The 72,089-nt window shown below is 40.7% G+C and overlaps 1 protein-coding gene across 5 annotated transcripts; it reads right to left on the reverse strand.

Annotated features, from left to right (window-relative positions):
* Positions 1-5,767: 5,767 nt before the first annotated feature.
* MAP9 (microtubule associated protein 9) lies at positions 5,768-39,232 on the reverse strand. Of its 5 annotated transcripts, none has more exons than XM_050946369.1 (15): positions 39,103-39,232; positions 38,682-38,847; positions 36,650-36,734; positions 34,443-34,751; positions 32,038-32,270; positions 30,375-30,486; positions 24,659-24,918; positions 23,673-23,731; positions 21,691-21,856; positions 20,153-20,242; positions 19,102-19,269; positions 18,485-18,630; positions 10,526-10,658; positions 10,137-10,211; positions 5,768-5,988 (listed from the first exon to the last, which is right to left on the reverse strand). In XM_050946369.1, exons 1-15 carry the CDS (start codon positions 39,207-39,209, stop codon positions 5,866-5,868), a joined length of 2,232 nt encoding a protein of 743 aa, XP_050802326.1. In that variant the 5' UTR covers positions 39,210-39,232; the 3' UTR covers positions 5,768-5,865. The 5 variants fall into 5 exon arrangements, with proteins under 5 accessions (XP_050802326.1, XP_050802324.1, XP_050802323.1 ...); XM_050946367.1 differs by having other exon boundaries at positions 19,105-19,269; positions 34,443-34,826; XM_050946366.1 differs by having other exon boundaries at positions 34,443-34,826.
* Positions 39,233-72,089: the final 32,857 nt, after the last annotated feature.

Raw genomic sequence — 72,089 nt, forward strand, 5'->3', positions numbered from 1 at the left:
CTCCTAGCATAAAGGACGGAATGAAAGGGGAGTTCTGCCTCCAAATCCGAGGCCTGGATTTCTCACTCTGTTCTATTTGTAATATTAGCAATCGTGAAAGAATGGTTTGTGTTCATTGAAACTGCTCAGCTGATTTAAATACATATAAAGTTTCTAGTAAGATTTCATAAATTAATTTCAAATGAAACCACTGATTCCACTATATCAAAACAAAATTTAATGTCAAAATATTTTTCCCCACTATGTACAACAATATATTTACAATATTTGCCTAATTAAGGTAAACTGAGAAGATTTTATACAGGTTAAAGTACATTTACTTATACTTTTATCAGATTTTTCTTGCCAAGTAAGTGTCAACCTATAACTTGACCTAGCACTTAGAAGATAAATTATACAAGTCTCACAACTGTTCAGAATATTTGAAACACTGAACGTGACAGACTATAGATACTTTTGCATGTCTAAAATACTTCTCTTTCATCAATGGTAGAAGTGTGCTCTCTATAGTGAATATAGTAAATTCCCCAGATTCCACTTTGGATTCCTAATCTCCATTCTGTACTCCTAGCTTCCTTCTTGAATAAGCAGGAGTCACTTCACCACTGAGAAGCTGTAGGTCACATACCATTGGATGCTTAGGTCACATGACCAGTGCTGCAAGCAGAATGAGGTATGGACACAAAGTGTTTCTGGACTGAGCATGCTCAGTAGAATGTATGTTACTAAATGTTGCATCTTAAGAAGTCGGTTTTTTACCCATAAAAGCTTATGCCCAAATAAATGTGTTAGTCTTCAAGGTGCCACCAGACTCCTCATTGTTTTTGTGGTTACTAAATGAAGTATGGCCACAAAGTAATGGAGAACTGGAGCATGGGAAGTAAGGTCAGGTGAGGTAATCATGGCTCTGAGGTAAAACAACACAAATGAGTATGTGCAGAATGAGACAATTCTTGGCAATGAGCACCTGCAGTATAAGGGTAGGGAGAGGTCACACAGCTCCAGCCTGGGATGGTTTGGAGCAGCTTTGTCCAGTAGCTAAGAATAAGGCAATGTTTAGTAGTGTGTATGCTCAATAAACAGGAATGAGACAATGTTAGATTGTGAGCACTCTCAATACAGGTCTGTCAGTATAAAAAGCAGACAACCAGTAGACAAAGATTGAAAGTCAGGAGCTAGTGAGAAGAACTACTGGAAAGAAGTGAAAAAGCTGAAAGATCAAGCAGAGCTGACTGACCAGAGCAGCAACAACAGCAGACAAACAGCTGGAATCAATGGATAGTGTAAGCCTGCTAGTTTTTAATTACAGTATAGTGCAGGACAGTTTTCGTATGTGCATGTTTGAGATGTGCGTCTGTGTTAATTGTAATTTTCCTATGTAAAACCTAGAGTACAATTTAAGAACTTTGTTAGCAATCTGTTACAGACTGACAATCGGTAGCAGAGCGCACCGCTTAGAATCATTTACAGTGTTTCCTATTGCAGTTTGAGTGTCCTTTAACTTGCAACAAGGGATGTGTGTCTAATTCACGGTTTTAGATTACACTGTAGTAGAGAATATTAGTTATATTAAATAAAAAGATACTTTGATTTGGAAAGAATACTGCCTGTGTCAAGCACTTTATCAGAAGGTTTTACCCATGTCCTCCAAGCAGTTTCCTTAATTATCCTGGAGACCCATACCTCGAAAAGGACAGATTTTTGGGGTAACATAGCCATGATGCTATGGGTTTTTTTACCTCACATTGTTATCCTTTGGTTTTTGAAGTGCTGAGAACATATGCAAGTTGCAAGTATGTTTTGTTATTCTTAAGCAATCAGCCATTATACCTCCCTACTTAAATCGCCCCTAAAAACTCTCCACCATCACATCACCTACAAGACTTATTAAAAGAACAAAACAGAAATAAAGACGTGCACCTGCCTAAACTGAATACCGCGTGATACCACCATAAATTTTGCATGTTTCTGCTCCTTGTGTTATTATCCTCAGTTGTACAGTCATGTTAATAATAAAAACAAAAAAGACATATGGGCAGGGAGCTGTCTTTCTTACTCTGTTAAGTGCCCAGCATGCTTCTGAACACCACAAAACTAGTTGGAAAAGCCAGCATCCCAAATGTCAGGTGCTGGTCTAGTTTGTGCATTATTTACTTCAAATTCTTCTGATCTTGATGTGGTCATGTATCAACCCTGCTCCCTGTATATTTTTCATTTTCCTAAATGTTGCTCACTGTGAAGTTTATTCTCAAGATCAGCAAATCTTCTTCTTGAGGGAATCAATAGGTCATTATACATACATACAATTTACCTGAGTATATTCTCCCAGACAGCACTGAATCTTATATAAATTGCGTATTATAGGACTTCTGGGTTTTACTTCCTTAATTACTCTGTTAAAAAAAATGGGCATTACAGTTAACTCCTCCCCATACTTCCATACGTAATCACAACTAACTGTAGCTAGATATTTGTTTGCGAAATTCCCGAGGAGGAAACCACACATGGATTTTGAACCTATGGACTGCAAAACAATCTTCTAATACATTTAGAAAATTCGAACTCACACAAAATATGTAGAGGAAGGAAAAAATAGACAGAGCGTACAATCTAATATGAAAGATACCTATCCTTCCTTTTGTAGTATGCTGTATTTTAAAACTGTCCTCCAATATAAAAATTACCAAACACAACTATATTTAGTGACAATTAAGGATGTAACAGGACACACTCCAGCCAACCAAAACATGAGCAAGGAAATAAAAACATAACAAGATAGTCCTTTCCACCTTTATATTGCCTCCAAAGCTATTGATAATGCATTTCAATGTTCCACGAGGCTTTCACTTCCAACTCTAGCAGATATCCAAAAGCAAGATGTACAGCCCTTCTAATATAAACTCTTAATAGTGACCACCTATGCTTTTACATAAACAGATCAGCACATCTGATCATTACATATTCCACACATTTATAAAGTTATTCTGCCTTAACACTGCTAGGGTCACTATTAAGATTCTGTACTAAGGTGGAAGTCTAATAAAGCTGGGGTATGCATTACTTTTTGGTATCTGGAGATGGAAGAAAAAGTTTTATGGAGTGCTAAAGTGCATTATCAACAGTGTGTGTGTCTTTCTCAAATACAGCCTATGTATGTATTTTGGAGTCTGCGTATGAGGAGTAACAATGTAGCCAAAGGGCATGGACCAGAGTATTTTAGAATTCTTGCAGAGGGGAACAAAGAAAAGAGACAATTCAGCAGGGAGGGGAAAAAATCACCAAGAGGGAAGAATTTTAAACTCTTAAATCTTTCTGTATCAATTCATTTCCATCAAACCACCATGGAAAATTAAAACAGTGCTCAAAGCTTAAATTTTATGTTCTGGTTTTTGCTATTTCAGTAAGATTTTTACAAAATAAAGGTTTAATAGCCACCTGTTTTAAATTGAACTCTGTAGTGCAACCTTCACTATTATTGCTGCACCATAATCTCTCCAAGACTAACATGAAAGAACACTTCTATTTAAAGCTCTTTACAATCTTCAATCATCTCTTTACATTTTACATAGAAGACAGCAATTTTAACAGATATCAGCTCCTTAATTTTGAAGAGTTTACAAATTAGTCAAGACTAATCAAGCAAAAGGAATTAGAACTCTTTTCTTGTTGAAATCCTGCTCATACAGACTAGATCAGCAGTCCCCAACGTGGTGTCCCCGGGTGCCATGGTGCCTGCGGGGGCATCTAAATGCGCCCACATCCTGGCCGATGGTCGAGCATCTGCCAAAATACCACCGAAATTCATCGGCATTTCGGCGGCAACGCCTCTCGCTGCTGACAAGTGGTGTCATCGAGAGACATTGCTGCCGAAATACTGCCGAAATTCACTGGCATTTCGGCAGATGCTCGACCCCCGCCACGGTCCTTCGTCTAGCACCCGCCAGATGAAAAGGTTGGGGTCCGCTGGACTAGATTATGGTTTTAGGCACAGTCTTGAGCAAGTGGTGAGAGCATAAAATGCACCATCAAGTAGACCAAAGAGGCACCCTCAGGGACATCCCTCCAAAGTATAGTTGCCTCTCATCCCAGACAGACAGTAATTTCTTGCGGCTCTATACCAGCGTCAGATGATAATGCCCCAACAACAACTCAGCTGTGTTAGCCGGAGTGCTCCCTTACCTCCCCACCTACTTGTTCCAGTATGAGGAGTAGTGGATGCAGTGTCCACTTACTCCTATGTGCTCCACATAGTCCAAATCACAACATGACCATATCATCTAGGCCACTCCTCTTCACTATTTTTGAAGAGGGCACCACTTTGGGAAAAAAGTCTTCAATGTGAGAGCCACATCAACCCGACACCGACGGTTGAACACATACCCGACACAGCCGGTTGAACACTCTGAGTTCTTTGTTAGTTGATATGGTAATATTACTATTATTGGTAATATTGCTTGGGGTGCAGGAGGGGGCGTTGGGGGCTGGCTCTGGGAGGGGGCTCAGGGCTGGGGCTTGAGGTGCAGGAGGGGATGAGGGCTGCAAGCTCTGGGAGGGAGTTGGGTGCAGGACAGGACTCCAGTGTTCAAGTGCAGGAGGGGGTATGAGGTGCTGTCTCCAGGAGGGAGTATGGGGGGCTGGCTCGGGGGGTTGGGGTGCAGGAGGGAGTATTAGGGGCTGGCTCTGGGAGGGGGCTCAGGGCTGGGGCACGGGCTTGGGGTGCAGGAGGGGGCATTACCATTACCAAATTGTCACTCAGTCTGTGACAGCTATGAGAGGTTGCAAATTCTGTTCTCATATTCTCTGGAATAAATCCAGTTATCCTGATAGTTAATGAAATTACTGTGCACATACTTGAGTGTATCTGAGAATGGAATTTGGCCTTAAAAAGTTTAGTTAGTACAAAAAGCTCATACCTTAGCATCAATCTCTGCAGATCAGTAGAAGCTCTACTGTGGCTCAAGGTAGCATATAGCCCTAATATTACAGGCTAGGCCCATGGGTCATAAAAATATACTTTGGCCCTCTTCACAGAATAGACCTGGCACCATTAATTCAACATGGACAAAGTTTTCTTCAGTTAAAGTACAGTCAGGACAATTCTGAATGATCCTTTTCTGGGGCTAGTATTATTAGTCCTTTAAACTCAAACTGAAAAAAACATAAGGTATTTGTGCTGTTGCAAAAGTCTAAGTTATCCTTGCATTCCGTACAATTGCACATTGTAAGTCTTATCACACAGTAAAAGCCTCAGGATTGTTTTTTTTTTAAGTTTCTTTTGCTTAGTGTATTTATTCCCCCTGCCAATCTTCAGGTATTGTTTAGCGGTTTGTATATAATGTGGCTCTGAAGCTACGTTTGAATGACGGTTTAAAATATTTTCTACTTCTTCACTCTGCACTTTGTATGGGAAAATACCTATCATTTGCTTGACCACTCATTTTGGGCCAGATTCTGGCATCCTTACTCAGGCTGAATCCACAGGCAGGCCCACTGACTTCAATGGCACCATTTGTGGCGTAAAGTGCTACTCGTATGAAGAAGGGTGTGTTAGAGTCTGGCCCTGTGTGTCCTGAACATTAATTTTCACCAAAAGGGGCCTACTGACACAAAGTTTAACCAAGAAATTAAATGCAAAAAAATTACACAAATTAATCTTTTGGTGAAATGTAATGGAAAAGAACAATTGAGCTATTTAGCACATAAACCCAGCTGTTCCAACTGAGGAGTCTAAAAATAATCACCCTAAAAAAAGAAAGGATGCAAGAGCCAGTATCAATTCACTTTAAAGTCAGTTGTGAAATATTGATGATTAGACAATGTCAGAACTTCGGACATGAACTTTCCTCACAAAGGACAATGGACATCTCAGTAGTTCCTTGAGGACACAGCTTTGCCAGGTGGGCTCCATGGAGGAGGGTTTTCATCCTCAGGGATAACCTGGAGCTTCTTTTGTTTTTTCTCAATCTGGTCTCTCCTCTCTTTCTTTTCCTGAAATTAGAGGCAGTTGTGTCAGAAGTACTGTGTCAAAGGAAAATTAAATAATTACTATTTTACAAAAGGTATTAGTTGAAAGTCCATGATGTTTCATGGGTACAATTCATAAATTGTAAAAAAAGATCAAAATGGATGAGAACTTAAACAATGGCTCACAGCAGACTACAAATCCCAGCGATGATTGAACCTGGAGATATTTTAAACAAAAAGTGCTCTCTTCACCCTAACTCAGACTGTGCACACTTCATAGTGACACAAAGTCTCAGCGACAATCCTGGAATCTTATTATACAGAAGATATAGAGGTAATGTTAATGTGCAATAGGGAGTTGTGCTTGGAAGCTCATCCTAGCATCCCTTATAGAAATACAGCTACATAGCATGAGCAGTAAACATCCATGCTGCAAACTTACATTTGTCCCAGGTTCAGGTGGATGCTTGGAGCTGAGCTATGCTGTGCACTACCCAAACACAGAGCATGACATACAAGGCATAGCAAGCTAATTTCTGTATTTATCTTCAATTGACTATTCGCATCTTAATACCTCAAATATAGGACTCTTGAATTCCAATATTAAATACCGTTTTCAATAAAAAAGGATGGGATTTGATGTCTATACCTTTCAGTGCCCAAGTAATTTAGAAAGCACTATGCTGTAATAAAACAGGTTTTTAACAGTTTAGTTATAACAAATCTCTGTCGTTTTAATGTCATGCTAACAGTGTCATAAGGTTCTAATGACTTTTTCATAGTTTCAAACATAGCATTGGGAAATTAGAACAATGATGTTGAGCAGCATGTTTGCAAAAATCATTTCACGATATGTAAATTTTTAGTTTGTTCCTTTGTAAAATATTTATAATTCATTCTGCAGAGAACTTTGGTTTTCAACAGAAGTTTCAAAATGGGCAGTCAATGAATTCCCAAACTCTGACTCCTTCTAAAATGCTTTTTGAATTAGGGATGGGCAGTCTGGTTTGGCCAGATTCACATCTAATTATTCCACTGAATCAATGGAGAGATGCAAGGAATATCTTGGGCTCAAATGATAATATAAGCTTTGAGGTTCCAGACTAGTTGACTTAACTTTTGCCTCTACAAGCTGTCACTGCTCTCTTCTCCCCACTCCAACGCAAACCTTCATTTGACTGACAAAGCCTGAGCTTTTTGACCTTCAGTCAAGCTGCAAGTTACTTCTTTAGGATTTTCTAAGGGAACACTGTAGTGGTTTGAGGAGGAAAGAGTTTGTACTGCCAAGGCAAAATTTTATATTCTTGTTGAAATACTGAGCTGCATATGAGTTTAGGGTGGGTACATACTCTAAAACGGAATAAATATATGATTGGTGCACACTGTTTGGAATATATTCACACATACTGCAGATGTATTTCAGAATTAACTTAATTGCAGTCACTTTGGAATCTGTATTGAGTACAGAAATAAATTTTAGGACTGGTATTTGATATCTAGTGATTTAAAAAAATAGAATTTATTGTATCACTGGGGGCCAGTACTTAACAAATAATATCTTACTAAGGAATTGCACCTTGCTGTATGTAACACTGTATTACTGAGTACATGCTGCATAGTATGTTTGTTTTAAGGAAAAACCCAATTGCATAGTATATACTCCAGGATGAGCATTAAAGCTGTCTGGGCAGCTTAATTAAGAATTTCTTGATTTCTTGAGGTTTCAGTTCCTAACCTTAATTTGCATTAATGAAGTTTTTTTTATAGTTTGAGTGTTCTTGTTTGGCTGGTTTTTAAAGAGAGAATTTGATAAGCAATTCCTGCCAAGACAGCCCTTCTGCTATCATCTCTCCCACCCCTCGAACATGGCCATTTGCACAAGTAGTCCTCACCACTATTCACATCCACATGAGAAATAACTTACCAAAAACCTTCTTCCTCCCCAAATAATAAATAAGAGGGTTGTGTGCACACAGGTGTTGTGGGAAGCATAATCAGAATTATGGAAGCGATACAGTAAGAAACAAAATAGCAGCAGCCAGCCATATATTAAATAATATTTGTTTCAGGAACCCTGTTTCAGGGTAGGTTTAAACTGCAGCTGCGAACGGGACTCCGAGCCTGACAGACAGACTTGTGCTAGCAGGGCTCGAGCTAGCATGCTAAAAATAGCAGTACGGATACTGCATGTCCAGAGGAGGCCTGGCCTAGCCACCCAAGCTCCAGCCCTGGGGGCTGACTGGACTTGAGAACCTGAGCTGCTGGCTGAGGCTCAATGTTCACATTGCTGTTTTTGCACACTTACTTCAACAGAACTGAGTCAGTGCAACTTTTCTTCATTTACAACATCTGACAAGACCATATCCCATGGCAGTGTGGTTGCAACATAATGATTTTGTTTTACACAGTTAATGAAGCATTAGGGAGAAAAATAAAAGGAATAGTAGTAAAGCCCATGTTTCAACATTGCTGAGCTACTATTACACCACTACTGGGCTAGATTTCCAATAGATAAAATTTTTCAAAACAAGCCTTAAAATGTGTAAAATCATCCGAGTTATTTCCAATACAAAAAATAACAAATCTGTAAAATCCATCTAATTCAATTTGCCACAACTCCTAGAGTATATAAACGTGTAAGGTGCATCATGAAATGAATAATGTTAAAAACTGGGTGTTTAGCAGTGCTAACCCTCAGAATAAGGGCCAAGCTTCTTAGAGGATATGTAAACTGGCTATACTATCTCCAAGAGCTGTAGTTTTGAAAGAGTGTTTACTTGAAATCTCACTACTTACCAGCTAGAACCAGGTGTGGTGTCAGTATATATGCTTGCAAATATTGTAATATGCCTACAGGCATCTCTTAATCTATTTCAGGTATTGATAACACTCCATGGTATAACAAAATGGAAATCAAACCACTATTGCTATTAAATTGAGTAGCTAAGAGGTAAATAATATCATAAAAACAGAATTTTAATTACTGGACTAATTGTAGAGGAACTTAAAGCTATCTTTTTCATGTTAGAGTTTTAGAGGTGTTAATAAGAAAAACTCAGCATTTGCATTTCTAGAGTTTTAAATTCCAGGATGGAAAAAGTCCTGTTCACACTCTTCCCTTGAGATAAGCATGCACACAATCAGTGAACTCTATGCTACAGTATGACACTTCAGTAACAACAGAATTCCCTGTTCTATTCTATTTTTATGTTTTAGAAGTATTTAGAGAGGACTTTAAAATTCCTGTTTTGTGCTATCCATAAAGGCTGCCATTTGCTCCATGAGCTGAAAGATTTAATTAATTCTCAAAACTATTTTCCCCTACTGATTGCTAGTGGGAAGAATTAACAGAGTTTCATTACGTTCCTTGTCTTCTAATAGAACATTTTTTTCTTATTTACCTTCTTACAACTACTGCCACCAATAATCTAGGTACATACAAAAATCCTCCTAGTTACCTAGGTAATAAATTGACAACTTGATTCACACAAGTGTTCTTTCCCTAAATTTATAAAAAGTGAAAGTTTTACATTCTCATTTTTTTTATATAAGCCTAAATATTGCTCTAGCCAGCAGAGCAAGGATGGACAGAAACACTGGCTGATGTGACCTCCAAAATACAGAGACTTGAGCCACAGACAAGTGCAAGATTTCAGAAAATGGACAGAGATGTGCCGTGGGGTACAATCTGCTCCCGTTCAGAAGAGCAGCAACAAGCATGTCAGTTAGGCCCTGATCCTGTGGACACTTGCACATACTCAGCTTTAAGCATGTAAGTAGGTGCTTCACTTTAGTGGGACTATCTGTTTGCAGGATTGATGCTTCAGTGTGCTGCTGACAGCATCACCACAGGTGGTGGTGGGGATGGGGCAGAAGAAGCTAGACATTCTCCTAATCAGCAAATCGTACCCTTTGAGAGCACAGTGTATGTTCCTATGCATTAGCATCTGTCTCCTAGGGTTCCCCTGAGCGGTAGTAAAGCAATTTTGACTTGCTGTTTTTTGCGGGACTGGAAAGGCTCCTAATGACTTCTTCCCACACTAAGACATCAGAGGTCACCCCTTCCTATCAAATGAAGGCAATCTCAATCCTCAATGTAACTGTTCTTATTTGTTGTGATTTATACAGCTCCGCATATTTAAAACTGTTTCCTTGAATCTAAATGCACTCACTTTTGCAGCTGGTGCTGCTTCTAGCCTTTGCTGGTTCTGTGCTGTGCTGAGTTGGCCCTTCAGAGGTGGCTCTTCCTGACAGTGAATGGGAGAAGAGAAGACTGTACTTTCACTGACTGTAAAATGCAAAGAACACTATGGCACATAGACAAGGGAGACTATATCCCGTGTATGCCAGATGCCATATACACTGCACTTTTAAGTGACTTGCTAAAATAACCCTCAGAGGAACTGCATAAAAAGGTATATTACTGCCATCACCTGGTCACTTTCATTACATGATGAAAAGCATTGAAGATTATAATTCAGAAGTTATTCACATGCATTATTTGTTAAAAAAAAAAAAACCACACGGATAAATGTAGTAAAGTGTGAAAAAATATGTTTACCAGCCATCTTTCATATTCTTCCATAGCCCTTTTATCTTTTTCTTCCCTTTCAACCTGTTCTATTTCTTGCTGTCTTTTCTCTTGGATTTTTTCTGTCTTCTTTTGCTTTACAAATTCTTCCTTTTTCTCATTCCTAAATATGGAGAGAAATATAAGATACTATTCACTGAATTAAAAAAATGCTGCAAATGTGACTCGTTAATCAAACATCGGGAATAGCGCCAGGAATTGACATTTATGTCTATTGACAAATTTGGTAACATGGTTTGAGGATAAACTACAAACAAAGCTTTAAAAAAATCTTCAAAGGCAACGCACATGCACAAACCCTCTGAACCATCAAGATATACACATGTATAAGTTGCATTCCCCTTTAGTGTCATTGTAATCCTTTTCTTCCTTCTCCCTTTCCTCACATTTGTGTCATCTCTAAAATTAGACTATAACCTCTTCAGGGTAGGAATCAGTCTCTGTAAAGCACAAAGCACACTTCTTGGTGATATTAGAAAAAAAAAAATCTATCCAGCAGACATGTATCTCATGTACTGGTGAACATACCTGCTTTGTCCAGTTGTTAGATTTCCAACACAATAGACTATATAAAACCCCAAATTGTTGTTCCTGCTTTTTTAATCCTGGGTTACTAATTAAGCATGGGATTGGTAGTACAAGGTTCCATGCTATCCAATGTACCTCACTTTTGATTTCCAACATTCATACTTTTAAAATCATTGGCCTTTCCTGAGAAGAGACTTTCAATTTAGCAGATTGAATAAAAGCTGTATGGCAAGTTTTATAAAGTGGATAAATGAGAACGAAAAGCTACCACATTTGGGAACAATAGGCCTGACCCTGTGAGGTGCTAAGCACCCTTCCCTCCCACTGATTTCCATGAGAATTGAGGATCCTCAGCCCCTTGCAGGTTCAGGCCCTCAGGCCAAATATTCCCAGAAAAATGATTAGACACAGGTGAAAGCAGCAAAGAGTCCTGTGGCACCTTATAGACTAACAGACGTTTTGGAGCATGAGCTTTCGTGGGTGAATACCCACTTTGTCAGATGCATGTAGTGGAAATTTCCAGGGGCAGGTATATATATGCAAGCAAGCTAGAGATAACGAGGGTAGTTCAATCAGGGAGGATGAAGCCATGTTCTAGAAGTTGAGGTGTGAAAACCAAGAGAGGAGAAACTGGTTTTGTAGTTGGCAAGCCATTCACAGTCTTTGTTTAATCCTGAGCTGATGGTGTCAAATTTGCAGGTGAACTGAAGCTCAGCAGTTTCTCTTTGAAGTCTGGTCCTGAAGTTTTTTTGCTGCAGGATGGCCACCTTAAGATCTGCTATAGTGTGGCCAGGGAGGTTGAAGTGTTCTCCTACAGGTTTTTGTATACTGCCATGCCGAATATCTGATTTGTGTCCATTTGTCCTTTTCCGTAGAGACTGTACAGTTTGGCCGATGTACATAGCAGAGGGGCATTGCTGGCATATGATGGCGTATAGTACATTGGTGGACGTGCAGGTGAATGAACCGGTGATGGTGTGGCTGATCTGGTTAGGTCCTGTGATGGTGTCGCTGGTGTAGATATGTGGGCAGATTTGACATTGAGGTTTGTTGCATGGATTGGTTCCTGAGCTAGAGTTACTATGGTGCGGCGTGCAGTTACTGGTGAGAATATGTTTCAGGTTGGCAAGTTGTCTGTGGGCGAGGACTGGCCTGCCACCCAAGGCCTGTGAAAGTGTGGGATCATTGTCTAGGATGATTCATAGATTCATAGATTTCAGGGTAAGAAGGGACCAATGTGATCATCTAATCCGACCCCCTGCACAAAGCAGGCCACAGAACACTACCCATCCACTTCTATAACAAACCCCTAACCTATGCCTGAGTTATTGAAGTCTTCAAATTGTAGTCTGAAGACCTCAAGCTGCAGAGAATCCACCAGCAAGTGACCCATGCCCACACTGCAGGGGAAGGCGAAAAACCTCCAGGGCCTCTGCCAATCTGCCCTGGAGGAAAATTCCCTCCCGACCCCAAATATGGCGATCAGCTAAACCCTGAGCATGTGGGTAAGACTCACCAGCCAGCCAGTCAGCACTCAGGAAAGAATTCTCTGCAGTAACTCAGATCCCATCCCATCCAACATCCCATCACCAACCACTGGGCATACTTATCTGGCGATAATCAAAGATCAATTGCCAAAATTAGGCTCTCCCATCACACCATCCCTTCCATAAACTTATCAAGCTTAATCTTAAAGCCAGGTATGTCTTTTGCCCCCACTACTCCCCTTGGAAGGCTGTTCCAGAACTTCACTCCTCTAATGGTTAGAAACCTTCATCTAATTTCAAGTCTAAACTTCCTAGTGTCCAGTTTATACCCATTCGTTCTTGTGTCTACATTGGTACTAAGCTTAAATAATTCCTCTCCCTCCCTAATATTAATCCCTGTCATATATTTATAAAGAGCAAGCATATCCCCCCTCAGCCTTCTTTTGGCTAGACTAAACAAGCCAAGCCCTTTGAGTCTCCTTTCATATGACAGGTTTTCCATTCCTCGGATCATCCTAGTAGCCTGTCTCTGAGCCTGTTCCAGTTTGAATTCATCCTTCTTAAACATGGGAAACCAGAACTGCACACAGTATTCCAGGTGGGGTCTCACCAGCGCCTTATATAACGGTACTAACACCTCCTTATCTTTGCTGGAAATACCTCACCTAATGCATCCTAAAACTGCATTAGCTTTTTTAACGGCCATATCACATTAGTGGCTCATAGTCATCCTGTGATCTACCAATACCCCAAGGTCCTTCTCCTCCTCTGTTGCTTCCAACTGATGCGTCCCCAATCTATATCTAAAGTTCTTATTATTTATCCCTAAGTGCATGACCTTGCACTTTTCACTATTAAATCTCATCCTATTACTATTACTCCAGTTTACAAGGTCATCCAGATCTTCCTGTATGATATCCCGGTCCTTCTCCGTGTTAGCAATGCCCCCCAGCTTCGTGTCATCCGCGAACTTTATTAGCACATTCCCGCTTTTTGTTCCAAGGTCGATAATAAAAAGGTTAAATAAGATTGATCCCAGAACCGATCCTTGAGGAACTCCACTAGTAACCTCCTTCCAGCCTGACAGTTCACCCTTCAGTATGACCCGTTGTAGTCTCCCCTTTAACCAGTTCCTTATCCACCTTTCAATTCTCATATTGATCCCCATCTTTTCCAATTTGACTAATAATTCCGCATGTGGAACCGTGTCAAATGCCTTACTGAAATCTAGGTAAATTAGGTCTACCGCATTTCCTTTGTCTAAATAGTCTGTCACCTTCTCAAAGAAGGAGATCAGGTTGGTTTGGCACGATCTACCTTTAGTAAAACCATGTTGTACTTTGTCCCAATTACCATTGACCTCAATGTCCTTAACTACCTTCTCCTTCAAAATTTTTTCCAAGACCTTACATACTACAGATGTCAAACTAACAGGCCTATAGTTACTCGGATCACTCTTTCTCCCTTTCTTAAAGATAGGAACTACGTTAGCAATTCTCCAGTCGTACAGTACAACCCTGAGTTTACTGATTCATTAAAAATTACCGCTAATGGGCTTGCAATTTCATGCATCAGTTCCTTTAATATTCTCGGATGAAGATTGTCCGGGCCCTCCGATTTTGTCCCATTAAGCTGTTCAAGTATGGCTTCTACCTCAGATGTGGTAATATCCACTTCCATATCCTCATTCCCGTTTGTCATCCTTCCATTACCCCTAAGCTCCCCATTAGCCTTATTAAAGACTGAGGCAAAGTACTTATTTAGACATTGGGCCATGCCTAGGTTATCCTTAACCTCCTTTCCATCCTCAGTATGTAGCGGTCCCACTTCTTCTTTCTTTGTTTTCTTCTTATTTATATGGCTATAGAACTTTTTATTATTGGTTTTAATTCCCTTTGCAAGGTTCAACTCTACTTGGCTTTTAGCCTTCCTCACTTTATCCCTACATGTTCTGACCTCACTAAGATAGCTTTCCTTGCTAATCCCACCCTTCTTCCACTCCTTGTAGGCTTTCTGCTTGTTCTTAATCACCTCTCTGAGATGCTTGTCCATCCAGCTTGGTCTACAACTCCTGCCTATGTTTTTTTTTCCCTTTCTTGGGATGCAGGCTTCCGATAGTTTCTGCAGCTGCGACTTAAAGTAATTCCAGGCCTCTTCCGCATTTAGATCCACAAGTTCTTCAGTCCAATCCACTTCCCTAACTAATTTCCTTAATTCTTTAAAGTTAGCCCTTTTGAAATAAAAAACCCTAGTCCCAGATCTATTTTTGTTTATCCTTCCATCTAGTTTGAACTGAATTAGCTCATGATCATTTGAACCAAGGTTGTCCCCTACAACCATTTCTTCTATGAGGTCCTCACTGCTCACCAAAATCAAATCTAAAATGGCATCCCCTCTTGTCGGTTCTTCAACTACTTGGTGAAGGAATCCATCAGCTATCACATCCAGAAAAATCTGATCCCTACTATTCTTGCTAGCACTTGTACTCCAGTCTATATCTGGAAAGTTAAAGTCTCCCATGATCACACATTTCCCATTAGTGTTTACTTCCTTAAAAACATTAAAGAGGTCTCTATCCATATCCAAATCAGATCCCGGCGGTCTGTAGCACACCCCAAGCACTATCTCAGGGAAGGCTCTAGTAGCTTTCTTTCCCAGTGTGATTTTTGCCCAGACAGACTCTGTCTTGTCCATTCCATCACTTCTTATTTCTTTACAGTTAACCTCTTCATTGATGTACAATGCTACTCCACCACCTTTGCCTTTATTTCTATCTTTCCTAAACAGCACATAGCCTTCAATACCTGTACTCCAGTCATGATTACTATTCCACCATGTTTCTGTTATCCCTATAATATTTGGTTTCACTTCCTGCACCAGTAGCTCTAGTTCCTCCATTTTGTTCCCTAGGCTCCTCACATTAGTGTACAGACATCTTAATTTTTGCCGTTTGGCTTCACTCACATTCTGTTCCCTGTTAGGCACGGACATTCTACCACCACCATCACCTGTTAGTCTCTTATCTACACTACCCTTACTCCTTATGCCAATTCTTCTGTCTATGGCTGTATCCCCTCTTACTTTGTTTACCTCCCTCTCAAGGTTAAATTCCGGTGTGGAGATCTTCCGAATAATCTCCCAACCATCTCCCCCAAATTTCTAGTTTAAAACTCTCTTAATCAGGTCAGCGAGCCTCCATCCTAGAAGTCTATTTCCCTCCTTGCTCAGGTGAAGTCCATCCCGAGAGAACAGTCTTCTGTCCGTAAATGCTTCCCAATGGCCGTACATCCCAAAGCCCTCCTTATAGCACCATTGCCTGAGCCATCTGTTGATCGCCATAATCTTGTCACACCTTTGTCGCCCTTCTCTAGGAACCAGCAGAATCCCACTGAAGATCACCTGAGCCTCGATTTCCTTAAGCATCTTCCCCAGTCTGGCATAGTCTCCCTTGATACATTCCAGAGAGTATCTAGCCGTATCATTCGTTCCCACATGAAGGACAATCAACGGATTCTTCCCCGCTCCCGCTAGTATCCTTTTCAGCCTCAGGTCCACATCCTGTATCTTAGCACCCGGCATACAGCACACCCTTCTGTTCTCCCGATCAGCTCTAGTCACAGTAAGGAGTCTCCAATCACGTAGACCAGCCTTTTCCTGGTGACAGTGCACTTCTCCGGTCTATCTCCCGCACCCACCGGCTGCAAGTCCTCTCGATTCCTATTCCCCCTTGCAATCCTCCTGGGGCTCATATTTGGTGTTGCCTCCATTGACTCCTCCCCTCCTCTTGCAGGACTATCAGCTCTTCTCTTTTTCCTTGCCCTCTCTCCTTCAGCGACCACCTGCTGTGCCCCTTTTTCATTTTCCAACTCTGCAAACCTGTTCCTGAGCTCTATTTCTCCTTCACTAGCCCGTCTTTTCCTCTGCCTGGTTCTCTTAGTCACATGCTTTCACCATCCACTTTCCTCCAGCAGTCTCTCCTCTGAATTCTTTGGTCCTGCTTCCATCCGCACATCTGAGCTTATCCCTTCAGCCCCCTTGTGTCTGTGCTCCATCGTCTGCTCAAACCCCCTTCTGAACGCAACCAGAGTTTGCACCTGCATCTCCAGTCCTCGGATCTTCTCTTCCATCAGCTCTATCAGGCGGCACTTCATGCAGACAAAGCTTTTTTCAGGCGCCCCCTCCAGGATCATGTACATGCCGCAGCTTCCACATCCAGTCATCCTCATTGTGTCTTTCACTGCTGCCTCTGTATCAGTCATGGCCTTCCCACCTGCTGCCTGGTAGTCAACACAACACAAGCCCCCAGAAGGCACCAGACCACCACCCTATCCCTTGACTTGCTTGTCGGTTCCTCTGTCTTAGTCTCCCCTGCAACCTCCCCCTGGAAACGCCCACTGAAACTCCCCTGTTTACAGCTCTGTTGGCTGGCTCCTGTGCTGCTGCAGCTGTCTGTGCTGCTGCCTGACTGGCTGGCTCCTTATATAGGACCTCTAATCAGGTAAGCCCTGCCCCCTAATCAGGGCTCCGCTGCTCTCCCAGCACACTGCCCCAGCAGCCTCCACACACACACACACACACACACACACACTACACAATACAATCCACAAACTACAAACTACAAACTACACACACAAACAGTTGTAGATCCCTGATGATGCGTTGGAGGGGTTTTAGCTGGGGACTGTATGTGATGGCCAGTGGGGTCCTGTTGGTTTCTTTCTTGGGTTTGTCTTGCAGTAGGAGGCTTCTGGGTAAACGTCTGGCTCTGTTGATCTGTTTCCTTATTTCCTCGTGCGGGTATAGAGCTCCAACCCCTCAGACAGAGACCAACACCTACAAAATCTCCACAAAGCATTCTCAAAACGACAATACCCACACGAGGAAATAAGGAAACAGATCAACAGAACCAGACATTTACCCAGAAGCCTCCTATTGCAAGACAAACCCAAGAAAGAAACCAACAGGACTCCACTGGCCAGCACATACAGTCCCCAGCTAAAACCCCTCCAATGCATCATCAGGGATCTACAACCCATCCTGGACAATGATCCCACACTTTCACAGGCCTTGGGTGGCAGGCCAGTCCTCGCTCACAGACAACCTGCCAACCTGAAACATATTCTCACTAGTAACTGCACACTGCACCACAGTAACTCTAGCTCAGGAACCAATCCATGCAACAAACCTCGATGCCAAATCTGCCCACATATCTACACCAGCGACACCATCACAGGACCTAACCAGATCAGCCACACCATCACCGGTTCATTCACTTGCACGTCCACCAATGTAATATACGCCATCATATGCCAACAATGCCCCTCTGCTATGTACATTGGCCAAACTGGAAAGTCTCTACGGAAAAGGATAAATGGACGCAAATCAGATATTCGGCATGGCAATATACAAAAACCTGTAGGAGAACACTTCAGCCTCCCTAGCCACACTATAGCAGACCTTAAGGTGGCCATCCTGCAGCAAAAAATCTTCAGGACCAGACTTCAAAGAGAAACTGCTGAGCTTCAGTTCACCTGCAAATTTGACACCATCAGCTCAGGATTAAACAAAGACTGTGAATGGCTTGCCAACTACAAAACCAGTTTCTCCTCCCTTGGTTTTCACACCTCAACTGCTAGAACATGGCCTCATCCTCCCTGATTGAACTAACCTCATTATCTCTAGCTTGCTTGCATATATATATCTGCCCCTGGAAATTTCCACTACATGCATCTGACGAAGTGGGTATTCACCCACAAAAGCTCATGCTCCAAAACATCTGTTAGTCTATAGGACTAGACTACCACAGGATTCTTTGCTGCTTTTACAGATCCAGACTAACACGGCTACCCCTCTGATACTAGACATAGGTGCTGGCCCATACACAGTTATGTAACTAAATCCTCTGTAGCAGTACCATTTATCAACGGCAGACATGCTGTCTCGTTTCTTTTCTGCAATAGCTTCCTCTTCTTTCTTCTTCTTGATTCTTTCAGCTCGTTTTTCCTTTCTACTTTGCTCCCTTAGATATTCTGCTTTCTTTTCTTTCCATTTTTCAAATGCCTAAGGAAGACCTCAAGTTCATTAGCAAAGTTGCATAACATCTTTGTTCCAAAATTTCCCTTACGTTATAGATATTTTTTCTTTCCTGCCCATCCCCCTTTGGACTGCTCATTCACAGGGTTTTAGCTCCACAAAAGATACTGCTACAAGGAGCAAGAAGAATTTACTAATCCCAGCTCATTAGAAAAGCCTTTCTGCTGCCAACACGTTACTCCGTTAATTAACTATTTTATGTATATGGAACAAAGTGTTTCACATTAAAAAAACCTAAATGTCAATAGGAAAAATGTGTGTATGTGCACAGGATGAGAGATTAGCCCCTGCTACAAAGAAGACAGTCTAGCCATGAATTCTCCCAAAGATTGGGATATCCAGCTCTAGGGGTATGGTTTGGGTCCATCTCTTGTTGTTAACTACATTTTTACTAAGGACTCTCTTGAGCTAAGTGTCTGTCAGGTATAGATTTCTCACTGCCTTTTGAGCTTCTTCTTTTTTCTCTTCATTCTGTTCTGCTGCTCTCCGTTTCTTCAACTCCTCAAGCTTCCTTTTGTCAGCTAGTTTCTTTTTTGCTTCTTTTTCTTTCATTGCCTTCCAGGCTTCAAAAGATGCAATTGCTTCTTCTTTCTTAGTAGCTTCTTTCTACATAAGAAAAGTTTATACTTCAGAAAATGTTGCATTTCCTAAACTCTGAAATGCAGTGTTAGCCAAAGAAATAAATGAAAGAAAACTGACTTGCAGAAGACATTCTAAATCAGTGGTTGAGTTGTGATATCAACTACTGCTCAAGCATGACTAATTTTTTGTGACCTATAACATGAGGCTGTTTTCTACAAGACTGATAGATATAAAAACTACTATGATTCACTTCTGAAGACTGCGTATAAAAAACATTAGTTCTTTAATAAATTCTCTTAATTTTTTCCTAAGGAAAATGAATATAATACAATTGCATACATGTTGCTTTAAATGTAGATGCTTATGTACAGCTGAATATAGAAGAACCAAGACAGGGCATGAAAATCTTCAGACACATGACTTCTTAAATTTCATTGCTGAAATACAGACTATCCCATAATCATCATAATAAAAATACAAAGATGGACCCAGACTGTTGGCTGCAGTCAAGAAGCACAAAGTGAAAAGTGAAGGGAGCTGCAAAGATAGCTTTAATTTATATGGCATCCAAGAATTCTAAGGGTTCAGGGAAGCACCAGCTACGTCCCTCTTTTCCCTAGCCACACTCCCTGTGGTAGCCACAAGGATCAGGACATAAGAGCTATTACATCAGTTCCACTCCACATAAACAGGGGCAATCTTCTTGTAGCTCGTTATGATGGATTTAGAGATGCCTGTTGATGGTTGAGTGGTTGCAAAGTGGCCCCAATGAAGGGGATTTCCACTATTTTATTTCTGTATTTCTTTCCTTTTTTAAATACACCACAACAAATACTGTAATGACATTACTTTACAGAGTGGCAGCTGGCTAGCTCCCATTTAATCAAATATTTAAATTTAAACAAACCTTTTCATTTGCGTTCTTTAAATTTTCTGCTTTGTTCCTTTTAATTCTCTGCAGTTCCAGAAGAAAGACCCTCTTCTTTTCCAACCAATCCTATAAGATTAAGGAAAAAGCTGTAGCTGAAGAGTTTTAAGCAGTAACTAGATCTTGTACCAAAGTAACTGAGTATTATTGATAAAGCAACATCTGGTGTAATGACCATAGGAAATGCTGACAGTATTTCTGTTTTCATATATAATAATCATCATCATTTTACATAGGCAAACTATTACTATAGCCAGCAGCCCATTTGGGGGAAGTGAGGTGTCATTTAAACCACATTCTGAGGATCTGCAGCACAAAAAATATTCCGATCAAAGGTTTCAACTTTTAAGAATAAAACTTTAGAAATTAATAACTTTATTTTAACAAAAAGATTTTAGTATGGAAATAAAAGAAAGAGAATGTGAGCATGGAAGGGCAGGAAAGAAGGAGGAGTTAACTGGTTGATTTACCTCTAATGTTAAAATCCTGGGGGGGTGGAGGGATGGGAGAGCAGAGCAATACAAACGACATAACACTACGTCTCAAAATCTTCAATAGGGCATCAGAAAAATAGTTGTTGGGGATCAAAGGAAGCATCCCCATGTGTACCTGTACAAGAATTAGCTGCAGCTACTAAACCTTTTAATACAAAATATCTACAACCACTATTTTAAGTTTCCCCTGGGTGATTTTTTTTTTTAAAGTACAGAATACATTTTAGCCATTTAGGATCTATAGGATCCCAAAATTTAGTAAAAAACTCTAACCTATTATATGTTTAATTCAGAAATATCTGCTATGAAAAGTCCACAACTCATTGACGTCAAGGACTATAGACATCCACAAAGTTTTAGAAGTGGGAGAGTGTTTTCAGGATCAGGGTCAAATTTTGTACATTTGTTCATGCGTTTAGTATGTTGTACTGAGAAGCTAAAATATCTTAATGAAGACTATTTGACTTTAGAAAGTGGGTATGAGTCAATGAACACAAAATACTTGAGACAGCATGATATTTAGAACCATTAAACTGTTAAGTTAAGTGAATATGATTTTCCTTATGTGGAAATAACTTATGATCTATAGAAAGCTATGACCATAGTTGAGATTTATGCTCGTTTTTACTATAGAGGGCAGCAGAATTGAGATAGATTATGCTGCTCCGGGGAAAAATTTAAGATCTGACATCAAGTTCTTTTTAACTTTCCCATTAAACGTGCCTTTGGAACAGAAAATACAGAGAAAAGATGTACAGAATACATATTAAAAATAAAAAACAACAAATATAATAATGGAGATCATCTATTGTGTTTAAAAACATTTTGCCACAACAGTAAAAGAGAGAGAAGTTTGTTTCCTTCTCATCTGAATCCACCCTTTGTAGTGAAGCATAATGTTTTAAGAATAAAAAAAAAGGCTTGATTTAAGAAAGGTGCATACAGATATTGAGTACAATTAACAGGCTTTTATTCTTATTGGTAGAATCTTTTCATGTAGGCTTTTGATATGCCAAAATTTACCTGATAAACAGCTGCTCGCAGACTATCCGCTTTGTCAAGCTCAGCACTATATTTTTGTAAGTGTTTATTGTCCAAGACCCTTAATGTTCCCAAGTATTGAGAAGATGTAGTTGTAGATGGAGGGATGGTTTTCCCAGCTTTCTTCAAGTATGTAGAGGACAGAGACCTGTGAAGCATGAATTCATAAATATATCAAAATAAGCTTTCAGTTTCTTATAGTGGATGCCAAGCAGAGCACCTTCTCATTGAAGTTACATCAAGATATTGCTTATAATCCTGTTTTCACAAGCTTATATCTTTCGCGGGGGGGTGAGGGGGGAGAGGAAGAGGAGGAGACAGCTTGAATTGTCTATTTCTGCTTTCACATGGATTTTATCATTACTAAAACAACCTGCAGGACTTACAAAAAATCTGCTAGCCAACTCAGTAGAGAATGTGAACTCCACAAACACAATAATTTCAGTTCAAAAGTATCAGAAGTCCTATATGCTTTAATCTAACAAGAACATGTTGAGACAGGTACAAACTGTTACTCCTGAGGGCATTCTGCGCCAAAAATTAAAAATGCTGCAAATTTTATTTATCAAATAAATGTGGAGGCTCCGGCATGGCATTGGGGAGCACAGGTCACTGGCTGCACAGAGGTGGGAGATCACTGTGCAGCTCCCCCCTGGGACACAGACTCAGCGATGAGGCTGCACCTAACCCTGATACAGAGCAAGGACTGGACTTGCCCCAGAAACACCCCAGGGCCCTGCCCCTCTGTGCTAAATGTACCAGGTGTGGGCAGGCAGGCTCAGCAATGCAAGATCCAAGCGTGGAGGGGCTTAGTGTGGGGGGATCCAGGTGTGGGTTGAGAGGGTTCAGTGTGGGGCAATCTAGGTGCGGGTGGCTCAGTAAGGGGACAGGGGGGAATCTGGATGCACAGGGGCTTGTTCGGGGTTTCCAGGTGCAACGGTAATGGGAGTCTGCAGGAGTGTCCAGGTGAAGTGGTTGGGGCTCAGCTGGGATACGTATCTGGGTGTGGGGGGGATAGAGCTTGGCGGGGGCTGTTGGGCATGGAGGGTCAGTGGGGGGGGGGTTACATGCTGGGGGAGTGGGGCTCAGTGGGGTGGGGATCCAGAAGCAGCTGGTTGGGGCCTGGTGGGGTTGGGATTCCAGGTGGCTCGTTGGGGTGGTCCAGGAGCAGGGGTGGGGGAGACTCGGTTGGAGGGATTGGGTATGAGGGGGTCTGGATGCACAGGGTTGAGTGGATGGGAGACCAGCTCCCTGTACAAGGATCCCTCCCCCTGCAGCTGAGGCGTGATGGACGCAAGAAGCAGAGGGGGTGAAGAGTTCGCAGAGATTCCTGCAGCTGGGGGAGAAATCTGGGGTCTCTGGACGCTATGTAGGGGAAGAGGAAGTCCTGTCCTCCCCAGCCTAGCTGGGACTAGAAACTGAGCCCAGCGCAGGGTAGGAGCCACCAGCCAGTCTTCTCCAGTCCTGCCCCGTGCCCCACAGTGATTTACCTCTCTGCCGGCTGCCCTGGGCACCCGAAACATACTGCTGGGGAGGGTCGCGTGACCGCTCTTGTGGGTTCCCTTTGCTTCCCCATCAGAAAGTCATTTTTCTGCAGGGAAGCAAAGAAATCTGTGGGGGACATAATTCTGCACATATGTGGTGGTGCAGAAATCTCCCAGGAGTAAAACCGTGGGCTAGAGTCACTTGTGGGTCTCGTGGCACAAATAGATGAAGATTTTGACAAAGGCCCTTGGTGGGTCTGATCTGTCAGTGGAGATGTGGAGAGTTGTCACCCTGCAAAAAATCTGCACCTCCCCTCCTCCAGCACCCTTCCACAGAAGGCCAGATGTTGGTGACGGGGTGATGATGGGTGTGATGAATGAGTGGCCAGTGTGTGTCGATCATGCGTATTTTACATTTCGAAAGAGATCATATCAGATGGGATCAGATTGTAAACACTAACATAAGTATCGTTTACTTACCTGCTTGATGAAGAAGGTCTCACTTTTTGTGAAAGTGTCTCCTTATATTCAAATTCTTTCTAACAAACCGAAAAGGAAAAATAAAAATATTATACCTACTGTCAAACAACAAAACCAGTTCTGCGGCATATACTCTGGAAATGCTGTAACAGAAGCTTCATAAAATACAGGAGTGCAAAATATGAATGAAAGGAAGGTGAACAAGTATTTTCTGACATTCTTTGTGCTTATTATAATCAACAAAATGTAGCCAACATGAAGTCCAGCATGATCTTATAAAAAAGATCAAAATAAAGTATACCATAATCTCCATGACAGTACTTTACACAGAAACATCACTATTTAGTCGGGATTACATTTTAAAAGTGTCCTAATATAGAAAGAGAAAGTAGGTAGTATATAGTTATTATTTATTACCTGTATTACCAGAGTGCTGAACAGTCCTAGTTATGGACCAGGACCCCAGCATGCTGGGCTCAAATAGAACAAAAAGACAGTCCCAGCCCTAAAAAGCTTTCAATCTAAGTATAAATATATTTTCTTTTTGCCTTGTACTATAGCTAACACCATATGCATTATACAAATCACTGGTATGAACAGCACTTAAAACATCGTAAATTAGATGTATATTAACCTCAACTGATCTAAGCCAGTTTATACCTCCTAAAGATCTGACCCAGTTTATTTTAAATTCTAGACATGGATTTAAATAAGGCCAGCAAGCCCAAAGTTTGGTACCTTTTATTTGTTTTTAAATATTCATTGAATGTATGTTGCCCTCATCTTCTCAAAATTGATGCTATTTTGTAACAGAATCAATACCAGAAACCAGGCAGTAATGGGTGGCTTCTAATACTGATTCTATTATAAAATAATATCTGTACATATACAAGAGGGAACCAACAAGTTTCATATGATAACTTTTCACTGAATCTTCCAGGACTTTATTATAAATTATGATACAAAATTATATTTTTAAAAGATACCTTGTCCGAGTCCTCTGAAGTGCTCACTTCTGCCATGTCTTCAGATTTATTATTCAGTGACACTTCCTTTATGCCATTAGCAATGAATTTCTCTTCCAATGTTCGCAAATTTTCTTCAAGCTGGTAATCACTTGACTTCTGTAGTTTCTTAGTTTTCTCATACACTGTAGTCATCATTAGTTCTATCACAGATGGGGATTTTCTGCCATTATTCTCCAATTTCAAATCCCTGCAGTCATTGTCTTCTGTTTGATCCTGGCCTAAAGCAAGTCAAAAAACCAATATGGGAGATGAGAGATGAGAAATCAAGAGATGTAATTTTTAAGAAAAAATTTCTATATGGTACTTAGAATATTCATATATGAAAAAGTTTATTAAGCTTGACACAAGACAAATTATCTTCTGTACACTTTAATGACTTACAAAAGTATACATAAAAATCATATTACAAGTTAATATTACTGAAGCAACAAATCTATTTTTTTTATTTTAAGGCAAGTAGCAGCAGTTTTGAGATAAAACAGTTCAGCAAAACTATAAACTGTTAGTCACTTGATCAGATCCAGACAAGTTTCTAAGATTCAAAGTAAGAGCAAGAAACATTTGGATCACATCAAGAGCCTCATCTGGTGTTCACCTGAAGTATTACGGAGGTTTTTGCAAAACAAAGGCAGAAAACACTTTGTATGCTATTTCTGACTCATATGCAAATTTTCCCCTTTGGAACAGGAAAATTTTGCTAAGCAGTTGATGGCGTTTTTTTTATGCCAGACTTAAAAAATACAAATCAAAGACTAAATGTATGCCTAACTGGAATAATCATTAATTATCATTCACTTTAAAAAGGCTTTAAATGAGTGTTCCTAACGTAATTTACACTGTGATAAATATAGGACTTCTATAACTGTAAAACAGACAAATATCAAGAGAAGCCATAGTAACTCTCAAGTTACATTCCTGTGCACGTTTTTGGTGGAATTCTGAAAGGAGGAAGTGACAGGGAATTAGCTATGAGATCACTGCAGCTATGGAAGGTGGGCTGGGCCTACAATTTGGAGAGTGTGATCTAAAGACAAAGAATTGGAGATCTCTGTATCCTATAAGGCTTCTATAGGGTAACATTTGGACAAGTTCTAATTTGAAGGTGCGAAAGCTAAGTCACTGGAAAGTCCAGCTTACTCAAGAGAACTCTAATTGTGCACAATTTCTGCATTATTATATAAACAATAATGTATCTCCTGTGGTTAAGTAAAGTTGCATATTTTATTTGCATATAATTTCCAAATTATAGGTATTAAATGAGTTTACAAACATTAAACTGCAACACTTGCCATTGTCCTATGGAGTTAGTGGACAGGGCACTGGGCTGCAAGCTGGGACACCTGGTTCTATTGCTAGCTCTGCCACTGACTTTGGACTTCTGTGCCTCAGTTTGGAAGATGGAGATTACAGTACTATCTTCCCATAGTGCTTTGAGATCTCTAGTTGAAAAATGCTATAAGACAACCATTATTATTGTGATATCTTCCTTGCTAGATCAGACTATAGCACTCCTTCTTAGAACCATTCCACTTGTTCCCTCATCTACAGACTACAGTATCAAGTTTACATTTCTCATTTTCTCTTTCAATGCCCTGAACAAGTCTGCCCCAGACTACATCTCAGTATTGTTTGTCTGTAGTAACTGTCCTCCTTCCTTTGTTCCACAGATGCCCTCATCTTCACTACTTCATCTCTTCCTTCCATGCATGGAAAACCTCTCCAATCAAGTACAATAGGGCTCACCATCCTCTCCATGTTCAAAGCTGTCCAAAAGACTTGTTTCACCATAATGCCCACAAGCATTAACCCACATCAAATGTATTCTTCAACCCAGGAGTACAAATTAAAATATAGATATTACATGACACTTACCAGTCATCCCTGTTTATATGTTATATTCTTTTTTCCACCCTTTGTCCATCTTGTCTACATTGTAAACTTTTCAGGGCAAGGACGACTACCTTTTACACACATTCTATAACACACAGCATAGCGGGGCCCCATTTAAACTCTATTAATTTCTTCTATGAGTCCGCCCGTGCATCTTATCTATCTGTGTCAGTCTTACAGATTGTAAACTTTTTGGGGCCTGGATTCTCGGTATGTTTGTGTCTTGTACAATGCGGAAACAAAGTAATATTTATCATCCTCATTTAAGCAACAGTAAACAAAAATACAGAGAGGATAAGTAACTTGAGCAAGTTCACAAAATCAGGCACAGAATGCAGGCATTGTAATTTCCACAAGACCAGCATCCCATTACACTGGTCTACAATTTTTGAGAAGTCATCTGCTTCAGAGATAAAATGTGATATTTATTATGTATTTTGATGTGCTGAATTCAAATATGACAATTAAAACAACTGATTGGCTACTGTTTCTAAGATATTTAAGTTTTTACATTTTATGTCTATGTATATTGTGTAGATAGTAGAGTTTTAATCATAAATTGTAAACCTAGGTCTTTTCATGTGTTTATGGTTGCTTTACATGATAATATTTCACCTGTCCTATTTATGTAACACTTTAAAAATCAGCAAAAGGGTTATATAAATAAAACTGATTATGAAACAAAAGGCAAAAAACTATTATGTACATAGTTTAGTCCTATTCAGTGTCTATTCGGCGCTTCTTGGCTTGTCTCTTGTATTCATTACATGGAGCATCTCTTGTCACTGTCCAGCAATAGTCTGCAAGCATTGATGGGCTCCATTTGCCCTGATAGCCTGCCAGGAGATTCCACCGCTGTAGTCTGGAGCCCAAAAGCTCTGCCTTACTCTTGGGTAGCTCCAAATCCCTGACAAGGTCATTCAGTTCACCTTGTGTTATGAGGTGTGGTTCAGAGGAGGAGGATGGGAGAAAATGGGGGTCCTGTGACATTCATGGTTCAGGACCAGAAGTTTCATCCTCTTCCTCTTCCTCGTCTGACTCAAGTGAGAATGATTCTGGTGCATCAGGAACCGGCAGTCCTTCTCCGTGGGGTACTGGGCGTATAGCTGATGGAATGTTTGGATAATGCACAGTCCACTTTTTCTTCTTTGACACACCTTTCCCAACTTGAGGCACCATGCAGAAGTAACAATTGCTGGTATGATCTGTTGGCTCTCTCCAAATCATTGGCACTGCGAAAGGCATAGATTTCCTTTTCCTGTTCAACCACTGGCGAAGAGTTGTTGCACAAGTGTTGCAGCATATGTGTGGGGCCCACCTCTTGTCCTGATCTCCAATTTTGCAGCCAAAAGAAAGGTGATAGGCTCTCTTAACCATAGTGGTTAGACTGCGCTTTTGTGATGCAAAAGTCACTTCACCACAAACATAGCAGAAGTTATCTGCACTGTTCACACAAGTATGAGGCATCTCTGCTCACTTTGGCTAAACAGAAATGTGTCCCTTTGCAAAAATCAAACACTGACAAATAAGAGAGCAGGACACTGTATGATTTCTAGAGCTGATATAGGGCAATTTGTTCAGCAGAGTGATGTAAGCTTTGTTATGATTGCATCATCCATGACTTCTAGGAATAACATGATGCAATTCATATCATGTATGAAGCAATACCAGCTTCAGATTGTATCATTCATTGTTTTGCCTAAAAAGCAAGTACTGTCCAAACCCAGTCACAGATTTATTCATAGATCCAGTCAAAGATGTATTTTAGTCATTTCTGGTTTAAATTGAGATCCCTTCCCTTTATAACTCACTTATCCTCCGCCATTCCCAAGTCAAGGGTCGTATATACTGACCCAATAGCATATCTTGAAAACTAGAGCCAATCAACAATTTTAAGCATCAGTTTCGTTCTCAGTGACCCAGAATTAGTAAAGTTGGACTACATTTATTTCAGAAGCATTTTGGCTGTAGAGCAGTGTTATCCATGAAATGGTGACCAACAGTTTATCTAGTTAGTTGGTAAAATAGATCTGTGCCTGGAAGGGGTGAAGGAGGATGAGGCAGATTTGAAGGCAGATGGAGATTATTAATTAAAGAAAGTGAGTAGATTGGAAAGGCGAGGGAAATTCAGGAGCAGTAGTTTAAACCAGTCTCAAAGATGTTTAGACAGTGTTAAGTACACAGAATATGAGCAAAGGTAGGAGCTCATTTCTCAAACTTTAGTCTGTCTCCCTAAAAAGAATTTTACCTAATTCTTACGTATCATGCTTTCTGACACTATTCAGAACTGCTTGTAACAAACAACCTGCAAACAACATCAGTTATGATTTCAATTTTGTTAATGTAATTATAGTAAACTTCCAGAAGCCACCTTAGGTTATGTCAACATTACACACCACTTTCAGCAGTTTGAAATGTACATGTAGCTACACACCCCAGGAAAAAGTAGGCTGTGCTCACACTGAAGTGTGTAGCCACACATCAGTGAAAGGCTCTGGCAAGAGGGAGGCAGCTGGTAAATCCTGATTGCATCCAGCTGCCAGAACCTTCCCCCCACTGGGTTGAGTCTTTCCATGGAGGGGAAAGGCTTCAAAGCAGGAAGGCAGCAGGACACTACGCTACTAAAAGCAGCAAAGAATCCTGTGGCACCTTATAGACTAACAGACGTTTTGGAGCATGAGCTTTCGTGGATGAATACCCACTTCCTCAGATGCATGTAGTGGAAATTTCCAGGGGGAGGTATGTATATGCTAGCAAGCAAGCTAGAGATAACGAGGTCAGTTCAATCAGGGAGGATGAGGCCCTGTTCTAGCAGTTGAGGTGTGAAAACCAAGAGAGGAGAAACTGGTTCTGTAGTTGGCAAGCCATTCACAGTGTTTGTTCAATCCTGAGCTGAGGGTGTCAAATTTGCAGATGAACTGAAGCTCAGCAGTTTCTCTTTGAAGTCTGGTCCTCCTTCAAAGAGAAACTGCTGAGCTTCAGTTCATCTGCAAATTTGGCACCCTCAGCTCAGGATTGAACAAAGACTGTGAATGGCTTGCCAACTACAGAACCAGTTTCTCCTCTCTTGGTTTTCACACCTCAACTGCTAGAACAGGGCCTCATCCTCCCTGATTGAACTGACCTCGTTATCTCTAGCTTGCTTGCTAGCATATACATACCTCCCCCTGGAAATTTCCACTACATGCATCTGAGGAAGTGGGTATTCGCCCACGAAAGCTCATGCTCCAAAACATCTGTTAGTCTATAAGGTGCCACAGGATTCCTTGCTGCTTTTACAGATATAGACTAACACGGCTACCCCTCTGATACTACGCTACTAAAAACAGTAATGTAGATAGGAAGGCTCAGCTTGGGAAAGTAGAAAATGTGTAGGGTATGTATTCACATACCTACCCACATCCTTTCAGTATGTCTTTACTCACCTAAGTCATGCCCCACTGGCTACACTACTATTTATATTAGGGGGGGCTACATGGGTATGTATACTATAGGCCACCAAAAGCAGTGTGTACTGTAGATGTAACCTTATTGATTACTCCTCTGCAACAAACTGACACCAATAATACATAATAATACAGGGGAGATGCATATTGTAGCTAGTCTCAGATTTCTAAAATAAGCTTGGGGTTGGATCCACCTCTATCAATGAAAACAGACTACACTGACATCATGGACAGTAGTATCAGGCCCTTAAAAGTTACTTATGCTAAGCACTTCTATTATTTCACTGGTTGCACATATTCAAGTATAATGCTTCTATATGAAGTATATTGATTTATACCTTTTGAAGGAGAGCCTTCGCCACACATTAACAAACTGGAGTCTCCAGATATTTCATCAGCTGAATGAAAATGAATAGGGAATGGTGCTGGAGAGCTTGTTAGCCACGGACCCTTAAAGCAGAAAGTGACAGCATAAGCAACATGAACAATTCACACTGAATCAAAATCAGTTAACTTGCTTTACAACATAGTTTTCTATGCAATATTTAAAGTTCCTTAAGAAAAATATGGCTACTGTTTAATTTAAAGGAGATGTAAAGGTAAACAAACAGATTTTAAAAAGAGTGTAAACTCATCACACATTAAGGTCAAATCCTGCCCTTAATAATGAAGTGGATGGCTTGTCTATACTGCCCCACAGTTTGGGCTATAGGGGTGCCAAAAGAAGTGATGTTAATGCAAACTAGGAACCTTTTAGTTGTGCCTGCAACATTCACACAGGGGAGAAACAGAACAGGACTTTGGTGCACATTGCTAGTCACACCCCCTTCGTCCCAAATGTAGAGCACTAGACATGGCCAAAGAAGAGCAAAGATGCTGTCAGCTGTACCTTCTGCCATAAGAATCCTGCAGGCACAATTAGGCACTCTTCCAATGGCAGGACACAAAAACAAAGAGTAGTGTTCAACCTGCTGCAGTTCCTCTGAATACTGCTGATAAGTAGCATATATACTAGTCAGTTTGAGACTCAACATAGGCCACTACCATTCCTATGTGGAAAGGTTCTGCATGCTGACATGGTAACTAGGTGTACTGCCTAGAGCATTTTTCGATCTTATGGAGGAAGGATCCTGTCCCCTCTGACCTTCTTTCCACACCATCATCCACCAATTTTGAGAAAACAAAATTAATGCAGTCATCTTTAGGTCTCTGTTCACAGCATAAAGAAATCTTTACATACAACTTATTAGTCATGTTACATTGCTGAAGAAAAATGTGCGTGAAAAGGGATAGAACTTTTTTATAACAACATACCTCTAGGCTTGGAAGGATTAGATTTTTACTGGTAAATGTCAATTTCACTTTGCACACACAAATCCACTAAAAATATTTCCATCAATATTAATAAAAATTTACAGATAGGTAAAGTAAAAAAAACCACTGCTATTTGTTTTGTATATTTAGACATATGATGTTGACAATTTATGTTTTAATGGCTATAAAGCTTTAATTTTCTGAACCTTAAGGTCTACTGTCATCAAATAATTACTGTCTGACCCCCCCCCCACCACATTGTCTGGCTCCATCCATAATTTCATGCAACAGTGAAAATTTAAATAGCTAAATACCAAAAATTGCTTAAAACCCATAATTTTGCAAAATCATGAAAAACTAAAATCAATAAAAATTGGAAAAATACTTTAAAATAAATACTGATATTATCCACTGAAATTATAAAAAATAAAGATCAAATTCTGCCAATACTAATGACCTATAGCTGAGAACTACTTCCTTGTAGATCAATAAAGAGATACAGCAAGGCAACAGAATGCTCAAAGTTGCAGATGTAGGAGACTATTTCCCACAGAAGCTCCACTTTTTCAATCCAAGGAACCTCTAATGCAGATTATGCTATTCCACAGTTTAGAGTAGGCAAAACATACGTAGAAGAAAAAAACAGATAACTATGCACAAATATAATAGATACAATAATTCTCTTACCTCAGGACTAGGGCTTTCAGCAAGTGTCCTTTTCTCAGATGTTGTTATTATGTCACTCAGCCTAGTTAGGGAGGATGGTGCAGAAAATGAAGATAATCTGTAACTAGAAGAAGCCTTATCTTCTGCCCTGGCAACATCTTTGTCTTCTACATGGCTGCTCTTTCTTAAGACACTCCTTGGTTGAGGTGATGGTTTATAATGATCATCCAGTGCAGAAATGCTGACATTCTCAGCTGACAATAAATGTTGTTATTTCAACATCATCCACTAAAAATACTTTATTCAGTTTGGAATATTATTTTGTCAGTTTAGGTTTAACTAACATTTTCAGATGAATCCCTATCTTCAGTAAATAAGCAGCCGTCACAGCAGGTCAATGACCATGACATATTATTTAAAAAAAAATGAAATGTCCTGAGGCTCTTACCACAATGAAGATGAAAACAACAAAACCAGAACAAATGCAGCCAACTATATGAGAGAGACAGTTAAAAAACATGTCTTCAGAAATTTTAACTAAAGTTTTGAAGCTTTGAATGCAATGTAAGGACACAGGCCAGAAGTTCATCTTTCAATTTGTGATGTTCTCTGTACATATTTAGATATACACTTTGAGCATTATACCTGGGTGTTTATCTGGAGCCAGGAAGGCAAACCTAATAGACTGGATAAACCTAACAAAGGCAGCAAAAACAGCATCAGTCTAATGCAGCACTGCTGTGGGAACACCTTCCATTGTGATCCTTCTCTATTCTTTTTATACGACCACTAGACTTATTACATGAACCCTTATGCTTCCCTCTGCGCAGGGCAGAATAGATCAAATTTGTGGGGAAAAAATAAATGCAGAGAGAAGGGTGGTGGGAGGAGCCAGGTGACTATTGGGATATTTGCCACCTTCTATGCATCTATTGCTGTACCTTTTGTAAAAAGTTCAGGGCTCAGCAGTCACAAAGAAATATAGTGTGCTGTCAACGAACAGGGTGGAGGAACCTGGGAACAGCCACTACAGTTAGCATTTTCCCAGACAAGTTGCAGAGCCTTCAAAGCAGTGCTAAATTAAATGCCTTTTTTCAAGCAAAAACTCATTTTTCCCAATCCACAGCTGTCCCCAGGCAGCCACTGGCAGTACAGCTATCCTGCCTGACATCTTTTACAAGGACTAGATTCATTCAGAACAGAGGGAACACTGAAATGTGTTGCTTGGTGTGCTTCTCTGCATGCTAACCCATATCCAAAATGAACTTCCAAACCCAGAGCTAGCCATGGAAGTATTTGTGTCTAAGTATTAGGAAGTAACAGTACAATTAGGGTGACCAGACAGCAAGTGTGAAAAATCAGGATGGGTGGGTAATAGGAGCCTATATAAGAAAAAGACCCAAAAATCAGGACTCTCCCTATAAAATCGAGACATCTGGTCACCCTAAGTACAATGGGTGTGCAAGTACAATGGGTGTACTTAGTGCCGTTTTCTAAAATATCATTTCATAAACCCTATAGCGCAAACAAGAGTGAAATTTATCTCAGTGCACAGGGCTCATCAAGGCCATCCACACTATTTAAACACTAATTAAACTCTTAATGGGAGGAAAGACTTCCAAATAAATAAAGTGAATTTGTCCTCAATAAGCTATTAGAATATCAAAGAAAGAGGCCAAGCTTATCCTTCATTAGAGGAAGTCACTGATCAGAGATTAGATCAAATTGTCTAAACATGAGATAATTTAAAATTGGTTGCCTGTTGGAGACGAGAAGCAGGTGTTTGTGTACTTGATTTTTAGATAAAGGACGTCTGAACTTGTGTCTGTCCAAAGAAAGATTTTCAGATTAAAGTACATGAAGCTTTGCTGCCACCGTGTGTGTGGAAGTGGGGAATTACAAAGTGTTTGCTACTGTTCATCACATACCACTCATTGCAGTTTGTGTTTTCCCATCATTAATAGTAAATGGGCCATGGATTTATCTCAAGATAAAAAATCATTGATATGTGGCAAGTTACTGCATGGCAAACCAGGGTCTGAATCAACAGCGCACAAGCTTGCCACGCAGTAATGTCACCTGTGGACACTGCTACAGCATAAAATCCCAGAGTGCGGCTTACTATATACCACTCTTTGTTCTCTCTTTCTGACATAGTCTATCATGTGATTTCAGCAATCTTCTATTTGCCTAGAATGTCAGTTTATCTAGTTACTTATGGCGGGCAGTTGCAGAATGTTAAAAGGACCACTTAAAAAATTAGTTAAAAACTCTGATCCTCTTTGATATTAAAGATATTGAAACCACACCCTATACTGAAGTCTAAACAATTCTAACATTTTCATTTCCAACATTAGATTCATTTAAAATTATAATAATACGAATACACAAATAGCAGCAACAAAATTCAAGTGCCTTCTTTTTACCTGAAGATATATTTTTGATTCTTTGCTCCCTTAGCTTTGGTACTGGTTTGTTTTCAAATTCATGTTGAGTAATTTCTTCTCTTTCATTTTGCAGTACAGCCATACGTGATTCATTACAGTGGTCACCTTCATTACCACGACAAGTTAATTTTTCAATGAATAAACATTCTGTTTCATCTTCTCTGTCGCCACTCAAGTTTTGGCTTTTCAAAATTGTCATCTGTTGAAGTTTCTCTTCATGTAATAGTGAAGTCAAGTCATCAGCAATTTCACTTTTCAAAAGGGCCTTTTTCTGAGTAGTCTCATCATCTGAGAGGGTAATATCAAAGGCAACTGATTTCTTATTTGTGTTTTCAACAGCTGAATTATTTTCAGGGAGTTCTTCTAGAATACCCCAAAACAATGTATTTTCATCAACTTCTATATTAGATTTGTATTTGATGTATAAAAGAGATACAGCAATCTCACATTTTATACCATACGAAAATTCTTTGTACAGTTCTGCTCTGGCCAACATCTCTGACCTTAACTCCTATTATCTTGCCCCCAATTTCACTGATCTTATTTACTTTGCTTCTTTTTCCCAGTCCTGTCTCCTGCCTTTTTCTATTCTGAACCCTATGCACAGAATGCCGTCCCAGTCTTCATTAGTTAATTCCTGCCATCACCAGAATCAAGTTCCTTCTAAAAACCTACTTCTCCAAGCAGGAGCATAAAGATGGACACATACTATAAAATGAGCAAGCATGGGATCTTATTACTGGAACTTTTCTGATTCCTCATGCCCCTCTATGTTACACTCACTAGTTGTGTCCATTAGAAATTTACATTGTAAACTTCGCAAATAAGACATGGTCTCTGCCCTATTCTGCACAAGACCCCGAAGCAGAGATGGCCTTAGGGGTAGACCACCCAGGCACAGAGAGCTGTGTGCTGCTGGTGTGCAGTCAGAAATTGCTTCCGGCTAGCAGCGGAGCGATGTGTGGTGGGGGCTCCCAGATTTCTCCCTTCTTACGCCTGGCATAGGAACCTAGGTGGGTGAGGAAGCGGTGATGCACAGATACTGCTTGCCCTCCCTCCTCCAATGTTCCTTCACGTCCCTCTAAGGGGCGGTGAAGAGGGGAGCAAGAAGTGCTTCGTGCGTCCAGGTCAAACTTTCCCCACCTGGGCTGTGCTGTGAAGCGAGCATGAGGAGCTGCTACTCTCCTGCTCTCTTCTTACTCAGCCCAGATAGGGAAAGTTTGACCTGGATGCACACAGCCCTGACATCACTCCTTGGTCCCCACATCACAGCCCCCTAGAGTACATGGAGGAACAACATTTGGGGGAGCAAGCAACAATGCCTGCTGCTCCACGCGTCCACCTCAGTTTCTCCATGTGGGTCTAGGAGGGGGGTGCAAGGTCAAAGGGTGCACAGTGCAGGGTTTAGAAGTGCCAAGGGGAGTAGGGAGACCCGGGAGCCCACAGAGCCCAGGGCAATAGGGGGCACTAACAGGGGCAGAGGCAATGGGGGGGGTCACCATGCCCATGGGAGCCAGGGAGACCAAAATACAAGTTTGCCCAGAGTGCCATTTTCCCTAAGGCCACAAAGTATAGTTTTGTTTAAGAAAGCTGTTTTATAGAACCTTGCCTGTTATTACTGTTTGATCTGAGTTGTTTCAGGTAAAAAGAAAAAAAAAGTGTGTGTGTGTGGGGGGGGACACTAAAGTACACAGAAGTATCAAAGCAACGTGTCAAATGCAGAAAGGGACCTGCTGTGCAATCTGTCTGTAAAGGAAAGTCTGAGCCTTTGCACATCAGTTTAATCTAAAAGATCTGGCAGATATGGTGAGTAAAAACCAGGTATCACATGGATGAAGTGCCTTAAAAGTAATTTATGACATTTAAAAGGCCAAACTTCCTTTAAAGAGACAGGACCCCAAGCAGGGAGGCAACTGATTCATTAGGGCTTTGTCTGTAGAAAAAAGTAAAAAAATCCTTAAAAATTATATAGACCCTAAACCGAGGAAAAACCAAGGTCCAATCTTGCGCCTTTTGATATCAATGGGAATTCTGGTCCTAACTTTATTGAGCAGGACAGGGTAGGAGTAGTTGTAATATGGAATCTTGGTACATTAAACCGTATTAGCACCACAGAACCTTTAGTGATCTATCAGCGAAGGGTGGGAGGGGGAGAACACATACAAAACTGCTGCTATTTAACATACCATCTTCATCACTGTCAAAGTCATCTGAGTATTCAGCAGTTTGCTGTCTTGCTGCACGAGCAGAAATTGCTTCTTGTAGCTCATTCTGAAATATTTTAACAGATAACTTTTATTCAAAAGGAAAGATCCATTACTTCAAGTTCAACTCTCATTCTTCCCACTAACAAAAAATGTTTTGGGACAGTAACAGATCTGAATCTTTGGGGGTGAGGGTATAGTACAGTGTTTTCCAACATTTTGAAAGCTGATGCACCTTTCAGGAAAACACCACCAATTGGACACACCCTCACCACCACCCCGCCCCATATCCTTGCCATCTACTGATAAAAGTCTATGCATCTTAGGGTACATGTACGTTATGCGATAAATTGATCCCCGATTGCTCTCCTGTCGACTGCTGAACTCCAGCTCGGTGAGAGGCTGAAGCAAAGTCAATGGGGGAGCTGCGGCGCGCCACAAAGATGCAAAGTAAGTAATTTTAATTTGATCTAAGATTCGTCGGCTTCAGCTATACTATTCTCGTAGCTGAGGCTGCGTATCTTAGATCGATCCCCACTCAGTGTAGTCCAGGCCTTAGTTTGTATATCTTTTGAGTAACACCTCCAGCCCCTTTGAACTTTGTGCTCCCTCTTCCGCAGTGGACTTACCCACTCTTTGGAAAACACTTGCCTAGTTAACAAGTCGCTTGACTGGGAGTCAGAAGACATGGCCTGTTTCTGATATTGCCTGCTGTGTGACATGGGATAAGTCACTTCAGCCCAGATCCAAAGGGACTTAGGAGCTACAATGCTGTCACAAGGCCTTACTTTTAGGTGCCTTGGAAAGCACTGGAATCCAAAAAGCCTGAGTTAGGTACCTAGGCTCCCTATACAATGAATGGGGAGAGATAAGCATTTAAGAAGGGGAGCCACAAAAGCAAGCCTATTAGGCAGCTCCCCTCCCACGCTAGTCAATAGTAGAGAGAGTGTTTTCTTGCTCAAAAATTAGCAGCCGCTAGCAACATGGAAGCAGTTAGAACCTCCAATAAAGTGCATATAAGCTTCATTAATGTGCTTTCACAAAAAGGCCACCTAGATCTTTTCCGGTCCAACAGAATTTAGCTAGAAAATATCTACCCATCATCAGATCCTTTATTTTTGGCAGCAGATGATATAAGTAAGAAACAAATAAATATACACTAGACAAACTACACAGCAGGTGACTGAGGAAAAGAAAAACTTTGTCTTGAAGACATTTTGTGGTGCTTCTAAGATCTCCTGTTAGGTATGTGTATATATCTCCTAAACCACAGTCACCTGCTGTGTAGGTTGTAACCCGACAGGACACATCTTCTGTAAACATCACCTCCAACCTTCAAAACTTAAACCCTGATCACGCAAAGATTTATGCATGTGCTCATCTTCAAGCACATAACAAATCCCATTGATTCAGAAATTAAGCACGTGCTAAAATCTTTTCATGACCAATACAAAGCTATTGTATCAAATTGGCTGCATGCAAAAGTTACCCACCCAGGATTTGTAGTCTGAAGTTCCTTGCTTTTAATTGGTTTAAAACAGATGTTTTACTTTAATCAAGGACAATTATTGTGTATATTTAAGAGATCAAGAAAACCTCAGTATGATTCTTCTAAAGAAGTACACAGAAACTAAATGAGAATGTCAATTCCACTTTTAAGATAGGAAAGTGTACGTGTTGAAGTTTTTGCTTTTCTGGCATATTGACAGCACAGTTGTTTTTGTTGTTAACCTTAGTAACACAAAGGCCAGGTCTACAGTAGTAACTTTAGCCAGTATAGTAATGTTGTTTAGGAGTGTGATTTTTGGTGACATTTCTACACTGGCAAAAACTCTACTGTATATGTACCTGCATGAAAGTGCTTTTACTTCACTTGCCAAACTGGTATAGATTATCCTGGTAAAAGCACGTTGTTTTTTTTACTAGGATAAGCTGTACACTAGGAGGTTTGCCAGTTTGGCTAGCATAGAGTTGGCTGATTTTTTATCAGAGAAGGTGGGGTAAAATAGTTTACCTGAAAAGTGGTTCTTCTGGAGACCTTGGGGCTCTTGGTATATGCTAAAGTGGTGCCAATATCTTCATCAGACATGGTGGGGAAAAGGTCTGGAGAAATGACTCTTATGCAGGCTCTCCTCGTTTTCACGCGCTCAGCTCGCTGCTCCAGTGAACTCAACTCTCTCCTGAGGGTTTAAACAATGGACCGGAGTGATTAAAGCGAGGATCTGTCAGACCCTCCGCTCGGGCTGCCCCGGGGCGCTGCAGGAGGCGCCGGCATGAGGCGGGATCAGCCCGCCCCGGGCAGGTCTGCGCTGCAGGGCGCACACTAGCTCTGACCCATGGAAACCCAGCCCCGGGGCCCGACCGCCCGGGGACAGCGCCCCCTCCCCTGCCCCACGAGCCGGCCCTGCGGCCGCCCCTCCACAGACGGGACCCACCTCCCGTGGCTGCCTGTCCCGTGTCCGCGCGGGCCCGTCCGGGGGGGGCTCGCTCTAGGCGCTGCGCAGCGGCCGCTCCGCTCCTGCCGTCGCCGTCGCAGCTGCATTGATCGGAGAGGCGGAGACTGAACCCCAGCCGGCCCGCGCGGCCATACACGTTACCTAGCAACCCACCAACACAGGAAGTGACCGCATAGACCGAGCCCCTGCTACTAGGGGGACAAAGCCCCGCCCCCTCCCCTGCCAGTCGGGAAGGGGCTACGGTCACGTGTCTGGCTCTGTTCCGAGAGTCCAGGACCCGGATGGTTCCTAGACCCCCCCCCGCTTAGAAGCGAACCAGAGCCGGGTGGGCGAGAGCTGGTGTGGGGAGGATGCGCGGGGAGTGGGGTAGCCCCAGGGCCCCGCCTCTGCAGCAGATTTGCCGGGTTTGTTTAATAGTCAGTGTCAGGGCTGCAGAGAACGGAGGTGATCGGGACACGTCAGGCCCTGGGCTGAGCTGGTCAGATGCTGGCCGTGAAGGTAGCTGAGTGGACTGACTGGCTGCGCCTTCACACGCTCTATTTTGTATCCCTATTAAGTCTTATCCATTAACGCTTACGAAGTGCGTTTCCTCTTCTCCAAGTGAGTCCTGACACCTCACACGTTCTAGAAGGTCTGTGTGCTCCCACTGCCCGTGCAACTTCATTAAATTAAATTGCAACTGCACTTCAGCTTTTGTTAATTACAAGAACCTCCTTTATCTCAAAACCCAAATTTCCAGCAGGAGACCCAATGCTTCTATGGAAAAATGCACAAACAGTTGTGTCTCTGTTTGCACAGGAAATTATAGCCAGTGTAGGGGCAAAGTTGGTGTTTGTGCATGCAAGTACCATTTAAACACCTAGCTATTCACATATGTGAATTCCAATATTGTTCACACAACAGCCAACATGTAGTTGCAAATACATTTTTGCCCATGAAACTTGGATCTCTGTTTTTGAGCATTTGGTTCTTAAGCTGTATGGTCTGGTGCAGCTAGGCCCAGGCCTTGCTTGGACCAAACTTCACCCTAATTCATGTTTTGTACAAGCGGGGGGAAGTCAATGGGATTTGTCAGGATTGACCTTAAGGCAGAACCTAACTCCTCCCTTTCTTAGGGTTGACGGAAAGCATGGGTACATGTAATAGAGGTTTGAGTCCCAAATAATTCAAAGTATTCAGCTTCCATTTTCTCTAAAACGGTAGCAGTGCAACCTTTGCTAAAAACAATTCATGCCTAAATGAGTGGTCAATTTGCAAAGAAGCATTAATTCTTCTAGGGCTGTCTGTTGTGAGTGTAGCTAATCTACTGTATGAGCAGGTTTATGATTGCAAGAAGGCAAATCCTCAGAACGCTGCAGCAGTACTTAAGTCATCTATATTTGAAGAAAACTTTGCACTTCACTTTAAACCATTTAATTTAAAACTTCACAAACACATGGATACTGATAATTCTCTTTTTATTAAATCTATTATACTCACATTTTCTCCCTCCAAATTAAATGTTGGTGATTTCTTCTCTCTAGAATAAGCCTGTCTTTAATCATTCCAGGGCTTCAGTCATCTTAACAACCTGACATTTTTAATATTTTTAAAAGATAAGAGGACTGGAGATGCAGGTGGAAACTCTGGCTGAGTTTAGAAGAGGGTTTGAGCAGATGTTGGAACACAGACATGATGAGGCACAGGGGATAAGCTCAGACAAGCGGATAGAAGCAGGACCAAAGAACTCTGAGGAGGGGCTGCTGGGTGAGGAAAGTGGATGGTGGAAGCATGTGACTAGGAGAACCAGGCAGAGGAAGAGACGGGCCAGCGATGGAGAAATAGAACTCAGGAACAGGTTTGCTGAGTTGGAAAATGAAGATGGAGCACAGCAGGCTGCTGAAGGAGAGAGGGCAAGGAAAAAGAGACGAGCAGCTAGTCCTGCAGAAGGAGGGGAGGAGTCAATGGAGGCGACACCAAGTATGACACCTGCAGCAGGTCCACTGGAGCCGCGGGACCAGCGCGCGGGGCAGCAAAATGGCCCTGCGCCTAGGGCGCTAAAAACACTAGCGCCGGTCCTGTATGGAAGAAAATCTAATTAAATAATGAATTGGACAGAAACCACAGCTTTAGGTTTTTTTCTTGTTTATTAATACGGAGTGAAGCTTTGAAAGCAACTCTGTTGTGCTAGTGCGTGATTGCTAAGGAAAAGGTTTGGAGCTGAAATGGAACTCTAATATTAGATTTGAATGTATAATACATTGTGAGTAATTTAATCTATGTTTGTGCATGGTCTGAACAGTTTACAGAGTTGCCAAGTTTAGTTATTTGAAATCACAGAATAATTTTTGGTTATAGATTACTCATAATGTGTAGGTAATAATGCTTGATACTCAAAACTCTTAAATTTTGATTGTCTCTTTTACTTGAATTAGAATAACAATTGGAATGAGGTTTCTAGTGCAAACAATCATATATACAAGTTCAACATTTGGTTTCTGCCAATGTACTTCTATATTTGCTTAAAATGTAATGCATCTGCAAACATTCAGTAAACTAATTTGCTAGAATATTCACAGGAAATGAACAACAAGGGGCTCAACAAAGTCTAAGTAACTTCCATCTTTAATTCAAATAAATATTTGCAGGTAATTTTGAAGAATTTTCACTGCTCTACTTAATGTAGTATGATAACTTGCAGATCTTATGCCTTGTCTGTTGGGGAATTAGTCGCAGTTTCAATCTTTGATATAGCTGAATGAACATGAACCCATAGTATAAAGAAGGAAAGCTGCCTTTTGCACCAGTAGAAGCAGGGGTAAATTCTACTGGTTCAAACTGTTGCTTTGCTTGTCTACATTAGAGGTTTACATCAATGCACTTAAGTTCACATGTGAAATAAGGGCTAATTTCAAGTGCAGACAAGGGTGAAGAAAAATCAGTGATTTTTTTAAAATGTCAATTTTTTTTTATTTAAATTGGATTTTTTTTATAAAATGCTTTTTGAGGAAAAAATCTATTTAAAGATAATGTATCTTAATTAAAACTATAACTCAGCGATCTCATCATGGAATAGGGGTTATAAAATCTAATTCTATAGTGTGAGACAATATAGTTATGTAATATTTAAGAAAAGTTTTGTAAATGAGTTCCAATAGTTCATGGATTAGGGATCCAATCTTATGGGGCTCCAGGGACTTCTGCATAGATTATTTAGGTTAAACTTTCTATCTACCCAATGGAACTCAGTGCTCGGTCTAGAAGATACCATCAGAGATGCTTAGTTTTGCAGTTCTCAAACTGTGGATTTGTCTCTCCATAGATAACATGCTTTTTAACAGCAAAAATGTTTTAAAATAAATAAATATATAGAGGTGAGAAATAACCGATCTCAACCCTATTGTCCCTCTCTGTATCTTATGCCCTTAAAGTCAATGAACAGAAAATTGTTGGGGGCGGAATAGATCTGGACAAGGAGAAGAAGTCTGGAGATAAATGTGAGAAGGGAGGGACAGGCAGTAGAAACAAAAGTGAAACTAGCAAAGAATCCTGTGGCACCTTATAGACTAACAGACATTTTGGAGCATGAGCTTTCGTGGGTGAATACCCACTTCATCAGATGCATGTGGTGGAAATTTCCAGGGGCAGGTATATATATGCAGGCAAGCTAGAGATAATGAGGTAGTTCAATCAGGGAGGATGAGGCCCTGTTCTAGCAGTTGAGGTGTGAAAACCAAGGGAGGAGAAACTGGTTTTGTAGTTGGCAAGCCATTCACAGTCTTTGTTCAATCCTGAGCTGATGGTGTCAAATTTGCAGATGAACTGAAGCTCAGCAGTTTCTCTTTGAAGTCTGGTCCTGAAGTTTTTTTGCTGCAGGATGGCCACCTTAAGGTCTGCTATAGTGTGGCCAGGGAGATTGAAGTGTTCTCCTACAGGTTTTTGTATATTGGCAACACTTCAACCTCCCTGGCCACACTATAGCAGTGTGGCCTTCTCTGATTTGAGAGCTATCATACCATTCTCACTAGAAGGGAAAACCTGTAATGGCAGCAGGCCATAAAAGAGACTCAGTTTGGGAATATTTTAATGAATTTCCTCTACTTGTGGGTAAGAGGCATAAGTGCAAAATGCAAACAGTGCAACAAAGAAATGCAAGGCCTGATTGCCCAAAGAAACAACATCATGAGAAGTGTTCCTTCTCAGGAGGAAGCTGCACTGAACATGATGAAAGGAACATGTCTGAACATGCAGGATCTTCAGGTTGGTAAACTTCTTTATTTCATATTCCTTTCTTAAGGGCTGCCTGTCTTCCTTCTGGACTTTTCTTGAATTCTCATGTTTGAGCAAAAAATGTAGTTGTTACTCTATGACACTATCATTTTAGATGCAGTTGTGATAAAAAAATAAATAGCTGAAATAAGCAGACCTTCCTTTTACAATTTCACCTTTAAAGTAGTACTGTATTCACTGACACTCAATGAGCAATACTAAATGAACAGTATGGTAATAATAATTAAATAACTGCACTGACTTATTTTGTTTAGGAGAATCCAGGATTTTGAAGACTATCCACCTTCAAGATCACCATAATTTTCTATAGCTTCAGAGTTATCTGCCAATGGTACCGTTTCAGTCACATCATGTATATCACATAGCCACATTATATTACCTGTAGCAAAAAAAAACAAAACAAAACACCTCCATCATCCAGAAACCACCATAGATAAGTTTATGAGAAGAACCAGCAGATTACAAAAAGAGGTAATTGATAAAAAAAAGTGTCCGGTTTGTTTATGCAACAAACTCTCCTTTCCATGTGAATGAGAACCCACACTTCATTAATATGGTTCAGTCATTAAGAAGGATACAGTCCACCTAACAGAGCAGATGTCATGGGCAAATTGCTGGATAAAGTGTCTAAAAGAGAAATTGAGCAGTGTGCAAAAGGTCTAGAGAGTGAAATTGTTAACCTGAGTCTTGATGTATGGAGCAATGTCAACAATGATCCTTGCAGGCATGCGGACTCACCCCTGCAGTGCCTCCTGCTGGTTGTCCTCAGAGAATTAGCTCTCCCAGCATCCAGAGCACCCTCTGCAGGCTGGTGATCCACCTGTCCTCTGGCCCCATAGCCCACCCAGGGTCCCGGGGCCCCTTTCTCAGGTGCTTCCCCTTGGCAGGAACCCCTCAATCTTAGAGTCTCCCCTCCCAAGGGAACTCCCACCCACTATTCACACCTCACCTCAGTATCAGGCTACTGCCAGTCATTGTCTAGCCCCCATGCCCTAGGGCAGACTGCAGTATCAGCCTACTCATCACTGGCAAGGTTGGGTTTGAACCTGCTGCCTGTCTGGTGGTGATCTCCTCCTAATACGCATGGCAAGAAAACCCTCCAAATATTAATGATTAACCTGTTGAACAGGAGATAATTCACCTCCCAATGGTTTCATAAATATCTGCTTCAATTACCTTTGGTAAATGAAGTAATCAAACAATCATTCATTTTCTGAAATAGCTGTAAAACTAATCTGAAAAGTTTTCAAAATAAATCACTTAAAAATGTATAGTGTGTACCTTCTAAAAGTGAAACTTACATCTATCTCTGAGTTGTGAAGAATATGTATTAAGGTTATAACAACCAACAAGAATGCACTTTTATGTAGAAATCCATGATTAAATCGCGTATTCCTGACTAGTGATTTAAATCAAATTGATTTAAAATCCACCCTGGTACAGACAAAACCTAGGAAGGGGTTTGTATTGTACTAAACCTATATTTCCAATCAGTATAACTTTGGCAAAAAAAGGCTGACACTTTTTTGTTGATCTAAACTGCTTGTCTAAATCTAATTTAACTGAATCTATTTCTATGTCTGTTTCACTCTTCATCCATCTGTCCCTTGATGTCTAGAACATGAAAGATTATTTCATTACTACTACTGTTGTTGACTACTAATGGAGAGTCTCCTTTAGCTCAATAATAGAGGTAAACAGGAGGGCAACATTTTTGGGGGGGTTAAATTCCCTGGCACTTGCTGCTTTCCCCACCGCCTGTATCCCCTCTGCCTGGCTTGGGAGGGGCTTCCCTGCCAAGCTGGGGCTGGGCTGTAGCTGCTTGACACAGATAGGAGGCGGGCCTGGCTGAGTAGCGGCTGGTGCAAGTGATGACCCAGCGCTTCCCTGCTGCCCCTGCCTGCAGACTTTGGGTGTCAGTAGATCTGACCAGACACTATCAGGTCCCCTTATCAGCCAGACACCTGGCACTCTACTTGCTATATGCTGGTTTGTTTTCTTATCCAAATTTCAGGTATATCCAAATCCTGAATATTAATCCTTAATGGGCATTCCAATATGGGCAGATTAGCATTTTTTCTCCGTGAATTTGTGATTGCTTATCCAAATCTGGAATGGTCACATTTTATTTGAGTTGTTTATATGAAATCTAGCTTAGCTCTTCTTTAATAAGCAAAGCTAGCACTTGGAGATCAGAAGCTTCCTGGTTTACTTTTTAACTTAGATGGAGTCTTATAAATTCAGAATCATTTCAAAAGGCAATCCTGTAGAAACTATACTCAACCTGTGTTACTGCGTAGTCACAGATGCTAGCTTCACAGCAGGCTTACCTATGCAGTAGACTGACTATTGTGCAGTGGAAGCAAACATAAAACAAACCCTCCAGCTGTGTGGCAAGCGGTTATGGAGTTGCTGGGGAGAGAAAAAACTTATGTAAATGAGCTTCCTAGTGCCCGTGCTCCAAAAAGGCTGATTCTTTTGACAGTTTGCTCACCTCCCTAGGCCACAGAGCTGTTTGGAATGACTTCCCTATTTAGACCCCCCCAGGAGAAATGGAACAATTCCAGGACAATTTCTGTCATTTGTGAATGGTAAAGCATTTCAGAAAGGATTGCTTTCCTGTAGTAGTGAACAAGAATTTTTTTTTTAGAATAAGAAGAAGATATTTCTATATCTCCTCTCCCTCTGTCTCTTTCTGCTTCACTGTAGAGCATCTGCCTGGGCTTGAAGTACAATTTTAATGAAACTGTGTGTGCTGCAATTCACTCATGTTGCTGAGCTGCTGCAATAGAAAGCCCCTATTCAATTTACAGGTCTGAGGCCGTGGAAGACAGGCTCCTCTAAAGCAAAGATGAGCATTCCTTCCATCAGTCTGGATTCCAGTTCTTTGTTCAATTTTATTTGTGTCTGAGGGAGAAAAATCTACCGGCTTGTTTCTTTATCTGCAGCAGTTTTCTTTGTCAGGCTGAGTTGTCTGTTGACTATAAGAACTCTAAACTAGCTGTGATTCAGAAATCCTCAACTTCCCTATTAGGACAGTTTTTTCAGCCCCTTGGCATACCCCCAGTGGCACAAAAGGTCCAGGGCATAGGCCAGGCTCTTCTCCCTAAATGTACCTCTGTTGAGTTGATAATGCTCTTATTTTAACTTCTGGGAAAATGGTTTTTCACAGTGCTGCATTTAGTCATTTAATTTCTCAAATCTATTTCGCACAACAACAGACATTCATATCCAGTTATTTGAATTAAGGGTAGGTCATATTATCTGGTTGCAAACAGATACTGTACTGGAGCAAAAGTACCTGAGAAAGTGACTCTTTGAACAGAGCACAAACTTGATTAGAAAAAAGAGCTTTAATGAGAAACTGTCATAAACAGATAGCTAAGGGTTAATGTCTCTTTCACCTGGAAAAAACAAAAAAGTAACCTGAAGCACCTGACCAGAGGACCAATCAGGAAACAGGATTTTTTCAACTCTGGGTGGAGGGAAGTTTGTGTGTGAGTCCTTTGTTCTTGGTCTTCTGCCTGTATGCTCTCTCGGCTATGAGGGGATTTCTATTTCTTGCTTTCTAATCTTCTGTTTCCCAGTTGTAAGTACAAAGGATCAGCTAGTGATTTATATGGTTTTTTTTTGTATTTACATGTCTATAGTTGCTGGAGTGCTTTCAATTGTATTCTTTTTGAATAAGGCTGTTTATTCAATATTCTTTTAAGCAAATGACCCTGTATTTGTCACCTTAATACAGAGAGACCATTTTTATGTATTTTTCTTTCTTTTTATATAAAGCTTTCTTTTAAGACCTGTTGGAGTTTTTCTTTAGTGGGGAACTCTAGGGAATTGAGTCTGCAGCTCACCAGGGAATTGGTGGGAGGAAGAAGTCAGGGGGAAATCTGTGTGTGTTAGATTTACTAGCCTGACTTTGCATTCCCTCTGGGTGAAGAGGGAAGTGCTTGTGTTTCCCGGCTGGAAAGAGGGGAGGGTGGAATCCCTCTGCTTAGATTCACGGAGGTTGCTTCTGTGTATCTCTCCAGGAACACCTGGAGGGGGGAAGGGAAAAGGTTTATTTCCCTTTGTTGTGAGACTCAAGGGATTTGGGTCTTGGGGTCCCCAGGGAAGGTTTTTGTGGGGACCAGAGTGCCCCAAAACACTCTAATTTTTTGGGTGGTGGCAGCTTTACCAGGTCCAAGCTGGTAACTAAGCTTGGAGGTTTTCATGCTAACCCCCATATTTTGGACGCTAAGGTCCAAATCTGGGACTAGGTTATGATAGAAACATTTTGAAGCCTGTGCAGCATTTACTAGCTCCCTAGAACCTTTTAAAAGTAATGCGCATTGAGGCAGAGAGAGAACAGATGGGGTCATAAGGAATGAAGTTGGGGCACTGTGCGCTTTAATTTTAAGATGCAAAATCAGTGATAACTTTTTATTAGATATTAATGACATCTTGCACTAGTCTCTTTATTTCCAGTATTAAACTTTTTGAAATCAATGAGAGGCTTGCCTGAACTGGAACTGCAGGATTGGGTTTATACTGTGGTAAAATATTGGTACAATTCATCTCCATCTGAATCTTCAGTGTGGTGATGAGTAATATTTCATTTGTTATTCAAACACTGAGAGAATACTTAAAAGATTTGAGAGCCCATAGTTCCAAACCTTCTCAGAGAATATTGCTTGTATTTTTCAATTATGTGAGCTCACATATCTTCAGTTTCTACTGATACCTTTATATAGAAGAAATAAGTTATATTGATAAAGGTTAGTTAGTGCTCCCTATTCAAATACACTGGAAATAGTTTACCCTTCAAAATGGATGGTATTAATACAAAGCTCTAAATTGATAGCAGTCAAAACTGTACAGCAGTGATGATAGAGTTCTGATGCCTCATGTACTCAGTCTGTTTTAATTGATAAAGATAAATCTCTACATCTTATTTCGTTTTATAAACAACCTAAAATCCTGGATTTTCACTATCCCATCTCTCAGTGGAACATAATCTGTGCATGCATGTTTAAAATGGCAAAAATATTGAAGTAGAGAATGTACGTATTGTTTGTCTGTACTAATGCCAGCAATTGTTACTGAAGACAAAAATATGTCAGTGCTAAAATAAAATAAAATACAACCGTTACACAAAACCCAAGAACGACACTGTTCTTAAACTCCAGAAGGTGGCAGCAAATGATTTGAAAAGGACAAAGTCATTGCCTTGCTTGCCAGTTGTCTATATTGTTCATGTTTCTTTTACATTATTACCGCTGTCTAAGCTTTACCTGAAATGCATGTTAATATCAATGTTAATATCAGTTCTCGGTGTTTTCATATTCTAAAAAAGAGAGAAGACTTTATTTTTTAAAAATACTTCTGATTTCAGGCCTCTGTGTGACTAATATAAAAAAATCTATATAATGTACATAGGAGATATTTGAATATAAAGTTCAGAATTCCCAGGACTGAGGGATTGAAAATGTGTCTGTCAAAGTATAAAGTAGTAGTTAGGTCCAGAACTGCATGTGTTACTCAGGCAAAACTCCCATCAATATATGTAAATTACATTGAGATGAATGGGATTTTTGCCTAAAGACTGCAGGATCCAAACACAAATGTAAATGTATTTAAGGTCTTGCTTATTTTTAAATTATGGAAACACAATGGAAACTAAATGCAGAAGCGTAATGGAAGCATGTCAGCTTCATTACTAGATAGTGAATACTTTAAAATTAGGCATTAAACAATGGCTTGAGTCCTGAGACTTCTGACACTATACTAAAGTAATTGAGATTATTTTCTCCGAAGTTAATCAGGTGTTTTTACATGGATCATTGACAAAAAACTGTTCCAGGTGATTCCAGAAACTACACTGATGAAACTAAAATAAACAGACCTGAAGTATTTAGGAATTCTGTTGCTCAAACATTTGTGAATCACCATTGATGTCTGATAGCAGGAAAAGAGAACCTTTTAAGGCCAGAAAAAAATACAGTGATGCATCATCAATACAATAATTCAAATCTGCAAAGGAGTGTTACAACCAGAATGCAATCTGCTGTGATGATTATTTTTAGATGTGTATTGACTTAGAGACTCTGATCCTACCACTCTTGCTCGTGTAATTAAATACAGCTACTTATGAAAGTTACTTATGTGAGTAAGAATTGCAGGATCAGATCCAGTATTTTGTCAGAACAATGATACACAGATTGTAACTTTTCACTTCTTATATCATAAGTCAAACAATGTGTGTTGGACAGAGCAGTGTTTAATTTTCTTTGATATATTTCCTTATGGTGAAAGTTAACCTGAAACGAGATTTAAGATTCACAAACTGTTTAAGTAGCTGCATATTTCTAACTGTATGAAGTGATTTTTGTTGTTGCATGACTTGAATCTTAAAGATATTCTGATTTAACTTTGTAATTCCATAGCCAATTATCCAACTTTTTTTTTCAAATATAAATAAATTTAAAATCCCTAAATCCAATTCACTCTCTCAGTAACTTTTTTCACAACAATCAAATATACAGCATTATACTCTCTCTCTGTCCTCTTCCTGCATCATATAAAATAACCCTTCCTCTATAACACATCAGATTTTGGAAATCTGTTCTCGCAGATATATATAACCTTGATATATTACACTTAGTTACCTTCCTTTTCATTTGGTCTATAAAAACATTGCAGCATCCTTCCTGAAGACAAATATTTGTGTAGTATATTAAATAGAACTACACATTATCTCATGTCTGTGTTATTGTAATACTTTGTATTGAAACTCGTGTCTTAGTATGTTTTAAGCTTTATAATTTTCATGAAGTAGCTAAGCATTATGGGCTTGATCCAAAACCCATCTAACTCAATGGAAAGATTTCCATTGAGTTCAAAGTCTTTGGATCAAGCCCTATTAACAAATCTAATTTGTAGATGGATAAATTGAGGCATATAGAGGTTAAGTTACTAGCGTGAGGTGATACATATGAATCAGTGGCAAAGATGGGACTATAACTCAGATGTTCTCTCTGTCACTAGATCTTATTAATTGGGATTCCACCTATTTATTTCAGTATTTAAAGGAGTAAACACTTCCGAACATTTCAGCAGTGTGATTTCTTTCAAGAAAAATGCAGGGAAAGTATTGCTCTGTTAATGTCTTTGCAGCCTATACAAAACTTGTAATGGGTTCTTTTCACTAGAAAAAAAACGCCACTACAAAAGTGTCTAAGGGCTTGATTTGGATTCTTTAGGCATCTGTTTACCTGAGTGGGAGTTTAGGTGTGAAAATATAACAAGAAGGTCTTGAGTATGAAACAGGATCCAGTCTCCATGAACCAGTAATGAAGTCCCTTCAGCAGTACCTAGGGGTTAACTCCCTTATCTGAGGTTCTCTGTTTGGTGATCCCCTATGGATCCCTGATCTTCACCCTGTGACCCTCACACCCATCTGTTTTCTCATTAGTTGTCCCCTAGAATTGTTTAGGATCTGGGTCGGGGAGCCGTTAGCTGTGGGCAGGCTTGCACTCACCCATCCCCAGCTTCCCAATAGGTGCTAACTCCCTGAACTCTGTCCTAGTTTCCTTAATAATCCTTTTCTGAGGTGAGATCCATGTCAAAATTTAGTTGAATTACAAAATGGCATTTTGAGTGAATCATCTCTTCCTTTTTCTATCACAGAATTCCAGAAGCAATAATACCGTATCCTTTTATTCTTCAGTTATTTTGAGTAAATGTCATTCATTCTCAAAGAAAGGTTTGTCCAGACTATGAGCAGTATTTAATGACTGACCTTGATAAAAGCAAGAGTCCTGTGTCACCTTATAGACTAACAGAAGTATTGGAGCATAAACTTTTGTGGGTGAATACCCACTTCTTCAGACACGTGTGGTGGAAATTTCCAGAGGCAGGTATACATATGCAGGCAAGAATCAGTCTAGAGATAACGATGTTAGTTCAATCAGAGAGGATGTGGCCCTCTTCTAGCAGTTGAGGTATGAACACCTAGGGAGGAGAAACTGCTTTTGTAGTTGGCTAGCCATTCAGTCTTTGTTTAATCCTGAGCTGATAGTGTCAAATTTGCAAATAAACTGAAGTTCAGCAGTTTCTCTCTTTTTGCGCTGCAGGATGGCTACCTTTAAATCTGCTATAGTGTGGCCAGGGAGATTGAAGTGTTCCTACAGGTTTTTGTATATTGCCATTCCTAATATCTGATTTGTGTCCATTTATCCTTTTTCGTAGGGACTGTCCAATTTGGCCGATGTACATAGCAGAGGGACATTGCTGGCCCATGATGGCGTATATTACATTGGTGGATGTGCAAGTGAATGAACCGGTGATGATGTGGCTGATCTGGTTAGGTCCTGTGATGGTGTTGCTGGTGTAAATATTTGGGCAGAGTTGGCATCGAGGTTTGTTGTATGGATTGGTTCCTGAGCTGGTTACTATGGTGCAGTGTGTGGTTGCTGATGAGAATCTGCTTAAGGTTGGCAGGTTGTCTGCGGGCAAGCACTGGCCTGCCTCCCAAGGCCTGTGAAAGCGAGGGATCATTGTCCAGGATGGGTTGTAGATCACTGACGATGCTCTGGAGAGGTTTTAGCTGAGGACTGTAAGTGATTGCCAGTGGAGTTCTGTTGGTTTCTTTCTTGGGTTTGTCTTGCAGTAGGAGGCTTCTGGGTACATGTCTGGCTCTGTTGATTTGTTTCCTTATTTCCTTGTGCTGGTATTGTAGTTTTGAGAATGCTTGCTGAAGATCTTGTGGGTGTTGGTCTCTGTCTGAGAGGTTGGAGCAAATGTGGTTATACCTCAGTGCTTGGCTGTAGACAATGGATTGTGTGGTGTGTGTGGGATGGAAGCTGGAGGCATGAAGGTAGGCTTGTGTTTCAATAGGACACAAAAAATGTTCAGGCATATCTGAAAACAAAACTAAGGAAAGATGTCAAATTAAAAAACAACAACGTTAAATTGAACTTTATCTTCAGTCATTCCTGTAGTGAGTCTCTTGGTGGAAAAACATAATTCCTGACTTTTCTATGTGACAGACACTATTTTTGGGGTTTTCATCACCATGTTTCTAGTGCAGAGCAGCAAAATCAGTGAATGTATGCACAGATGAATTAACCATGATAATGTGGTATCATGGGGATCTGTGGAGAAGAGTCTACATGCATCAAATATAATAGCTGTGCTAGCATTACGGTGCTCTTCCTGCTCTTACATATTTATCCTCATTTGTAAACAGGTAAAGAAAATCCAAGTACGGATTTTGAGAAATGTAAGTTTTTATGAATAAGATCATTAAACTAGAATTGTATATGCTGTCAGCAGTCAGATATATTGAAGGAAAGAACTGGAAAATTTTTCATGTTTGTCTAATTTAGGTTTTTTTCCTTCCATACTTTAAAGCTATATTTCTTCAGGCTGCATTTTTTTCTTAAGAGTACACGATGTGATTTAAGTAATGCAATTTATAAGAAATGACTTCTATCAGTCACAGTAATAGGCACTTTTAAAATAGACAGTTTGTGACAGCAGAAAAGACTTTCTGTAAGTGTAGCTGAAGTGTCCAGTCCTGCAAGCCCATACTCATCTACGGAGTCCCTTTATAGACAAGTGTCTCGTGACTAGTACCATGTATATATACAGAGGTTCCTCCCATGAGTGAAGGGTTGCAGAATGAGACTTAAGATGGCCCAACCTTTTGTCCAGCAGGGAAACCACATACAAGCCTAACAATTTCATAAACATCTTGCATACTCAAAGCATCTCTAAGTGCACTATAAAATAATGAGCTAAATAATGCTGGGGAAACACATCAGCCATTAAATGCTGAGCAATAAATCTTAACATTACAGTGTGTTTCACTCAGGGAAAATGTCAGATTATCACCTACACTTTTCAGAAGTGCTGTGGTACCACAAATTTTCACCTGCAGAATCACCAGAGAGGCATAAACGGGACCTCAGATTAAAGACATGTACGGTATTCCACAACCTTCTAGCTCTAAGGAGAGAGCCATTCAAATTAATCCAGTATATTAAACAAAGTATGTGACAAACAAAGCCAATTTAAATGGATTTATGGTCTAAAAGGTTGACCGACTAATGCTTCCTGACGATAGTGAGGTTTGCCTCTGCTTGTCGTATAATCAGTCCTTACTTCTGTTCTAAATCTTCCTTCCTATTATAGCTACACTACAATAGAAGATATAAAATTAGATTTGAATGCAGGATATTATTTTTGCCTTACTCATATTGAGTAGTACTTTACATTGCAGATAGTACCTTACTCAGTGAGACTAACTACTCAACTTGAGTAAAGGTGGCACAGCTGGGCCCATAATGGGTAAATCAAGTATTGATCATAAACACCACTTGTTTGTTGAAGTAACTGATCATGATATGGGGTGGGGCACATAAATATTAATGAGCACCACCTAATTTTTAAATTTATTTATCCTCACCACACTCTTGTGAAGAAGAGAAGTGCCGTTATCCTGGCTTTACAGTTGGGAATTGAAGTACAGAAAGGGTAAGTAACTTGCCCAACATCACACAAGAAATGTGTAGCAGAGCAGAGACCTGACCCCAGACCTCTCAAGTCATAGGCCAACAGTTTAGGCACTGCACCATCCTTCTCTCTTCTATATGGTCTGATAAGTACTCGTCACGGCATTACATGGTCAATTTAATTAAAATAATTTGAAAATTAAGAGTCTTCTGTAAAATACTATTTTTATTACCTTGAATTATGATTACTGTAAGATATTCTTAAATACAAAAGGTAACTTCATTTTAAATTACTTTACCTACTGATGTTTCTTTTAGATTTTTAAACAGAGCTTTTTTATTGTTGTTTAGCTACACCATTTTGTGTGTGTTTTCTGCTGTTTTCCATTATCACAACTCTAGTATGAATGAGGTAACGTATGTTTGTACAATGAATAAATCTAGAAATGATGCATGCAAGTTCTTGAAGCTTGAATCCCAGCAGCAAATGTCGATAGGATTTTGTCTGCTGTAGAAATGGCAAAATAGCCAACCCTGACCAAGCAGATGCACTTATTTTCTTTTGCTTGACTTTTATCTTAACCAAAAAAAAAAAAAGTAGACTCAAATTAGAAAGAAATCTTGCTGAAAACTGTAAAGATATCTGAGTAGAACTACATGGATCTGAGTGTTTGATAGTTTTGAGTTCCATTTCAAGGGCAAGAGCAAAAACATTTCCCACTATGAATCTTGTTTTATGGAAACACTTCACTACATGGGTTTCTCATTCTTAATTACCTTTCTTAGCTCCTACCACCATGCATCATATAAACACTGTTGTCGGCGCTTGACACAAACCTGCATGACAAAATTTAAAGCCAAGGAGAAAAACGAACAGGCAAAATGTATTCCTTGTCAGTATATCTGCACTTTTATAATGCAAGGCAAATATTCATATTCATCACCAGGAGTCTGAGGCTGCTGCTACTATTTAAAATGAAGTTGGAAATGCTCAGCTAGAACAGTATATAAGGAGTATAATAAATGCCTAAATGGATCTTTAGGGGTTCAGATTAAAGTTCTCATAGTATTCCCATTCACCAATATTTCTGTGAGCAATTGTACCTCAATATTTTCTTGCTGTGAAGGATTAGACCTGTGTGCGCACACACACACACGTGTTAGAATTTGACCATACATTTTTGTTTATGCGTGTGTGTGTGTGCACATGGATTAGTTCTTCAGAGCAAGAGAATATTGAGGCCAATTGCAGACCTGGGAATAGAACCCAGATTTTCTTAGTCCCCGTGCAGCATGCTATTGACTAGGCCACACTGCCCCTTTACTTATTAATACACTACAGCATTCTGTTTGGTGCCTGATCCAGCTCCCATTGCAATCACATGTACTTTGATAAGAGCTGGATCATGAAGCTATGAGCAGCTGCACACGGTATCCCTTTCGCATGCCCTGTAAAATCATTTCTTATCACACCAAATAACCCTTTCTCAACTTGTGTTATGAAGACTCGTAGCATGGCAACTCTGCAACATCTGGAAGGTAGATTGTGAATGGACAACTTCTGCCCATGTTCTTGATGCCAGCAGTTAGTTTTCTGGAGTGTGTACATATGGAGCACGAGCCAGAATTCAGGGCTTATTGGACAAAGCTTTTGATGCACTGGTATGATTGAATTTTACATGTATTGTATTCTAGGAACATGAATTATTTTGTATGTGTGAGGTTGCTGGAATACTACTGTAGACATTAGTATTATTAAATATTACTGTTTTTTTAAAGCATACATGCAGCCTTTTGACTTTTTTTTTGCTATTTCAAACGGTAGCATTTTTCAGTGACTAAAAATCACTTTTGATGCCTCTCCCCCTGTACAATAGAGAAACTATAGAAAAGCTGGAATTTAGAAGCATTGTAGCCGTTGGCCCAGTGACTGGTAAGGCTACCACGCAGCAACAAAAATAATATCTCAAGACATCTCACTAACCCACTGGGGAGGCAGGGACCGACTAAAGGCCCAAGCACATAGTGCTTATTCAGGTAATGCTTCTATTAAGGTCAATGGGACTTTTTCTGCATAAGCCTCAAACACCACACATAATTATAACAAATCATACAGATGCCTTTACAAGCCTGGTTCTAAAGAACCATTTTAACAGATGTTATTTGCAGAGCCTTCTTTTTTTTGTGGGCTAGCTACTAAAGGGCAACATAACTCACTCTTTGTAAGGATTGCAGGATGGTGCCCTAAAATGGTAACACTTGAGAGGCTTCCATGGCCTGGATTTTGTGTAATTTTTTATGAGGATCATCCCACATGATGATTTTTTCTCAGATTGAGATGTTGACTTCCTGCATTATTATTATGCTCACTGTGTTGTCATCACCGCTTAAAAGGTCATGGAAACAAGTTTCCAATTGGATTCATTATAAAAACAATTATCCCCAAGCACTTTGAAAGTAAATAATTTAAGTAAAGAATCTTAAACATTAAGTCCAATTCAGTATTTGCAAAAGAAGCTTAGGAGTTCATCATTCCTGGTCTTCCATGTTTTAATGTGATTCCTTCCTTCCATCTTGTAACTAAGCTTATAGCTCCACTGACTGATCTGAAGTTTTGCAGCTGTCTAGTTGGATCAACTTCAGTTTAGATTAAGCTGAAAATGTTATCCTGGCCTTGTTTAACTGAATCTTTCATTTCACCTACTGGTTCTTTCTAGATGATGTGTTTTGAGATTACCAGAGGTTGTCTTTACATCAGTTCTCTACAGTCTGTATAAGAGTTGAATAAAGATGTATATTATAGGAAGAAAAAATCAAAATATAATCTATAAAACTGCATGACTAGGTTTTAGAGGCAAAATTCCATCTTCTTCATTAATCATAAAAATGCCTAAATGGCAATGCTTAATGATTTGTAGTGTTTATTTAACTCTCATGGAAAGATAATGCTGATTGTAGTGGCCAAATTGAGCTCTAGTCAATAAACAAAACACTGTAACATTTTCAACTAGCTGCAGTCCAATATGCTAAAGTAGTATGTTCAGCAGATAAGGGCCTGATCCTATGAGGTTCTGAGTGCACTTATGAGAAGCGCATAGCTTCTTTGAGAATCACGCCTTAATTCTCAACTTCTGTAATTTTGCAGCCACCATATTCTTAATCTTTTGATGTCACATGAGGACCAGATGATACTCCACTATAAATGAGAGTGGATCACAAGTAAATCTGCTGAAGCCACTGGACTTACTGTGGATTGACACTAGTGTAACAGTGAACAATTTGCCTCACTCTATCTGGACCAAATTCTCCCATGGAGTAGAACACAATCATACACATACCATACATAAATTTAATACAGTCATCCCTGAAGTTACAATATCTTTTATATGTTTCCTGTACCTTCACCCCACCCCCAGCATGATTCCAGCTTGCTTGGCCCCTGTCTGTGGCAGCCAGGCCAGAGCAGCCAACTTGAGCTATATGAGAAGTGTCTCCGTTCTGCAACTTCCATTCCCTGCTCAAGCCCACCTGCCAGGGAGAGCAGTCAAGCATGCTGCTGGGGAGGCACAATGGGAGAAGGACAGAGTCCCCCTGCAGGCAGTATGGGGCAGGGACAGCACAGTGGCTCTGAGCTGGCACAGCATTGCGAGGAGTCGCTGGCCAGAGGAGACGCATGGGGTGGTCACATCCTTTAGATTGTGTCCCTGCAGTATGGGGAGGCACAAGTCATCTATGTGGGGTGTAATGGCAGACAATATCTTCTATAATTTTAAATTACAATAATTCACATAAAAACATTCTTCCCCAAAGCCTAGTTCCTTTCTCTGTCCCACATCCTGGGAAGTTGGGGCACAGCATAATCTCAGTTTCTTGGGGGAAGGAGGAAGAATATTGAACCCCTTGTGTTCCTCCTCCTGGGTCCCATGGATGTGACTTGACCCTCTTCTCCTGTTTGACCTGGTGGCATTTGTCCTGGTCAGCAAGTTTGTCACTCCAGTGCTGACTCCAGCCCCAGTCCTCTCTCCTGCACAGTAATTTAGTTCCACTCTTAACTCCACATCTCAGGCTACCCCCAATGGCTGGTGATGGGATACTAGATGGGGAGGGCTCTGAGTTACTACAGATAATTCTTTCCCATGTGTCTGGCTGGTGGATCTTGCCAAAATGCTCAGAGTCCAACTGCCTGCCATATTTGGCTTTGAGAAGGAATTTTCCCCTGGGTCAGACTGGCAGAGATCTGGATGTGGGGGGGAGTGGATGTTATGCCTTCCTCTGCAGCATGGGGCATTGATCACTTACAGGTTTAAACTAGTGTAAATGGTGGATTCTCTGTAACTTGAAGTCTTTAAACCATGATTTGAGGACTTCAGTAACTTAGCCAGAGGTTAGGGGTCTATTACTGGAGTGGGTGGGTGAGCATCTGTGGCCTGCAATGTGCTGGAGGTCAGACTAGATGATCATGATGGTCCCTTCTGGCCTTAAAGTCCATCTCTTGTCATCACTACTACCTCTGCTGGACCATCTGTGGCACCATCTCCTTGGTCCCTGCACACCCAGTAGGAGGAAAAAGGAACTCTCCTGACCCCATCTGGGGGAGGTACACCACCCATCTCAGATCATCTGAGCAGAGTGTGACTACCACTTCCAATTTTTCCAGATCAGTAGCAAATAAATCTTGCTGCTCATACAAGTTCAACAGCTGCTCTTTCTTCAGTGGTCCCTAATTCATGTTTCAGTCTCTTTTCACTATTCTCTTCCCCAAAATACTACAAGACCCCCTTTTCTCTGTGCCTTTCCATCTCTGATACCAGTGTTCACTGCTGTTGACCCTTATGGCAGTCACACTGTCATAGATCCCATACACATTGCCACCATATTGTCACAGTTTCAGGGTAACTGCACCCGTATTTCCCTCTGTGGCCCACTTCAGGAGTGCCCAGTCAGGTCTCAGGTCTGTAGTTATCACCAGTCTCTGGGCAGAGACCCTTGTTCCACTCCCTTATAACTAGGGATCATAAGGCTGCACAGCCCAGTGCCATGCTCATTGATATCTCCAGCAAGCCAGTCTATCCAATGACTAGTGCCCATGCATTGCTTTCTCTCCAAGGGCTATGAACAGTGTATTGCCAGCAGTTACAAGTTACCACATAGCTTTTTTAAAGCAAGCACAATTATTCTTAAGGTAAAAGCATAACAGAAATAAACATTTAAACATACTTTAAACATGCCAGACATTGCCCCTCAGTCTTATGAGACACTACTAGGCCAAAGTTCTTCCAGTCTATCAGTAGGATTAGGGCATCTTGTTTGCTGAATCAAAGAAGGCCCTGTGTCAGTTTAAACTCCTAGGGCCCGTTCATACTCAGCCTTTTCATACCAAAAGTGCTTTCTTTGAGTCTCTGGAAAAACTCAATTTGAATCAGGCTAGGCAAACCTCTCCAGGGGGTAGTACCTCTTGGGAGTCGTTTAGTCTCAGTGACTCACCTTAATCACCCCTCCACTATTTTTGGGTTCCTGGAAGTGCTATAGTAACCCTTCCCCATAAACTCTCATTTACAGTGGAGTACATCAAGAATAAGTTTGATGAAGTCACTGAGTTATTCTGAATTGACACCAGTGTAACTGAACAATCTGCCTCAATTTCTCTCAACCAAATTATCTTATGGAGTAAAACATAATCTAGCCATAAATTTAATACAGTGGTCTACAAAGATACTTGATGGAGTTGCAATATTTGTCACAACCAGATCAGAGTATTACCTCTGCATAAGACATCCGTCTGGTTTCCACACTTCCAAAAGTATGTTGGCCAAATTAGAAAGAGTTCAGAGAAAAGCTACAAGAATGATTTAGGGACTGGAAAACTTGCCTTATAGTGGGACTAAAGAAGCTCACTCCATTAAGAGGTGACTTGATCACAGTTTAAGAGTACCTACATGCAGAAGGGATGTGTGATAGTAGATGGCTCTTTAAATGAGCAGAAAAAGGCATAATGTGACCCCATAGTTCGAAGCTGAGGCTTGACAAATTCAGCCTAGAAATAAGGTGCAATACAGTGAGAGTAGTTGACAAATGAAACAAATTACCTTGGATTCTTCACTACCTGAAGTTTGAATGTCTTTTTACAAGATGCTCTATTTCAGACAGGAATTGCTAGGTGACATTCTTTGGCTTGTGTTATGGAGGTCAGAATGGATGATCATAATAGTCCCTTTGGTTCTAAAAATCTATAAATCTATGTGCCAGTTTGGTGGCTGGACCTCTAATGGTCCAATATATGTGCAAATCCCATGTGTTGGGGTATCAAAACATGGATTTGTACTTAAAAATGTGTGTTTGTAAATTTAAAGACCCAAATTAATCTCTAGCGTGACCTGAAACCATTATTTTCATATTCTTTCCATGTTCAAGCGAATCTGTCTTTGAAGTACCTGTGGCAGAAGTTTACTATTTAAAATGAGACTTTTAAAGTTTACTTGCAGCCTGATGTTTAGAGGAGGCAGCCACTTGATTGTTAGTAGATGTAATATTTGTTTTTTTAAAGTCACTGGCCTCTTTTTGAAGAGACCAGCTCCTATAACTACTTCAAGGGTAGGAATAAGCATGGTCTTTCCCATTGCATTTTCTGCCTTTGAATTATCCATAGTATAGCAGCTTTTCTCAACACAGCTGATATTTTTGAGAGCTTTACAGAACTATGAAATTGTCGAGGTTTAGATGCTAAAATTACTGCACAGGATAAGCAAACCACCATGAATTTATCCAGCCACTGAGATTATATTTCTGCTAGTAGAGCTGGGAGCTCTCAGCAAAATATAGCTGGGAAATATTTTGGCTTGTATAAAAACATGCTTTGCTTTATAAAATAAAAATAATGGAAAGCAGATCTAGATGAGTAGTGATAACATGCTAATCAATTTTGCGCTACAGTTCAATATTTCCTAAGAAATATTTTTGCTAATGGTATGAGGGACTTATTTGCACTGCAGTAAAATTGCTAAATGGATTGTGCACTCTGTTTTAGATAAAATTACTAGCTCTCTTCCTCCTCAGTTCTTTTGTTACCATTTTCTTCTTTGCATACATCTATTCACTGCATTTTAAGTCAATGTGCTGTTTTTTGTTTGCTTGTCTGTCTCCTCGGTCATCTGTGCAAAATTGTGCCTGTTAAGCACAGCCAGTGCTAAGAAGCAAAGCCATCCCATACTGTCCTATGGGCAGGGCCGGCGCTACCATTTAGGCAGCCTAGGCAATCGCCTAGGGTGCCAGAATAATTGATGGGCGCCATTTTGCTGGAGGGGATGGCAGGTGGCTCCGGTGGAGCTGCCGCAGTGGTGCCTGCGGAGGGTCTGCTGGTCTGCGGCTCCGGTGGAGCTGCCGCAGTCTTGTCTGCAGACGGTCAGCTCCTCGCGCGGCTCCAGTGGACCGCCTGCAGGCATGACTGCGGAAGCTCCACTGGAGCCATGGGACCAGCGCGCAGGACGGCAAAATTGCCGTGCACCTAGGGCCCTCAAACCCCTAGCGCTGGTCCTGCCTATGGGGTACACTGGGAGGAACTGAGTCTGTGAAACTTTGCTGATTTATACCAGTGAGGATTTATTAAGATCCAACTTAGTTTTCTCTAATACTCTGCAAATTTCACTAATCTGGCTCCAAGCCTCCAGGGTTCTACTGGACATCCATAGACTCACTGGATCTATACAGATTTAGGGTACATATACATTGTTTTGAAACCTGTCGCAGCAAGTCTCAGAGCCTAGGTCTACAAACCCAGACTCATGTTATGATGTTAAAAACAGCTGTGTAGATGTTTGGGCTCAGGCTGGAGCATGAGCTCTGAAGCCTAGGGAGAAGAGTGGTCTTCAGAGCCGGATTTACAGCCTGAGCCACGGTGTGTGTACTGCTGTTTTTGAGCCATAGCACAAGGCCTGTAAGCCAGAGTCTGTAGACCTGGGCTCTGAGACTCACTGCTGATTCTCTCTACCAAACAGAAAGATGCTTATAAAGGGTCACATACTCCAGTGAGGGTCCATCTTCTTTCAAAAGAGCAGAAAACCCTTCTGTGCCAGCAACATTAGGGCTTAAGAAATTCTAATTCCATCTAGCAAAGTTCAGTGATTCAAATATAAGACAGCCAGCACACTACAGGTGGGATGTTCAAAAGTGCTCAGTATTAGCCTAACTCAGCACCTATTAAAATCAATGGAATAACTCCAGTTGACTTTAATGCCAGCAGAGTTAGGCCAATGTTGAGAGCTTTTGAAAAATCCCACCCTATACATTTATCCCAGTGAGGCAATGCTATTCAGATATTTAGGGTTCCTACTGGTTTATCTGAGACTATCAGATAGCACTACAGCAGGTTACACACATTGTAATGAATAATTTATTCAAGAAACTGCATCTCTTTTTTTCATTCACCAAATGTCATATTCTGCCACCTTCCTTTACTAGTAGCCCCTTTTATATCACTGAGAATACTAATAGAACAAAGTACAACTTAGTCTAAGTGTGATAGAACTGAGCCCTAATTAATTTTGGCAAGTAATTCTTAGACTAGATTGCTGATGAGACTTCATTATGAGTATTTGAGTTGTTTGGATTGGTCACTTAAATCACATAGTCTATTTTTGTTCCATAACTGGATGAGCATAACTTAGCAGTAGATCTCCAGTGCAAAGAGTAACTGTTATATTGTCTTTAAGCACATCCCTGAGCAAGGGGTAATGCCTGAGCTGCATGAACTCAGGAGTAGCCCTGGGAAACAATGTGACTAGAAACACTCCTCAGAGTCACTATGCCTCCCTACTTTCTCCTCAGAGGTAGTGATTTACTGTTTACCTTATCCACTGTATAGGCTGACTGAAACAAGAGGGAGGGAAGTGGTGTCAAGTATAATTCCCAATTCTGGACCTTAGCAACCAAAATATGTGTACTAGCATGAATTCCCCTAAGCTTAATTACCAGCTTAGATCTGATTGGTGGCAGCCTATCAGTAGAGCGCCTGATAGACTCTGGTCTCTCCCAAAAACCTTCCCTGGGGGTCCCAAGACCCAAATTCCTTGAGTCTCACAAAGGGAAATAAACCATTCCCTTCCCCCTCCCTTTTCCCTCTCAGCTCCTTCCCGCCCTGGGAACACTAGGAGATCACCTGATTCAACTTCTTGAATCACCACACCGAAAGGAGTGTTACCTTCCCCCTCACCCAGAGGCAAACAAGTTGCGTGAATATAACACAAAGAGAAAATTTATCCTTCCCTTCTCCCCACCAATTTCCTGGTGAGTACAGACACAATTCCCTTGAAGCTTAACTAGGAGAAAAAACAATCAATCAAACAGGTCTTAAAAAGCAAAACTTTTAATAAAAATGAAAAAAAGTAAAAGGTTTATCTCTGCACTTTAGATGGTAAACAGTTACAGGTTCGTTCAACTTATAAACAATAGAAAGAAACTTTCTCCAGCAGAAACACAATTTAAGCTACTTCCAGCAAGTACACATATGCAAATAAGAAAACAAATTAAAAGACTATAACCGCCTTTGTTCTTATTCACAATTCTGAATAGATAAGAGACTGTAGCAGGGAGATTGGCAGAAACCTGGTTGCACCTCTAGTCCCGTCCAGGACCCAGAGAGAACAAAGCCAAACCCAAACCCACAAACAAAGGCTTCCCTCCATGAGATTGAAAGTATTTTGTCTCCTGATTGGTCCTCTGGTCAGGTGTTTGCAGGTCACTGTTTTTTCACCTATAAAGGGTTAACGAGACATTAACCCTTAGCTATCTGTTTATGACAAGTGGAGTGAAGCAACTAATGAGAAGGTAGGAGCTGTAGCCAAATGCTAATTCCCCAAGTCAGGGAGAGGAGAAGTAGCTGCCATTTGATTTAGTTGTATATGGTGTATTTCTCTTTCTCTGCCCCTGTAATAATGGTATTTAGAAAATTATAGAGCACTTCACATATTAGAAGTGCAGTACAGCCATTAAGTAATTCATCTTGCAAGCTCCCATGTGAATTTATAATATGTAAGTATTATCCAACTTTTAAGATGGGAACTCAGTTATATCCCAAAGGCCTTCCTAAAACAATGAATTAGATATTGGTAGTATGACACCACTGTAGGATTATGGAAAGCTATACCAATAGTTTACACACAGCCTGGGATATTAGGACCTGTTTTAGTGTGACAGTCTTTCACATGAAAGAGATACTAGTGACAAACAGAAAGGGTCTTGGTTTTCTCCTATCATGGAGCACACCACTCACCGCCAGACTGGTGTCTCCTCCTAGTACTCTGAGAATTAACTTGAGGCTGACAGTCCCTCCCCCTAATCCATGGTTTACATACTGTCACTGTCTCTGCTGTTTGCCTGCAGCATCCTCTTCATGGTCCAGCCCTCCAGCTGTTTAACTGTCCATGTTCCTTCCAGGGGAAGATTTAGCTCCTCAACAATCCTAGGCAATCTTCCTGCATTATGCCACTTGCTGGTAGGGGAACCCAGGCCCACCCTCTTCTCTGAGTTCCAGCCCAGGGATCCTCAGCTCAGCAGTCTGGACCTTCTCTCTTGGGCCTCATTGCTTTATCCTGGGCTTCTTCCTACCACTGGTTCCCCTTCTCTTCCTGGGCCTATGGTTCCCAAAGCCTCTTCCCAAGGAGTGATTGCATTCTGCACTCATGCCTCGCTTTTTCCTAGGCTTTATAGGCCTTGGCTGCTCCTGCGCAGCTGATCCTCCTTAATCAGATGCCTAATAGGTTAATTGGCCCATCTGGCCTGCATTAAATCCTGCAGAGTGAGTATGGGGTAGTCACTCCATCACATGTGCTCAGTTTTTGAAGTCTGGGGCAGTGGATGAGTCATGCACTCCCATGATGTAAACCTATCTTTGCATTTGACCACCATCATAGTTTGCTCATCTAAACAGCCATCTGTATGTGCAGTTATTGGATTGTAACATCTGTATGAACTGGCTTCTTGGGTGTGCTGTGAGTATGTGTGCATTTTACACAGATCACCAGCTATGTGAGGATTTTAACATTTCTTATTTGGAAAGGTTGTATTTGCATATTTTATATATGCATCTAGTATATGCATCTTGTATATGATACTTCAGTATACAGATTGTATATACAAAAGGAGTCTATTTATGATTTCATATATTCAGTATATAAATCGTAAGTCATGTAGACAGTATTTGCATATAAATTATGAGTGGGATTTTCAAAAGCATTTGTATTGGACCTCTGCTACCATTGAACTCACTAGGAGTTTTATCATTTACTTTAGAGACAGCAGAAATAGCCTAAGTCCTTGTCTACATTACAATGTTTTGTCAACAAAAGCTGCCTTTTGTCGACAAAAGCTGGAATGCATACACGCTGCAATGCCACTTTTGGTGGCAAAAATGCCCTGTTTTTGAGACAAAATACAACCACCCCGATGAGAGACATGTTTTTTCTTCTAAATTTTTGTCAACAAAGTGCCAGTATAGACACCACGCTTGATTGGCCTCCAGGAGTTGTCCCACAATGTCCATCATGACTGCTCTGGTCAGCAGTTTGAACTCCACTGCCCTGCAGCCAGGTAAACAGCCACCTGCCCCTCCTCCTTAGAAGCCCCAGGAATTTTTGAAATTCCATTTCCTGCTGGCTTGGTGTGGAGAGATCTCATCGCATCTTCCCAGGTGACTATGGCAGGTTATTGCAGAAAAAGCTCTCCGGTTTGGACCACTGCGGAGCTGTTGGAGCTGATCAGTATATGGGGAGAGGAGGCTGTGCAGTCCCAGCTGCGCTTGAGCTGTAGGAATTGGGATACCTACAGGCACATTTCTTGAGGCTTGTGCAAAAAGGGCTGTGATCAGGACATGCTGCAGTGCAGAGTGAACATAAAGGTGCTGAGGCAGGCGTACCATAAGGTGAGGGAGGCAAACCGTCACTCTGGTTCTGCACCTAAGATCTGCCAGTTCTGTAAGGACTTGGACGCTGTCCTCATGGTGACCCCACCTCCACCGCCAAGATACCTGTGGATACTTTATAACTTCCTCCTGCTTAAAAAGATTAGCAATGATAGGATATATATTTTTGAGGGGTCCATAGTTCTACTTAGAAACAAAGATTTCAAATATCCAGTTTCCTTTCTTTTTTTCTTTTTATAGGGTAAGAAAAGATGTAATGATGTGCTAACAATTCTTGCACTGCTTACATACTCCAAAGTTATATTAGACCCAGTATAAAGTGTATGTACAGTGCTATTATGGAGGTTTTGTGCAGTATACATACTTTGTTAGTGCCAACTTTTTGGCAGCATTAAATGCTGCTATATGCAAGGGGAAGCAAGTTCACATTATATGAATTCCACTGTGTTTAAATTTTTGGCAATTGACTTCAAGAGGCAGATCTCTAGGTAAAACTCGGCTGGATTGACGAAGTCTTTCCTTTTAAAAATATATCTTCTACGCCTACTCTAGATTAAGGACACTGATTCAGATTAAGAAGGAAATCAAATTTTATGCTCTTGGTCCATCTCACTGCACACAGAAGAGACCACCTGGTGCTACACAAATATTCTGCAATAGTTAAAACTAACAGTATGCAGCTGTAAAATGTCAAAATTCTGCACAAACATTAACTAATTAATGAATTAATGATGACAGGAAAAAGCAGATGACACCAAATAAATAATGAATCAGATTTCTTAGAATTCATCTCTATCCAGCCAATAAGTAAATACTCTTGTGATGATGCTGACAGTAACAGTCATGTCCATGAGAACAGATATTGGGGATTCAGAGCATGACAGCTAGCAAGAATATAAGTTTTATTTGCTTTTAAGGTTGGAATTACATTATTATTATTATTATTATTATTATTTATTATTATTGGTTTGTATTATGGTAGCCCTTAGGGTATGTCTACACTGCAATAAAAAAACCTGTGGCTGGCCCATGTCAGCTGACTTGGGTTTGGGGTCTCAGGCTGCGGGTTATAAAATTGCAGTGTGGCTGTGCCCAAACATGTAATAACCCCACAGCCCAAGCCCTGTGAGCCCGAGTCAGCTGACTTGGACCAGCTGTGGGTGTTTTATTACAGTGTAGATGCACTTAGGTTGAATCTACACTGGAATAAAAGACTGACAGCATGGATGCAGATGGCCTGGGTCAGCTGACTTGGGCTTCCAGGGCTTCTGCCTGAGGGCTAAAAATTGCTCTGTAGACATTCAGGCTCAGGCTGGATCCTGAGCTGTGGAACTCTCCCCCTACTTGAGCCCGAATGTCTAACACTGCAATTTTTAGCCCTGCAGCCCAAGCCCCATGAGCATGAGTCAGCTGAATCAGGTCAGCTGTGGGTATTTAAATGCTGGGTGGACATATTAGGTACTGTACAAATACCTAGTAAGAGACTGTGCCTGCCCTGAAATCTATCATTCTAATTAGACTAGACAGAAAAAGGAAGTATTATTATCCCCACTTATTGGTGGGGAACTGAGGCACAGAGAGATTAAGTTACCTGCTCAAGGATATATAGGAACTCTGGGGTAGAACTTGGAAACTCACTCAGGTCTTCTTTCTCCTAATCCAGTGCCTTAACCACAAGACTAACCTTACCCTCTTCATAATTTAATTGTACTACGATATTTGAAAGGGTCACAGTCCCTGTCTCAAATATGATAGCAAGAACTGTGGGAGCAAGAGATCCAAACCCAGGTCTTCCACAGATCAGAAAAAAATGCTGTCACTGCAGAAAGTCACATCACTCTGTTTGTACTGGAGCCAGCCAAACCTAACTGGGTAAAATAAGAGCTGACCTAAATCTTTGGCCCGTTCTTCAAGCAAATGTTATTTGTGATGGCATAAGTGTACACAAAAGTGCAGTGTTTGCTAGGTTCTCCCCTGGAAATGAGGATGACAGAATCTGGAAGAAAACTTTGTGCTCTGAGTGGTGTTTAGACATTCTTATGTGAATTTCAGTAGATGCTTTCAACAAAACATTTTTGCAGGATGCATACATTTCAGGCAAGCGTAAAGAACATCTTTCTCCTAATTTCCCAGGTAGTGCATCACACTGGAATACTCTTTCAGGTACATTTGCCATGCTGCTGACGCATCACTGTGTTATGTTACTGCTGGTTAGCAGTGGTCTTCTCCTATCATGTCTACACAATGTATTTGTTTTAAATAAAAGTTCTCATTCATGAGTGTGCAGCACAGATGATGTCAATGGGACTACATCTACAGTATATAGCTGAGAGCAGAATGTGTCTTTCTTACTAATTGTGTAAATTCTGGATGTCTGATATAGACTCATAGGTCAGAAGGGACCAATATGATCATCTAGTCTGACCTCCTGCACAAGGCAGGCCACAGAACCCTACCCATCCACTTTTATATCTCACTAACTATGAAAGTTTTAGGGGTCTAACCTATTGTGTATGGGTAAAAAGAAGATATATGTCCTTGAAAATGCAGTACTGCAGAATTTACGACTTTAGATTGTGTTGCTGAGGCCAAATTCTGAGACCAGAGAAATTGCAATTATAAATAATAATTTGCTTTGCTGTATTTATTTGTTTGTTTATTTTACATAGAGGGATGTGTTTGCCATCCAGCTATGTTCTTCCCAAGAATCTTCTTTTCTGAAGACTTCTCCTGGAATTCTTGACTGTCTTCTGGAAATTGAACTTCAGAGGGGGATTAAGGAAGTCATACCATCCTAGAATGCATCAAATTCTTTCCCCCACTTGACTAGATGTTATTCCCCCAAGTATATTTTTTCCAAATAGATAGAAAATCTGCAATTTTCCCACTTATTTTTGAATACCAATACTTTCAACTCTATTTACATATTATCCATTAAACAAAAAACAAAACAAAACGCTTAGAAATCTTAAAGGTAAATACTTTTGGAAATTTACTTTCTGTTCATGCTGCACACAATGAAGTGCAGTTGTAGTAATCAATTTGCTAATGCGCGCTTTTCTGTCTGCCTTGTCACCATTAAATATATTTGTAACCTTTGTTTCCCTCTGGAATGCCCTTTCAAGAAATACACGCTGCACCTGGAGTGAAATAAATGTGTTAGCTTTTAATTAAATATTGACAGATAAACCACTGTCTTTCTGTTTCATCTGCTCAAGAAAGGATTGGAAGTGGGAGAATTCAAAACATCTGTCTTGTCAAACCATGTGTCTATTTTAGACTGTAAGCTCTTTGGGATAGAGACTGTCTACTACTGTGGATGTGTGCAGTGCCTAGCACAACAGGAGCCCATTCTTGACTGGCCCATAGGCATGACTGTAGTAAACATAATTATTAATAATTTGCTCCTTTCTGCTAACTATATGATTCATTTTGTTGTTTAGTTCCCATTATTTTATTATGAAAACTGAACATCTTACCAGAAGTTGCTTTCCAGTTGAACTGTCTATAGAGGGCTCCCTGGTGCTAGCTGAGCCGCACTAGACCTCAGTTGTGCTCCAATGACCCTTGATTCCTCTGATATTTTAATATTTAGAGATTGATCTAAGGCACTGCCCAAGTTGCTGTTGGTGGGGATGGTGGAGGTAGTGAGGAGTGGCTGCACACAGGGCATAGTTCCTGAAGTCATTGTGTTTGAGGTAGGCCTAATGAGTGAAATCTTGGCCTCATTTAAATGAATGGGAGTTTTGCCACTGACTTCAATGGATCCAGGATATGGCCTAGTGACTAAAAATGCTGGAGGAGTGCACACTGCACTGGTATGTGCTTGCAGAGCATAGCATAAACTTCTCCTTCACAGCCTTTGGGCAGGAAGCTGTCTGTGAATGCTGCATCTCCCCCGATAGCTAGAGGGAACAGTAGGCAACTGTTCAAAAGCAATAGTATTAGAAAAGAGATTTTTATCTAATATAGAATGTAAAGCCTGAGGTTGTGTCTTTAGATTTATTTTCTATGTAATTTCTACACCTTTGCTCTCACTTACTATTTCATCTGTGGTTTTTTCATCAATCTGTGTTTTCTTTTATTAAATAAATGTTTGGTTTATTTTTATCCCAAGCAGGTCTAACGTTCAAACTGTGTGGACTGTGTATGTCGAAGTGAATTGATAACTGAAGGATTCCCCCTACACCCCCGGCTCTGCCCAGGCCCCACCTCCACCCTGCTTCTTCCCACCCTGGCTCTGCCCCTGCCCTGCCTCTTCCCCACCCCTGCCCTCCCCAGTTCTGCCCCCTCTCCTGAGCATGCTGCACCCTCTTTCCTCCCTGCAGCGACACTGCAAAACAGCTGTTTTGCAGAGGGCGGGAGGCGTTGCTAGGGGGGCTGCCGGTGGTTGCTCAGCACCCACCATTTTTTCCCCTTGGGTGCTCCAGCCCCAGAGTGCCCATAGATTTGGCGTCTATGGATGGAAGGCCCTTAGAGAGGCCCTCTAGTCCAGCCCTCTGCACTAGACCATCTCTAACAAGTGTTTGTTCAATCTTTTCTTAAAAACCTCGAATGTTGAAGATTCCACAACCTCCCTTCAAAGCCTATTCCAGTGTTTAACTATCCTTATATTTAGAAAGTTTTTTCTAATATCTAACCTAAATCTCCCTTGCTGCAGATTAAGCCCATTACTTCTTGTCCTACCATCAGTGGACATGGAGAATAGTTATTCATCATCCTCTTTACAGTAGCCCTTAATATATTTGTTACTGAGCCCTCAGTTTTCTTTTCTCAAGACTAAACATGTTTTCTAAACCTTTTTAATTTTTGTTGAGCTCCTCTGGACTCCCTCCAATTTGTCCATATCTTTCTTAAAGTGTGATGCTCATAACTGAACATGGTACTCCAGCTGCGCTGAGTAGAGTGGGACAATTACCTCCTGTGTCTCACATACAACATGGCTGTTAATAAACCCCAGAATGATATTAGCTTTTTTTAACAACTGCATCACATTGTTGACTCATGTACAATATCGGATCCACTATCATCCCCGCCCCTCCCCCCTCCACACTTTTTTTTTCAGCAATACTACCATCTAGCTGGTTATTCCTCATGTAGTAGTTGTTCCTTTGGTTTTTTTCTTCCTATGTGTAGTACTTGTCTTTATTGAATTTCATCTTGTTGATTTCAGACCCTTTCTCCAATTTGTCAAGGTCATTTTGAATTCTAATCCTGTCTTCCAAAGTGCTAGCTATCCCTCCCAGCTTGGTGTCATCTGGAAATTTTATAAGCATATTTTCCACTCTGTTTTCAGGTCATTAATGAAAATATTGAATAGTGTGGCAGTGAAGAAATTATTTGTAATAGATACATTGTTTAGTTGTAACAGATGTTGTTGATTAATTTAAACTTCTGCAAATGTCTCATTTCTCATTTCATCATCATACAAAAAATATATATACTTTGCAATAAATCATTGATATGGGAAGAGTAACCGGCTTTAGCTGCTAACTCTAAAATAAACATCGTGTCTTATTTATTCTACGTTGCCCAAAACAGGGAAATGTGCAGGTCTGAGCACAGAGAGAAATATCAATGTGGTATAGTTCTACATGTGTTGAAATGGCATGGAATAATTACCATGGTTTAATGACTTTACTTATCGGGATCCAAGAATCCTACATTTCCTTGTAAATACAAATCTTATTTACTCGGAGCTTGGTAGCACCCAAAATGTGCTTGGTACTCCCCAAATATATAAAAACAACAATCCTTGCCCCAGAGAGCTCACACTCTGAAAAGATAAGGCAGAAAACAAACACCATCTTTTGTAAAATGTCTATGTTTTGCTTGTTGTTTTTCTCCCTCTTTCTGCCCCTGCAAACCTGACCTTCTTCCCACCTTTACAGTGAGATGCCAAAGTCTGCCTACACAGCTATTACTGTCCCAATGCACCCTCCTGCCAACCTTAGGGCATAGATATTACAGGCTTTGCTGAATCCCCTTTAGCAGATAGTTACCAGTCTGCTGTATTGAATCCAAACTTTGGATCCCACATGTTTTCAGACCATCTGGTTCTTAGCAGCATCCAACATCCCACATTGTCTCTAGTTCTGGCCTGTCAGGCCAGCTCCCGGGTCTAGACTTCCTGTCTGGCCATCTCCCTTAGGATGTGGGACTTTCCACTCCAACTGCCCTCAGCCCTGAGACTAGCACTGGCCCCCGTAAACCTTCCTCGTAACTTATGCAAGCCCTTCCCAGAGGTCCACCTTCATGGGCACTCCGGATCATAATTTAAATAAAGAATA

This window comes from Gopherus flavomarginatus, chromosome 3, assembly GCF_025201925.1.
Source record: "Gopherus flavomarginatus isolate rGopFla2 chromosome 3, rGopFla2.mat.asm, whole genome shotgun sequence".
Taxonomy (NCBI): domain Eukaryota; kingdom Metazoa; phylum Chordata; order Testudines; family Testudinidae; genus Gopherus; species Gopherus flavomarginatus.

Coding starts and splice junctions, on each gene's coding strand:
- MAP9 (XM_050946366.1), bottom strand. CDS start 39,209: ATGCAGCTGCGACGGCGACGGCAGGAGCGGAGCGGCCGCTGCGCAGCG. Junction 34,827..36,649: donor CTTTGACAGTGATGAAGATG/GTATGTTAAATA, acceptor GGGGTATTCTAG/AAGAACTCCCTGAAAATAAT. Junction 24,919..30,374: donor CGAAGGCTCTCCTTCAAAAG/GTATAAATCAAT, acceptor GACTTGCTTTAG/GCCAGGATCAAACAGAAGAC.